The following is a 72089-nucleotide window of genomic DNA, read 5'->3' as shown; positions in this document are numbered from 1 at the left end:
GATCATACCTTGAACTGAATAGCCTGATGAACCCTTACCAGAACTGGTTTTACACAAGCAGATCATGCCTTGAACTGATTAGCCTGATGAACCCTTAACAGAACTGGTTTCACACTGGCAGATCATGCCTTGAACTGAATAGACTGAAGAACCCTTACCAGAACTAGTTTCACACTGGCAGATCATGTCTTGAACTGAATAGACTGAAAAACCCTTACCAGAACTGGTTTTACACTGGCAGATCATGCCTTGAACTGATTAGCCCGATGAACCCTTACCAAAACTGGTTTTACACTGGCAGATCATGCCTTGAACTGAATAGACTGATAAACCCTTACCAGAACTGGTTTTACACTGGCAGATCATGCCTTGAACTGAATAGCCTGATGAACCCTTACCAGAACTGGTTTCACACTGGCAGATCATGCCTTGAACTGATTAGCCTGATGAACCCTTACCAGAACTGGTTTCACACTGGCAGATCACGCCTTAAACTGAATAGCCTGATGAACCCTTATCAGAACTGGTTTCACACTGGCAGATCATGCCTTGAACTGATTAGCCTGATGAACCCTTACCAGAACTGGTTTTACACTGGCAGATCATGCCTTGAACAGAATAGTCTGATGAACCCTTTCCAGAACTGGTTTCACACTGGCAGATCATGCCTTGAACTGAATAGCCTGATGAACCATTACCATTACTGGTTTCACACTGGCAGATCATGCCTTGAACTGAATAGCCTGATGAACCCTCACCAGAACTGGTTTCACACTGGCAGATCATGCCTTGAATTGAATAGCCTGATGAACCCTTACCAGAACTGGTTTCACACTGGCAGATCATGCCTTGAACCGAATAGACTGATGAACCCACACCAGAACTGGTTTCACACAAGCAGATCATGCCTTGAACTGATTAGCCTGATGAACCCTTACCAGAACTGGTTTCACACTGGCAGATCATGCCTTGAACCGAATAGACTGATGAACCCTTACCAGAACTAGTTTCACACTGGCAGATCATGTCTTGAACTGAATAGCCTGATGAACCCTTATCAGAACTGGTTTCACACTGGCAGATCATGCCTTGAACTGAATAGACTGAAGAACCCTTACCAGAACTAGTTTCACACTGGCAGATCATGCCTTGAACTGAATAGACTGATGAACCCTTACCAGAACTGGTTTCACACAAGCAGATCATGCCTTGAACTGATTAGCCTGATGAACCCTTACCAGAACTGGTTTCACACTGGCAGATCATGCCTTGAACTGAATAGACTGATGAACCCTTACCAGAACTAGTTTCACACTGGCAGATCATGTCTTGAACTGAATAGCCTGATGAACCCTTACCAAAACTGGTTCACACTGGCAGATCATGCCTTCACCTGATTAGTCTGATAAAGACTTACCAGAACTGGTTTTACACTGGCAGATCATGCCTTGAACTGAATAGCCTGATGAACCCTTACCAGAACTGGTTTCACACTGGCAGATCATGCCTTGAACTGATTAGCCTGATGAACCCTTACCAGAACTGGTTTCACACTGGCAGATCATGCCTTGAACTGATTAGCCTGATGAACCCTTACCAGAACTGGTTTTACACTGGCAGATCATGCCTTGAACAGAATAGTCTGATGAACCCTTTCCAGAACTGGTTTCACACTGGCAGATCATGCCTTGAACTGAATAGCCTGATGAACCATTACCATTACTGGTTTCACACTGGCAGATCATGCCTTGAACTGAATAGCCTGATGAACCCTCACCAGAACTGGTTTCACACTGGCAGATCATGCCTTGAATTGAATAGCCTGATGAACCCTTACCAGAACTGGTTTCACACTGGCAGATCATGCCTTGAACCGAATAGACTGATGAACCCACACCAGAACTGGTTTCACACAAGCAGATCATGCCTTGAACTGATTAGCCTGATGAACCCTTACCAGAACTGGTTTCACACTGGCAGATCATGCCTTGAACCGAATAGACTGATGAACCCTTACCAGAACTAGTTTCACACTGGCAGATCATGTCTTGAACTGAATAGCCTGATGAACCCTTATCAGAACTGGTTTCACACTGGCAGATCATGCCTTGAACTGAATAGACTGAAGAACCCTTACCAGAACTAGTTTCACACTGGCAGATCATGCCTTGAACTGAATAGACTGATGAACCCTTACCAGAACTGGTTTCACACAAGCAGATCATGCCTTGAACTGAATAGACTGAAGAACCCTTACCAGAACTAGTTTCACACTGGCAGATCATGCCTTGAACTGATTAGCCTGATGAACCCTTACCAGAACTGGTTTCACACTGGCAGATCATGCCTTGAACCGAATAGACTGATGAACCCTTACCAAAACTGGTTTTACACTGGCAGATCATGCCTTGAACTGAATAGACTGATGAACTCTTACCAGAACTGGTTTTACACTGGCAGATCATGCCTTGAACTGAATAGCCTGATGAACCCTTACCAGAACTGGTTTCACACTGGCAGATCATGCCTTGAACTGATTAGCCTGATGAACCCTTACAAGAACTGGTTTCACACTGGCAGATCATGCCTTGAACCGAATAGCCTGATGAACCCTTATCAGAACTGGTTTCACACTGGCAGATCTCGCCTTGAACTGAATAGCCTGATGAACCCTTACCAGAACTGGTTTCACACTGGCAGATTATGCCTTGAACACTTAGTATAAATATTAGTATAAATGAAGGAATAAACGTAGGAATTGGTGGATATATTGGGTTTATGGTTTGCAAAATTCCTTACCAACTGTACCCAATATGTAATTGTAAACCATTAAAATGTTTAGCTGGCAGAAGAAGAATTCCTCAAGGCAAGGTAATTCTGCCATTTCAGGTCGTGATACATTGTAAGTGCCATGGGAAAAATGGTTATAATTTTGGATATCAAGTTGTGAGTCATGGCTGTAAATTTACCATGGTGTCACTTTACTCCTACTGCCTCTGTATACCCTGCAGGAGTAAATGGGGACCAAGTATATGTAATGATTGCCATCATGTAATGTCAGTATGCAGCAGGCAGGGCTGTCAGCTCCCCAGAGAGTTGAGATGGCAAATAAGATTGACTCAGTGATGATTATGATGCCATAAACATTCATGAAACCATACATATATTGACAATATCACTGACCTACAGAATGATCTGCATTGAGTCTGCAACTAGAAAAACCTCAGATACAGTACAAAGTACTTTATTGGCCAATTAATCACACCACTCTACCAGGGATAGAAATCCATGAAAGGGATTGTATTTGGGACCTTGGTATCCAACAGTGAATAAATGTATTTCAATGCACATAAGTATACAAATTACACATTTGGGTGAATGTGCCTAATTTGCATAAATCCAATATGGCTGCCAACACTCCTCACAACATTTTTGGCCATTCAGTATGCAGCTAATTCAGCGATCGTATCTATATACAGTTCAAAATGTATATTGAGCATGGAAAACCTTTTTAATGATGACATTGAGCATAGGTAAGGTTTATTAACTTGCATAATTCTTTCATAGCCACCATGCAACACTGCTCAGAAATACCTTTCAACATATTAGTTCTCTTATTGGTCAATACTGTGGTCATATAAATTAGTTTATTACTTAGCTGTGCTTATGATGTGTTGGTTTCTTAAGTAAAATTCAATTTAGTTTCATTGATTGCATGCAAATTAAGACTCAACGAAATGTTAGATTTTATATTATGCATACACTTCATCATTTGATCCGATAAGTCAAGCCAGTTATTGACCAATCAGAATGCTGGGTGGTGTATCTGAATTTATCCAAAAATTTCTGAATATTGAAGATGATGAACACAACAATGCCAGTTATAGATTGTTTTCCATTGTTTTGATAAAAAAAAGTTCTATTTTTATTAAAGAGACAGGAGATGAACTGAGCATCAAATAAGTATTAAGAGCGCATTGTCAAAACAAAGTTTACTCATTCATGCTAGTCACAATAAGCATAAATATGTTTAATTTAGGAATCACGAAATATTGTGTTATTTAAAGTTCCCTCACAACTATAGACATAATCTACTTTACAAGTTAAATATACATCTCAGGATAAAATACATTACCATTTGTTAATTCATTTGCAACCAGACTCTCTCATTAATCTATGTATATTAGAATTTTTTTTTGATTCAGTATATTCAATACACACTTAGGAATATAATCCAACTAACATTGATGTGTATTATATGTTGTATGTGACAACATGAACAAAAATGGTACCATGGTATCAGAGTTAAAAGATATGGTCTACTGCCAAAAATCATGTGGACCAACTTATGGCTCCACCCATATGATAATCCATTTTGTTACACTGAATCCCATTGGCTATTCTTTCTTAGTTCCTATTGGTGCATGTCAACTGTCAGTGCTAATCAATATTCATGTTTTATCTATATATTGTACTTGAAAATAAAGTTTGTTATTGATGATACAAACTTCTTGGTATCGTGTATCATTTCCAGGCCATTCCGTCCTATCGTGTCAGAAACGAAACTAATATATCATGCACATGTTTACATACAAATAAAATGTATATACCAAATTTGAACAAAACCATACAATGTTCTATATCACATATTTACAGACAAAGATGGCCTCAAAGCAGCCATCTTTAATTAAATCATGCATGGAAAATCTAAGTTTTAGATAAACATCAATGAAATCAGACCAAGTGACAGAACTTGCATAGTATGGCCAAAAACAGAAATGGCTGCCAGTCAGCCATCTTTGATCTGCTTATAAAACAAACTGACATATACAGTGTATGATGTATGTGCCAAATATGGATCAAATGGTACACAAATCTTGAAGATATGGTGTAGTATTGCCAAAAAGCAAGATTGCTACCAATCTGCCATTTCTGATTCAATTGTGAAACAAACTGTCATGAACGTAATGGACATTAATTACCAAATTTAAATGAAAAAGGATTAAGCATTTTTTAGTTTAAAACAAGCAGCCTGTCGGCTGAGATAGCTCCGCTGTTAGCAATGCACATGGCAATTAAAGAACAGAAGATATCATTAGAAAATGAACAAATTTGAGAGAGGTCCACATGTAGTACCTATATGTATAATATATCAAAGCAATTGGACTTGCGGTTTTCAACAAGAAGTCGAAAATATCACTTTTTACCAAAAATTACAAAAATATTTATCAAAATTAGAGAATTAAAGATATCATCATGAAATGAACAAATCTGAGAGAGGTCCACATGTAGTACCTATATATGTAATATCAAAGCAATTGGACTTGCGGTTTTCAACAAGAAGTCGAAAATATCACTTTTTACCAAAAATTACAAAAATATTCACCGAAATTAGAGAATTAAAGATATCATTACAAAATGAACAAATCTGAGAGAGGTCCACATGTAGTACCTATATATGTAATATCAAAGCAATTGGACTTGCGGTTTTCAACAAGAAGTCGAAAATATCACTTTTTACCAAAAATTACAAAAATATTCACCAAAATTAGAGAATTAAAGATATCATTACAAAATGAACAAATCTGAGAGAGGTCCACATGTAGTACCTATATATGTAATATCAAAGCAATTGGACTTGTGGTTTTCAACAAGAGGTCGAAAATATCACTTTTTACCAAAAATTACAAAAATATTCACCAAAATTAGAGAATTGAAGATATCATTACAAAATGAACAAATCTGAGAGAGGTCGACATGTACCGTAGTACCTATATATGTAAATATCAAAGCAATTGGACTTGCGGTTTTCAACAAGAAGTCGAAAATATCACTTTTTACCAAAAATGACAAAAATATTCACCAAAATTAGAGAATTAAAGATATCATTACAAAATGAACAAATCTGAGAGAGGTCCAAATGTAGTACCTATATATGTAATATCAAAGCAATTGCACTTGCGGTTTTCAACAAGAAGTCGAAAATATCACTTTTTACTAAAAATGACAAAAATATTCACCAAAATTAGAGAATTGAAGATATCATCATGAAATGAACAAATCTGAGAGAGGTCTACCCAAGGTACATATACACCAAGTATCAAAGCATTCAGGCTTGTAGTTTTCAAGAAGAAGTCGAAAAAGTAAAACATTGACACGGACGACGGACGACGACGACGACGACGGCGACGACGGACAATCACTCATATGATAAGCTCCGCTCGACAAAGTCGACAGCGGAGCTAAAGAATGATGGCACCAGTCAACCATGTTGAGTCCAATCTGACAAACAATGTGACATGCATTAATGTCTCATAAAGTTCAATGTACATGTCAAGTTGGAGCAATCTGTAGAAATCTGTATCTATGCATGACCGAGATTCAGATCGAGAATTACAGAAATGCCCCATTTTGATGAATTTTTAACATTAAAATGGCAGCAATTCTACCACCTTAAATTGATTTATCAAACAAAAGATGTGCATATGTGCAACATGATGTATAATGTAAATTTTGAAAATGTTTGATCAGGAAATGTTAGTAGCAGCCATTTTGAATCCAATCTGAAAAAACAAAATGGTTTTCATGCAGGTCCCATAATGACTGATGTTTCTCCTAAATTTGAACAAAATCCGTCTATGAGATCTGGTTTTGTAATGACAGAAATACTTGATTTTCATAAATTTACAACATTAAAATGGCTGCAATTATATATTCAGATGCATGACATATATACATGTAATATATAAAAGTTTGAACATGATTGGTCAAGGCATGTCTGGAAAACCACTCATTAAAACAAAATGGCCACCAGTTGGACATTTTGAATAAAAAACCCAAAATGAGATCCATTGAGGTCTCACCACTTATGGGATCCAGTTTAGATATGACAGAAATGCATGATTTTGAATTTTTATCACGAAAATGGCTGACAATTCACCATCTAGATTCAGATCATAAAACAAATGTTGCCCAAGATATGTGATATATTTGTGAAGTCTGAACGTGATCGAGCCAGGCATGTCTGAGATACAGGGAATGCATGCACACAGAAAGGTGTCTGAACAGTTAGGGCAGAGTAAGTAACTATTTTAAGTACCATTTCAAACAGATTCATTGAGATCGAGTCGTGCAACAGCCTCTTCAAAACATTCTGATAACTCGATTACTGAGCATAGTCACTGGATACAGTTTCTGTAGCAGGTAGACCAGCTGGTGAGCGGCAGTCACTTTAAATATATTCATTGGGAATATAAATTAGCACATGTATATGTAACACAATCACCACAGCTAAACACGTCTTCATCTGTCTTTGTAAATGAATGCATGTAATTACCTCCTGTGTGTATCACTGAAAGAGAATCTTACTATTCTGCCTCATCATCAATGAAAGAGTATTCCTGATCAACACCCAACACTGAACCTCTATCCCAGTATTCTCTACATACAGAAGGAGAGTCAGGATCTGCCTTGTCACAGTAGCACCTCATTGTTGAACAGTCTGTCTTACAGGAGTATCTTAGGATGTAAAGAATGAAGAAAGTAAGTAAAGAATGAAGAAAGTAAGTAAAGAATGAAGAAAGTAAGTAAAGAAAGTAAGTAAAGAATGAAGAATGTAAGTAAAGAATGAAGAAAGTAAGTAAAGAATGAAGAAAGTAAGTAAAGAAAGTAAGTAAAGAATGAAGAAAGTAAGTAAAGAATGGAGAAAGTAAGTAAAGAATGAAGAAAGTAAAGAATGAAGAAAGTAAGTAAAGAATGAAGAAAGTAAGTAAAGAATGAAGAAAGTAAGTAAAGAATGAAGAAAGTAAGTAAAGAATGGAGAAAGTAAGTAAAGAATGAAGAAAGTAAGTAAAGAATGAAGAAAGTAAGTAAAGAATGAAGAAAGTAAGTAAAGAATGAAGAAAGTAAGTAAAGAATGAAGAAAGTAAGTAAAGAATGGAGAAAGTAAGTAAAGAATGAAGAAAGTAAGTAGAGAATGAAGAAAGTAAGTAGAGAATGAAGAAAGTAAGTAAGTAAAGAATGAAGAAAGTAAGTAAAGAATGAAGAAAGTAAGTAAAGAATGAAGAAAGTAAGTAAAGAAAGTAAGTAAAGAATGAAGAATGTAAGTAAAGAATGAAGAATGTAAGTAAAGAATGAAGAAAGTAAGTAAAGAATGAAGAAAGTAAGTAAAGAATGAAGAATGTAAGTAAAGAATGAAGAAAGTAAGTAAAGAATGAAGAAAGTAAGTAAGTAAAGAATGAAGAAAGTAAGTAAAGAATGAAGAAAGTAAAGAATGAAGAAAGTAAGTAAAGAATGAAGAAAGTAAGTAAGTAAAGAATGAAGAAAGTAAGTAAAGAATGAAGAAAGTAAGTAAAGAATGAAGAAAGTAAGTAAGTAAAGAATGAAGAAAGTAAGTAAAAAATAAAAAATGAAAAATAGTAAATAAAAAATGAAGAAAGTAAGTAAAGAATGAAGAAAGTAAGTAGAGTGAGTGAGTCAAATCCTTTCCACATCTGCACTTTATAGTCAAATCTGAGCTTGAATTTGAGTTATAACACTGAAACCTACTCTGTGGCAGAACCGCCCTTATGTAAAGTATCCTATAAAACTTCTATAGGATTGTAAGTAATGCTATAGGATCAAACAAAATCTTATAGAACAGTTTGTCCTATAAGACAAATCCTATATAATGCATAAATCCTATAGAACTGATCTATAAAAGCATAGGATTTAGTAATATTACTGGCCTAGCACTATCCTATAGGATATTACTAATATCGTAAAGGACTGGGTTCTATCACGATTACTGGGAATCGTGTAGTATTTTCTAATTAAATCCGATAGGATATAACAATATCCTACAAGACTAGATCGGATAGGATTTTAAATATCCTATAGGACTAGGTAGGTTCTATTAGGTTATTAGCTTTATCCTGAAGGAGCAGGTCCTATAGGATATCAGCTAAGCGACTGGATTCTATATGGTCCTATTGATGTAGTTTATAGGATTTTGTTTTCAAAATACTATAGCATTGTTTTCAAATGGATCACATAGAACCAGATTTTTACATAGGATACTTATATAAGGATTGAGCTTGCCAAGGTCCAAGGTGTCTTCTGTTTGGTATCCACTATAGAGTTTCAAAAAAAAGACAGATGTGGAAATGCTTTGATCTATCACAAATGAATCTGGTTTGAAATCATGGATTAACATTATACTAGTGATGACAGACAGAAATGTAGCACAAGAAGCATTTCTGGAAATCATCAGATACTCCTGCAAGACAGACTGTTCAACAATGAGGTGCTGCTAGTCACAGTGCAGATCCTGTTCTCCTGCATGCAGAGAATGCTGGGATAGCGGGTCAATGTCAGCTGATGATTGGGAAGACTCTTTCATTGATGATGAAACAGAATAGTATGATTCTCTTTCAGTGATACACAGAGAAGTGAATTATATGCATTCATTTACAAGGACAGATGAAGACATGTTTAGCTGAGGTGATGGTGTTATAAATACATGTGCCAATTTCTTTACCCAATGAGTATATTTAAAGTGACTGCCGCTCACCAGCTGGTCTAATTGACACTCTATGCAATGACTATACTGAGTAACTGAGTTATCAGAATGTCTTTGAAGTGGTCATATATTGACAACATTTTTAGAATCCACTGATAAACAAGCATTTACATATGAATTTAATTGTTTGTGATTGTAGGTAGGTTTAATGTGATGAGCACCATTAATCATATGCATGACAATTGTCTGAAAGATGTTAATCATTCTTTTCCAGTAACTCACATATTGGTGTATAGAGGTTCTGGTAATAAAGCCATTAACATTTTCAAAACCACATTTTCTTGCCAAAATTTTGGAGCTAACAGACAAAATTCAATTCAAAATTTTTACTCAGAAAATTTGACTATTTTTGTCCCAATCTTCTAACTGATGGTGAAAAAGTTAACTTTAAAATCAGATAAAACATAAACATGTCAGAGATTTGGATCCAAAAGGTGATGCTTAGTTATATAATGATTTTCTAAGATTATAATGATTGATATCTTGTATCTGATCGTCAACTGAGTACTTGTCCATATTGAGAGATAGTGTTCTGGAAGAGCATTAAATTTAAAAATGGCTACTGGTTGGTCATTTTGAATTCATCTCTAGATGTACAACATGATGTATAATGAAAACAGGCAGAAAAGCAATTTCAAAGACTTTGACTTTGTTTTAATGAAAACTTGAAGTAAACACAAGGGTACATATTATTATTTATTTTGGAAACTCAATTTTTAACTGAAGGAATTAAACTAAATTAAATAATCATGTTAGAAATGACTACTGTTCAACCTCGGATGTTTAATTGTACTTAGCGTATTTACTATGACAATCAACCAATTCGATAAAAACAGCCTACAATGACTAATTCCATGGTCACAGCCAAATCGCTGTTAAATTGAAATAAAACAAGTCATTGAAAATGACACAGTCCCCGTTAAATTTTGGAAAGTTCTCTTTGTGCTCGTCATATTAAAGCGGAGGGGTTGACGTGAGCGTGTCCTTGAAACTTGAGCTCTAAGTGGCGTATACAACAGATTGTTTATTTACATCAAAACATGTGTTCCGTGTAGTAGTAATATGGCCAAAAATAAAAACAGCCGTTATTCGGCCATCTTTGTTCTGATTATGAAACACACTGATACGTATGATGTATGTGCCAAATACGAATGAAAATGGTACATAAATTGTGGAAATATAGTAGTAAGGCCAAAAAGTCAGATGGCTGTCAATTCTTGACCAGATTTTGAAACAAATTGTCATGGACATGCATCCTAACATGTATAATCTATGTACCAAGTTTGAATGACAACTGACAAAGCATGTCCAAAATACAACATTTTCAAAAAACAAGATGGCTGCCAGTCGGCCATTTTGAATCGAATCGCTAAACCACTACATGTGCATATGTCCCACATAAAGTACTAGGCACATGCAAAGAATGAATGGAATCGGTCCAAGGAATTCTGAAATATGACTCCTCTTGGCTGACTCTGGCTAGCGGACGACGCCCTAGGGCGTTTTCTGTGCTGGCGGTGCCCTCTGCTTGCCCTTGGCAGGGCCAACTGGCTAGCAGATTCAATCTGAACCCTCTGGTTCATTGCACTTCGAAGCTCCGAGACTGTACCCACCATTCCCTGAACAAAGAGGGTGGAGGATGTCCAGTCTGCGTCACTGAGGTGGGGATGTACCCCAACTCAGCTTGTCGGCAAAAACATGTGCGTCTAAGGCTGCGTCTCGTAGCACAGTAGTGGCCCCGGCCAAGAGAGCCAAGTGACACTCGGGTGTGTTGCATGTAGATGTGTGGTGGCCCACCAGTAAAAATGTCGCCTGGTCTAGGAGGCTGGTGCGTTCTGCCTCCAAGGTCTCTGAGTCCTGGGCACGTACAATAATGCGCTCAAGCAGCTATGCCCTCAGGGCTGGATGGGTCGTCTTCGATTGGAAAGGACGCCCATGGGACACGGCTGTCCCCCTTTGCCCGGTTTGCCAAATTCGTGGTACTGGGGTCTGGGGAAGGAGCCTTGGAATCCGGTTGGGGGCGTTTTGGTCTCATCCCACGCTAGGGGGTCTGATCCCGAAACCACACCGACCGGGTAAAGGAGGCCCGGTGCAATTAGCCTGAGACTCGGCCTCCCCCCAAAATAGTGAGAGAGCCGCGACTGGGAACGGGGGTTCCCCGGAAGAAATGTGTTTGTATGCAAACATGCTTTTGTGTTTCTTCCTGCTTGCCCACGAAGGGGACACAGTGGAGACAGCTCGCTCCGACTGCGTCTGATCTACCCGGCCTGCCAAGGACGCAATTGCCCTGACAGTCCTTCAACCAAAGCCCTCAACTCGAAGGCAAACCCGGCACCGTGTGAGGAAGGGTCCACAAAGGGGCCTGCAACGGGCCCCATAGGAGGAAAGCCTCTAGGGACACAGCCTCGCTGCAGCCGGTAAAATCGGGTAAACCATCCCCTGAAAAAACAGACTGTGAGGATGCCCTCTGATCAGCGAGGGAGACCGAGAAAAATATCAGTACCCAGAGCTCCACTATCGGGCCTCCTACTTGACGTCCCGGTACACGAAGCACCGGCAGACGAGTGTGATTACTTTCCACTCACGCAAAACATGAAATTCACTTTAACCGATTTGTTTACTGGATGCGCGACATTGCTGTGACGCGGTCAGTCTCAGCGATTTTGATGGCTCTGAAAGAAAATCTCAGGCCTCAGAACTCCAGTGAAAAAACATACAACTTCACGCAAAAAACCCAAACCCCGCACACAGCTACAACAAAGTATCTCGGATGCGGGTTCTATGCTGGTAAATTCTGAATATAACCACTGCACAGTCAACTCAAAACACGAGGAGACCAAAAAGAAAACTGCAGCGAGCCCTGGTGCTGTCATTACAACTCTATATTGCTAAATACATTGTAAACAAGTCATTGTCAATGACACGTCCCCGTTCCGTTCATGTTTGAGTGACATATACATTCAAAGCAGATCATGACCGAAATGCACCTGCATATGTACAACACATTGTGCTAAATCTGAACAAAATCCATCCATGCATGACTGAGATCCGGTTCTGGAATTGTGAAAATACGTGATTTTGATGCATTTTCGGCCTTAAAATGGCCATCATTCCGCTATTGTTAAGCAGATCATGAAACAAATGCACATATCTATTTGTGACATGATGTACCATATGTGTGTGAAGTTTGAACTTGATCAATTCAAGCATGTCTTGGATACGGATCCAGAACTGAATTCTTTAACAAAATGGCCGCCAGTCGGCCATTTCGAACTTGATCCGAAAAAAAAAAAAAGACCTGCATCAAGGTCCTATTATGTTTAATGTATGTACCAAATTTGAACAAAATCCATCCATGCATAACTGAGATACGGGTCCGGAATGGTGAAAATGTGCGATTTCAATGCATTTTCGGCCTTAAAGCGGCCCCCATTTGGCTATCGTTAATGAGATCATGAAACAAATGCACATACATCCTTGTGACATGATGTACCTTGTGTGTGTGAAGTTTGAACTTGATCAATCCAGACATGTCTCGGATACGGATCCAGAACTGAATTCTTTAAAACAAAATGGCCGCCAGTCGGCTATTTCGAACTTGATCCGAAAAAAAAAATGACGTGCATCAAGGTCCTATTATGTTTAATGTATGTACCAAATTTGAATGAAATCCGTCCATGCATAACTGAGATCCGGGTCCGGAATGGTGAAAATGTGCGATTTCAATGCATTTTCGGCCTTAAAGCGGCCGCCATTTGGCTATCGTTAATGAGATCATGAAACAAATGCACATACATATTTGTGACATGATGTACCTTGTGTGTGTGAAGTTTGAACTCGATCAATTCAAGCATGTCTCAAATACGGATCCAGAACTGAATTCTTTAAAACAAAATGGCCGCCAGTCGGCCATTTCGAACCCGATCCAAAAAAAAAAAAGACGTGCATCAAGGTCCTGTTATGTTTAATGTATGTACCAAATTTGAACAAAATCCGTCCATGCATAACTGAGATACGGGTCCGGAATGGTGAAAATGTGCGATTTTGATGCATTTTCGGCCTTAAAATGGCCGCTATTCGGCTATCGTTAATCGGATCATGAAAAAAATGCATGTGCATATGTCCCATATAATGTGTGATGTATGAGTGAAGTTTGAACTTAATCGGTCCATGCATGTTCGAGATACAGGTGATCACGGACGGACGGACGGACGCACGGACGAACGGACGCACACAGGGCAAAACATAAGTCCCAGTTTTCGAACTGCATCCGAACGGGGACTAATAAAAGACGACATGCATGAGGGAAAACGAAATACAGTTGTAAAAGGTGCCGCTGCAAAACCAGCTAGTGGCTACGTAGTGGCGCCGGGTTTTAATCTCTTTGTTGTGAAAAATACTACACACAAAGGGGAAACGACACGAGGGTAAAAATGACAAGGAAAACTTATCCTACCAGCTACAATGTCGGATGCCGTGCAACGGCAACAACCCACGCTAGAAACCCGGACAGGAATAAGCAACAGAGCCAGGCAGAGCCGCTCAGAATCATTCCCGACGAGGCGGAGATGAAAGTGATTGACGGCTGCCTATGGCACTGCCATGGGACCTAACGTAAGGGACGTAAGGGGTAAAAGAATCTTGGGGTCATGGGGCTTCCCCTGACCTAGATTCTATCTCTCAGTCACCGGCAGAATCGCTGATTAATGCCTACAGTTCAAAATAGTCATTGTGATTGACCGGAGTCTATGGTGGGTAATTGAACATGGTAAATATGTAAGACCTATGTACTAAATTTTAATGAAAACTGACAAAGCATGTCCAAAATACAACATTTTCAAAAAACAAGATGGCTGCCAGTTGGCCATCTTTGATCCAATTGTGAAATAAATCGTCATGGACATGTATCCTCACATGTATAATCTATGTACCAAGTTTGAATGAAAACTGACAAAGCATGTCCAAAATACAACATTTAAAAAAAACAAGATGGCTGCCAGTCGGCCATTTTGAATCGAATCGCTAAACCACTGCGTGTGCATATGTTCCACATAAAGTACTAGGCACATGCAAAGAATGAACAAAATTGGTCCAAGGAATTCTGATATGACGCACAGACGCACGGACGGTGACCGAATTATAAGTCCTCGTTTTCGGACTTTGTCCGAACGGGGACAAAAAATCACAGAAAACAGAGAACTCTAAGACAAGAAGAGAAACACGAGTGATATAGTTTCACCTCAATCAATACAGTATTATTACAGTTCATAGCCAAGCATACTGTGGTCAAGAACAAGGTAAGAAATTATGTGACGAGATCATCCCGATTTGCCATCGATTTCCGGGTTCGGGTGCGTTTCATACAAGAAGATCGATACGAACTACACCGTCGAGTGTAGTAGACATAATCCCGATGGCAATAGGAAGTTCGAAGGAAGCTAATACAGTTGATTTATAACAGACGAAGTAAATGGAAATAACTTTTCAGTTCTCGTTGAGGCACAAATGTATTTAAATGAGTTGGTAAACAAGAGACGATCGCAAATCCACGTTGTGGCAGATTTAATACACACAACTACAATTTGTAAACTAAACTAAAGTTTACAAACACCATGGTCAGTCACACAAAGTCCCCCAAATTCAAAAGGGATTTTTGAATGCACCGGGGAACACGAGACGAACAATTGTGCATACATAGATGACTACTCCACGTTATACGCAGCGTGAAAATGGCAATTTAAACTTTGCTTGCCGATTTTCCGGGGCAGATTTACATAATACTACAGTTCGATAACATGGCCAGTCACATAAAATCCATCAAAAGGGAACTGCAAGTCGTATAATGCCAAAACAACACAACTTTCGAAATACGTTCGCCAGAACACAAAGCCTAAACTATCAGAAATTCGTAACACATAATTCGAGTGATGGTATAACAAAACTCATCATTTGTAAATTCAATCCATCAAAAAAGTATGAAAAACATTTTTATGAACAATTTTTATTATATAAATACACTTTGAAGAGAAACAAGATTCATAAACATAAATCTATTTGAATACATTCTCACTACAAATTTCACAATACTTATTTTCTAATGGAGTTTCTTCACAGCACAAATTAATGGAATCATGCACACGTGTGAGTACTTCAGTGACACATTTTATAGCTACACCCAAAATAGTCCATCAACGTGCACTACATCATTCTGAAAACATCCACACATTTTCCATGCACTTTTTGACCTTTCATAGGTAAAATACAGACCTCAAATACACTACAATTTACTCCAAAAAAAAAACAATTTTCCTGGTACATTCCTACATTCTTGCATACTCATGAGGGATTCAGACACATTCCAAGCTAAACAATTTTCTTGGACTAATAACAAAGCTGGTCAATCCTTTCCCAGCAAAAAAAAACCAGAGCTGAAAATCAAGGAAAATTGAACTCTTACGAACAAGTTTTGTGCAGTTTCTCAGAGGGATCGCGTAAAAGTGTATCACGAGCCAAGCCAAGCGCGAGGAAGCCTGCGACAGTAACTGTGAGTAATAATAACGTTCAATTGAATTATCATGTCTCGATCACCGTCACCCCATCAACGCAGGGTAGGATTCCAGATTGGCAAGACAGATTCGTTTGATGAAAGTGTAGAGGAATGGAAGATATACATAGAAAGACTAAAATATTATTTTAGTGCAAATGACATTCCGACATCAAAACACTTGCCGATCAACAGACGGGGGAATCTGTCAACAACTATATGCAGCCGAGTTGAGACAACTTGCAAAAGATTGCAACTTTCGTGATTACTTCAATGATGCATTACGTGACAGATTTGTTTGTGGTCTAAATATGGATGCTATTCAGAAACGCCTACTTAGGGATGACACTATAACCTATGAAAACGCCTTGAAAACTGCAGTTGCTATGAAGACAAAGATCACATGGAAGTGATGGGCAAGGCTGATTTTTTCTGTTAATAAAGTGAGCTATACAAAACGTTGTACTGAGCACCATACTGTCAGCAAAACACCATGCTACAGATGTAGAAAAAATGGCCATGATCAAGACAAATGTTATTTTAAAGATGCAGAATGTCACAATTGTAAAAAGAAAGGACATATTGCAAAGGTATGTAAATCAACAGCGACTAAAAGTGACACAAAAAAAAGAATTAAACCCAGAATTCATGCCGTGGTAAAAAACTGTGACAGTGATGAAACTGAGTACATGGGAACCATTCACGAAGTCCACAGTATCAACAAACCACGCAGCAAACCAATGTGGGTTACTCCAATAGTTGAAGGAAAGGCATTGCAAATGGAGTTAGATACTGGAGCCTCTGTATCACTGATCTCATGGAACGATTATAAAAGGCTCTTCAATAGAATTAAGTTGAGTAAAAGTTCTATATCCATGAAAGCATTCACTGGTCATAACCTTGAAATCAAAGGGAAGATAAATGTCTGTGTTGAATATGAAGGAAATACACACCAGCTTGATTTGTATGTACACTCCGACAGTGAACGCAATCCTGTACTGGGAAGAAAATGGTTATACGAAATGCAACTGAACTGGAATGACATTAAAACAGTGAAAATTACTTCAGAAGTGAAACCAAGTAAACTATGATAAGAGATTGAAACCCATACTGGACAAATATGGTACTTTATTCCAGGATGGACTGGGAACAATGAAACGGTAAATCCAGTACTGAAAGTTGATCAGTACCCAATACCAAGAATTGAAGACATATTCTTGGAACTTGTCATGGTAAGAAATTCACCCAGATTGACCTACGCCAAGCGTACCACCAAATAGAAGTAGATGAAGAATCCAAAAAATTCTTCACTATAAATACGTCAAAGGGATTGTATAGATATAACTGCTTAGCATTTGGTATAGTCTCTGCTCCTGCAATATGGCAGCGCTCTATTGAACAGATATTGTCAGGTACTAAATGTATCAGATGATATGATTATCACTGGCAAGGACGATAACGAAGACCTCGGCCTCGCCAACATTGATGCAGTACTGCATAATCAGAATCTGCGAGTGAATCTGGATAAATGTGATTCTTTCAGGATGAAATCGTGTTCTGCTCACACACCATTGATAAAGATGGATTACACATGATGCAAGAAAAGATCAATGCTGTGGTAAACGCACCACATCCAAATTATGTCTCGCAAGTTAGAGCATTCATAGGATTAATCAATTATTACAACTGCTTCCTGTCAAACTTATCTACAGTATTACATCCACTGAACCAGCTACTACACAAAGATCATAAATTCGAGTGAACTGAAAAGTGTACCCAGGCTTTCAAGGAAGCTAAACAGTTGATAACATCTGACAAGGTATTAGCACACTATGATCCAGACCTACCAATCAAGATGACCTGCGACGCGTCACCTTATGGATTGGGGGGCAGTGATATCACATGTCATGTCCAACGGAAAAGAAAAACCGATTGCCTATGCATCCAAATTACTAGTGAAAGCTGAACGTAACAACTCGCAAATTGAAAAATGGGGAGTAAAGAAATTTCACTACTACCTCTACGGTCAACAGTTAACACTAGTTACTGATCACAACCATTAGTATCAATTTTTCATCCAGGAAAAGGAATATCAAAAACAACAGCAACAAGGCTACAACGCTACACAATATTTCTTACTGGATACAGGTATGATATCCAGTACAAGAACACCACCAAACAATGCAAAGCAGATGGTCTGTCTCGACTACCCCTGGACATCATGGAAGATTCTGTTGATATTTTACACCTTACACAATTTGATACATTACCAGTAACAAGTTCTCATGTGAGAATGCACACACGCCGAGACCCAATACTCTCACGAGTATATGAAGCGGCCATGAATGAATATCAGCACATTCTACCAGCATAAAGATGAGACAACAGTGTATCAAAGTTGTCTTATACCCCACTTATATGAGTTATCATTCCAACAAAACTTCGCAATTCTTTGCTAGAAGAGCTACACACTGGTCATCAAGGAGTAGTCAGAATGAAGGCACTCGCCAGAAGTTACATATGGTGGCCAGGCATTGATAAAGACATCGAGCATACAACCAAACAGTGGCCAGAAGAACACCAAAGTATGCCTAGAGTCGCACCACTGCATCCCTGGGAGTGACCGGAATCACCATGGCAACGAATTCATGTAGATTATGCAGGACCATTTCAAGGACAAATGTACCTGATAATCACTGATGCACACTCAAAGTGGCCAGAAGTTATACCGACTACAACGACAACAACCAAAACAATAGAACTACTACATACTCTATTCACACAAGAAGTTATTCCAGAAATTCTAGTAAGTGATAATCGCCCACAATTCATATCAGAAGTTTTCAAACTCTTCATGAAGTATAACGGAATAAACCATATCACTTCCGCGTCATATCATCCATCAACCAATGGATTTGTAGAAAGATCCGTCAAATCGTTCAAAAATGCACTAAAATCCAGGAAGGGAGAGCCAGGATCAATCAAAAAGAAACTAGCTAATTACCTACTGGCATATCGCAATACACCTCATGCAACAACAGGTCAGACACAAGCATTATTGCTGAAGAAGAGACATCTATGCACCCGACTGGATTTACTGAAACCAGATATTCGTAGAGATGTCACTCAGCAACAGTTCAAGCAATCTGCTACAAGATATACTTCACGTGATCGTCAACTCGACATACGTGACTAAGTTTCAGTATGCAACTACCGTCAACAAGAGACAAAATGGTTACCAGGAATAATAACAGATAAAACAGGACCCGTTTCTTACAAAGTAGAAATCGCACCAAGCGTCATATGTCGACGCCACATTGACCAACTTCAACGGTCAAATGTACCTTTACAAAGTAATTCTGATGATTTCATCACATCTGATCCAATGATTGTGCCTACAGTAACACCTCCACCTGTATCAATTGACAATATAACACCAACATTGGATAATAGCAGCATGCATGATATAGTACAACAATCAACTCCACCAGCACCAAAGGAGAAGATCAACCCAACCACTACACCAGAGTCTGGATGACACTGTCCTGTCAGACAGCGAAGAGCTCCACATAGATTAGATTTATAGTTTAAAAAAATAAATTAAAAAATATGATTGTACTGTGTTCAGGGCAGAATAAACCCTAGACAATCATAAGAAGTTCAGAACAGTCTACTTCTGTCTTCTTTTTCAAATTAATTTATACGGAAGTGATTTATATGTACATGCATGATTGTTTTTTATTCAATATTATTCATTGAGTTTATTGTTATTATTTGACATTATATTCATCAAGTTTTTATCGTTATTATTCGATATTATATACATTGATTCTCGTTTTTCATCGCTCATATATACTTGACTTTCATATCTCCAAATTGATATTATCTGAGACTGACATTAGAATTAGTGAAAAGGAATGTAGTGTATTAACCTTGTATGACCTAAATATGACATCATCACATTAGCATATCAATGACGTGTAATTCTATATATGGAGATGTTCATTTGAATAAATCGTGTTCCTGTTCTAATGGCCGACTGGTGTTTGTTTACTCTATGCTAGTCCTCAATGTACGGACATAGACAGCACATAATGTCTAATGTATGTACCAAGTTTGAACAAAATCCATTCATAAACGACCAAGATCCGGTTCTGAAATGCCAGAAATACTTAATTTTTCAGCACAAAAATGGCCGTCATTCAGCCATCTTGAATAAATCTTGAAACAAATTTCAATTTACTTGCCATATTTCAACATATTTTTCTGCTGTTTTCCCAGCAACAATGAAATTAAACATTCAATGATCTGATCTGTAGGAAAAGGAAAAGAAAAACCATTTAGAGTGACATTCAGAGTATATCAAAAATAATTCTCAAAATTTTCTGAATTTCAAAAAAAAACAATTAGTCATGTGATCAAAGTGATCAGACAGAAATTGGGACTAAATACAAAACATTTTATTTGTATCTTAAAACAATTTAACATTCAGAAAAATTGAACTTTATGGAGATTCTAAACTGCTTGATAGCTAGCATAGTTTTTGATAAGTTACAATCACAAGAAACTATGTGGATACCAGATTCAATAATGATTTACAGATGGTAAGCATACTTTGTACATCAAAATATTTTGCATGCTTACTCTCATTTGTGTTTAGAACCCATATCTGTCAGGTGGACGGCGCGTACGAAGAGGATATCGTCTGGGTCGATGGGCTGGATCAGCTGGATCTGGTTGTGGCAGCAGGACTGGCTGTAAATTGAATAAAAATATTATATAAATTTCAGCAGTCAAAAGTTGCATGCAATTTGCTGTTCATCATTTCATAAAACTAAATAATACAGCTTGCTAATAATAGATCAACATATACTATGAAGGAGGCGGCCAATTTTTGAAATTCTGAAATGTGTACGACTATATATATCAAGCTACGTAAATATAACAATTTCAAATCTGAATACTCTTTGGAACCATATTTGGAATATGTAAATAATGTCAAACACAGAGTTGCCATCACTAAATTCAGAATTTCTGCACATAAACTAGCAAATAATATACTGACACATAAACTACCAATAGAGAAATTAAGGTATTTACAAGTACCACCAAAGGAAAGGTTATGCATGCTATGTGATGATCTAGCTGTTGGCAATGAGATGCATGCTTTCTTAGATTGCAGGAACCCAGAGATGGAATCTGCTAGGTGCAAATTTATGAGAGCAATCTTAATGCACAAAGAATTTCAAAGTTTGCCTAAGCAGATCATGTTTAAGAAACTGATTAGTTCAAAAGATAGTTTCATTGCCAGCAATCTAGGAGTCTATATACATAAAATTTATGCTAATTTTTAATTTTTATTTTATTATTGTTGTATTTGTGCGTTACTATGTTGGTTTTTGGCCATAAGTTATGTAAATTCTTACATTATTCTGAGTCAAATAAAATATTCTATTCTATTCTATTCTATCATATTGATTCAATATGAATATCAGAATAAAACAAGTACAATGTATTGACTGGCTTTATTCAGGTATGTCCATTTCTACCATGGGAATTTGAGTCATCTACAAAATCAGTCTATAGACTTATTTTTTGGGGAGACTCGATCAAAATCGCTTGGAGGAAATAAACACATGATATTACCCTCATGGCCAGACAATAATTTTTTTTATCACATCATATACTGACACTTTTTTTACTTTTATTTTGGCAATCCATGAAGACTTTCAGCACGTGATGTTTTACAAAGTCAGTCAAAATGAGTCTACAATGATGTATTCAAAAGAAAGCTTGATATTTGCACCATGTCAATTTTAGTGAATACTTTTTAAAAGATATTATTAATATACACATTCTATGTTGAAGAAATTTGAGGACCAAAATGGCCACCAGTCAGCCATATTTGATCAAATGTGAAGAAAATTCATGTGCACTTGTATAAAGCCTGACATGGTCTTTTTATTAAAGTTTGAATGTGATTGGTCAAAGCATGTCTGAAAAAATCGCACTAAAAAGGTAACGCATTCTGCACAATTAATCTACTTGGGACACTGTCAAATCTGACAACTTTTGGTAATGATATTTTGAGGTTCTTTTATATCAAACGCTGAATGAAAATGAAATACAAATTGATTGTCAGGTGTGACAGGATTACTATTATATCCAAATAGATCTCAATCTCAAGTAGACCAAATATTAGATACTAAATTAGCACAATTGTACTAGACTTATAATTGAAAGTGAAAGCAATAGACGAAGTCTGTATGACACCTGGCCAACTTTGTAGCTGAGATGCATTCACCTCACTATTATTTGAAATAAACTTTTATTGTGTTGACTACTGTATTGACAGCTTTAGCATCCAGACATGTGATTTATAGTAAATTCAGCAAGAGTAACCCAAGGCCAAGCTGAAAATATGCTACTACAGTTCAGCATTGAGTAGAGTGTCAGGTCATTTTTATCAGCAGCAACACACAAATCATACTCTACTCCTACAATTCATATGCTTCAATGTTTTATGCTTACGTCAGTTCTATTTTTAGTAAATCATTAAACTACTTACTGTACTCACTCACCAGACATTACTGCTACATAATAATTTTGATGTGTTAATGCAAGAAATATTTTCATCAGTGGTACAATGCTAAATATGGTACATATTAAACTTACTGCAGTGATGTCTATTCCCAACTCCCGCTGCCACCTTCGTTGGTCTAACAGGATACGACGTGCAATACATTGTTCAGCTGTGCGACCATGATATTTTGGACAACCACTGAAGGATCTGTGGTGTGCGTATTTCCCAGTAGCATGTCCTATAGAAATAAAATAACATTTTTATCAGTTTAGGAATTGAATGGGACATTACAATACACACATTATTATATCAACTGGTTGCTTGGTTATTTTTTTTTTTTTGATAAATAGTTATTGATGAATTGTATTTTCATCTATTTTGTTTCCTAATATAGAATGATTTGAAATTATAAATAATTTCTGTCTGTCAATGACCTATTCACATAAGTTTACTAGCATGGCAGGGCAGTGGACTAGACTAGTTCAGTAGAACTATTTTCACAGTCCTCATCAGATTTTTTTTTATTTTATTTTTATCAATTTAACTACTTGTATTTTCATTTTTTTTCTGATGAAATAAACATACACTTTACATAACTTACTTGTCAACAATGAAGCACATTACATACAATAACAGTAAATTAGAGGAAGAAACTGATACTTTCTGACCATATGAACCATATAAGCAATGTACTCATAACAAGTTTAAACAAAATTTTGAATTTGAACCATATTTAGAACAAATCAAAAATGTGCTACACAGATTGAGCTTCACTAAATTACGCATTTCTTCTCACGTGTTGCCAATTGAAAAACTTAGATATAATAAAACACCTCCAGAGCAAAGGTTTTGTTTTCTATGTAATGAACAGGCTATTGGGGATGAATTCCATGTTTTACTCAATTGTAAAAATAGTCAGATTGTACAAGCTCATACTAAATTTGAAGCTAAATTACCAATTTATGATGACAACATTTGTAAGTTATCAAATCTTGAGAAATTTAAGTACTTGCGAGGAACTAAAAATTTATTGATTTTATTTCTAAGCTTTAGTTTAGTCTAATTTTGTTTGTTTTCTTCATACATACTAAATTTTGTGTCAAATAAAATATCTGTCTATGATGAGAATTCTTGCCACAAGATTATACATCTTAAATATTTTGTTTATAGTAATATATCACGAATATAAACATGTCAGGAATATGATTATGATGATTGTTTAACATTAAAATGATCAAACGAGTACTTGTCCAAATTGAGAAACATTGCTCTGGAAAAGCATCAATTAAAAGAAAATCAGCCATTTTGAATACATGTATATATATCTATAACATGATGTATAATGAATATATTAAATTTGAACATAAACAGTCAATGCATGTCAGAGATATGGCTTTAGAAGCCCATTCATTAAAACAAAATAGCCGCCAGTCAGCCATTTTGAATCAGATCTGTAAAATAAGATGACGTGCATCAGGAACCCGTAATGTCTAATGTATGTAAGTTTGAACAAAATCCATCCATAAATGCTTGATATTTGATGATTCTTTAGCACAAAAATGGCCACCATTCGACCATTTTTAATAGGATCGTCAACTATATATCTGAATATCTATGACATGATGAATAATGAATATTTAAAATTTGAACATAATAAGTCAAAGCAAGTCAGATGTATGGCACTAGAACCACAGTCGGCCATTTTGAATCTTATCTGAAAAACAAAATGATGTGCATCAAGGTCCTATAATGTCCAATGTATATACCAAGTTTGAACAAAATCCATCTGTAAACAGCCGGTAGATGCTTGATTTTGATGATTTTTCAGTACAAAAATGGCTGCCATTTGGCCATCTTGAATCAGATCATGAAACAAATTGATGTGCATATGAATAATATGTATAATGTATGTGTGAAATTTGAATGTAATTGGTCCAGATATGTCTAAGATACAGGTGTGGACGCACGGACATACCGACGTACAGACAGACAGACATACGTATGTACAAACAGACAGACATACGTATGTACAGACAGACAGACAGACATACGTCTGTACAGACAGACAGACAGACATACGTATGTACAGACAGACAGACAGACATACGTATGTACAAACAGACAGACAGACATACGTATGTACAAACAGACAGACATACGTATGTACAAACAGACAGACATACGTATGTACAAACAGACAGACAGACAGACAGACAAGTTGAATTTGTACATTAACTACACTATTAACTAACACTACCTATTAATATGTACACTAACTATTAATATAACATATTCTGAATAACACTCTTTCCTTGTACAGTCTAGATGTGCAGACAGACAAATGTGGGATAAAAATATTAAACTGATCATTGGATAGCATGAACAAAGGTCATACAAGATGTACAATTCAATTGATGTTCAGACAAAATAGTTTTTCATATTCTTACCCAGGCTATCACATGTTGGATCAGGGCATCTTCCTCTGGGCACATGCTACAAAAGAGATCAAAGCAATATTTAATGTATTGTATTAACTGTTGAAGTATGACACAGTACCAGGTAATCAATGTTACTGTATTATGAGGTTAGAACTTGAAATTATTTATTTCTAGAAGCCAGTGTATTTCAACAAACTGAAGACAAGTGGATAATACAGTTGATATGATGCCAGAGATATCAACCAATTCAGTAAGAAATATCAAGTGGTAAACTTTGTATGATTCATATGCTAATTTATGCTAATTAGGCATGACATAACATCAGTGGGGTAATAAAATAAAACTGCTTGTAAAATGGAATAATATTTGCTAAATTACAACACTAAACTTTTACTGAAATCTGTTCACCTTATAAACTGAATATCATTTCAGAATACTTGACTTCAATAATGGCCTTGACTGTCTAGTTATGTGCAGTTGGTCTAACAGTTGAGAAATTATCAAACTCTTGTCACCTCTCACAAAAATGAACCTGTAAACGTATGCAGCTAAACAAAATTTCCCACTGATTTGTTCAGCTAATATGCAAATACTAATCTTGAATAAGTAATCGTGGGATTTCTGAGTTTAATTTCATGGGCCCAATTAATAGGTAAAAATGTTGGTTCCTTTATTTTATATGAGGTAGTAGTTTTAGTGTTGTGAAAATGCATTTCCTAAAACAGTAAGTAGGATAGTGACTTTTCTTAATTGACTAGTTCAAAATATATTAAACTCTTATTACCTGAGGTTGTGGCATTGGTTGTGTTTCATTGACTGACACTGGCTCTTCATCAGGTAGATTATGGTTCAGTGCTGTAGACTGGTGAGTTGGTGATGATGGTTGGTGCATGAATGGCAATGGTATGGGTAAGTTGATATGCAAGTTGTTGTTGGTGGGTGAGATGTTAATACTTGGTGTATCATTGGAGTTGACTGGAATCGGGATGACTGGGATTGGCTCGGTTCGAGGTGGAGTTGCAGGCACATTGTCATTATTGACGAATGGCTTATTGGCATTAAAGGGCAAGTTGGTAGCAGCAGATTGTTGGACTCCGTCACAACAATGTGTATTTCTGAAAACAGGTGGTGAGTTTGAGACAGATGATGGTGAGTCAAGGTCATCGCTGGAATCTATGTAATGAGGGACAAAGGGAGGATGTGATCGATGGTTAGCAACTGGATCACTGACATGAGACGAACCAGCAACAGGGTTTAATGGCAATGGAGTAGAGCCGGAACGTGATGGTGATGATGAGTTTAAAAGTTGCTCCTGCATGTCTGAGTTGTCTGGCTGTCGTTCCTGCTCCATCGGTTCTGTCGCTGAAGTTGATGGTCTTCTTGGTGTTGGATTGTTTGTTACTACTGGTGTCAAATTTTCTGCTAGTCTTGGATCTGCTGTTCTATTTACAGGGGGGTATTGCTGCTCCTATTTATTCAAATGAAAATGCATTTAATTAATTCCAATAATTATCAAAAATATATGCAGTAAAAATCAATCAGATAATTGAAAGAAAGAAAGAAAGAAAGAAAGAAAGAAAGAAAGAAAGAAAGAAAGAAAGACAGAAAGAAAGAAAGAAAGAAAGAAAGACAGACAGACAGACAGACAGACAGACAGACAGACAGACAGACAGACAGACAGACAGACAGACAGACAGACAGACAGACAGACAGAAAGACAGAAAGAAAGACAGAAAGAAAGACAGAAAGAAAGAAAGAAAGAAAGAAAGAAAGAAAGAAAGAAAGAAAGAAAGAAAGAAAGAAAGAAAGAAAGAAAGAAAGAAAGAAAGAAAGAAAGAGAAAGAAAGAGAGAAAGAAAGAAAGAGAGAAAGAGAGAAAGAGAGAGAGAAAGAGAGAGAGAAAGAGAGAAAGAAAGAGAGAGAGAAAGAGAGAAAAAAAGAGAGAAAGAAAGAGAGAAAGAAAGAGAGAAAGAAAGAGAGAAAGAAAGAGAGAAAGAAAGAGAGAAAGAAAGAGAGAAAGAAAGAGAGAAAGAAAGAGAGAAAGAAAGAGAGAAAGAAAGAAAGAAAGAAAGAAAGAAAGAAAGAAAGAAAGAAAGAAAGAAAGAAAGAAAGAAAGAAAGAAAGAAAAGTAGAACTTTTGCTGCACAAAGGAGCCAAGGATGTATAATGTAAAGCACCAACCTCGTTGGGTGTTTCTCGTGGATTTGTTCTTTGCTGAAAGATAGAAGATAATTAAAATGTCAGTAATTGGTTTATTACAGTGTGTGATACTATGATACTATATAAAGTAACTGAATCTAGGCTTCAAAAGTAGTGATCCGAGTGGTAAATAAATACATGATCAATTAATATTTTGGTAATATATTGTGTCCAACGTCATTATTATGGGCCAAAAACATTTTTTTAGAAAATTTTGTACTAAATGTGGATTTTATTTATCATTGTAAACTATCATAGAGGATACACTTTCAACATACTTTTAGGGCAAGATTTAACAATTTTGCCTAAGAGTTAATGAGAAAGTATGTTTTAAATTTTTCGGCACTATTCTTCAATATTTTTGGAAATGACCATATAATTTATGAGCCAACATTTTTCAGTTTTTTAGATATTTTTGTCCTAATTTTAAGAAGGATAGTGAATAACTGCTAATAACATGCTCACAAAAGACAAGTTTATTCCAAAATGTTGGATGATTGCCCCAATGCATCATGGGAAATATAATTTTTATACACATACAAATGTTGGACAGGCAATTCAAATTATATTTCCCATGATGCATTAGAGCAATCCTGGCAGGTTAATGGTATAGCCATGTGATATACAGATCATGTGGAATGATATAATGTCACTAATAAGCATACAACTGCTAAATTACCTCATTATTTTGAGTAAAGTAAACAATTCACAGTTATCAAATAGGGCCAGTTTGTGGCAGACTATATTGGTTTCTGTAAATGTGAAAATATCCTTCAAACAGCCACTATGAAATACATGTATATATAAAATATTCACAACATCAAATCTGTATAACACTTACTTTTTTGTTTTGTTTGTTTTTTTCCTCATCATTCTTTCTCTTCTCTGGAAATGAAGGAGAACAAAAAATTCTAAATCATCGTAAGATGGAACATTGTTCACTACATACCATGGTGTATGTGTACCACGTGGAACATTGTTCACTGTATACCATGGTGTATGTGTACCAGGTGGAACATTGTTCACTGTATATCATGGTGTATGTGTACCAAGTTTGAACATTATTCACTGCATACCATGGTGTATGTGTACCAAGTTGGAACATTGTTCATTGTATACCATGGTGCATGTATACCAAGTCAGAACATTGTTCACTGTATACCATGGTGTAAGTGTACCAGGTGGAACATTGTTCACTGTATACCATGGTATATGTGTACCAAGTTTGAACATTGTTCACAGTATACCATGGTGTATGTGTACCTGGTGGAACATTGTTCACTGTATACCATATGGTGCATGTATACCAGGTTGAACATTGTTCACTGTATACCATGGCGTATGTGTACCAAGTTGGAACATTGTTCACTGTATACCATGGTGTATGTATACCAAGTTGGAACATTGTTCACTGTATACCATGGTGTATGTATACCAAGTTGGAACATTGTTCATTGTATACCATGGTGCATGTATATCAAGTTGGCACATTGTTCACTGTATACCATGGTGTATGTATACCAAGTTGGAACATTGTTCACTGTATACCATGGTGTATGTATACCAAGTTGGAACATTGTTCATTGTATACCATGGTGCATGTATACCAAGTTGGAACATTGTTCACTGTATACCATGGTGTATGTGTACCAAGTTTGAACATTATTCACTGTATACCATGGTGTATGTGTACCAGGTGGAACATTGTTCACTGTATACCATGGTGTATGTATACCAAGTTGGAACATTGTTCACTGTATACCATGGTGTATGTATACCAAGTAGGAACATTGTTCACTGTATACCATGGTGTATGTGCACCAGGTGGAACATTGTTCACTGTATACCATGGTGTATGTGTACCAAGTTTGAACATTGTTCACTGTATACCATGGTGTATGTATACCAAGTTGGAACATTGTTCACTGTATACCATGGTGTATGTATACTAAGTTGGAACATTGTTCACTGTATACCATGGTGTATGTGTACCAAGTTTGAACATTGTTCACTGTATACCATGGTGTATGTGTACCAGGTGGAACATTGTTCACTGTATACCATGGTGTATGTGTACCAAGTTTGAACATTGTTCACTGTATACCATGGTGTATGTATACCAAGTTGGAACATTGTTCACTGTATACCATGGTGTATGTATACCAAGTTGGAACATTGTTCACTGTATACCATGGTGTATGTGCACCAAGTTTGAACATTGTTCACTGTATAGCATGGTGTATGTGTACCAGGTGGAACATTGTTCACTGTATACCATGGTGTATGTGTACCAAGTTTGAACATTGTTCACTGTATACCATGGTGTATGTGTACCAAGTTTGAACATTGTTCACTGTATACCATGGTGTATGTGTACCAGGTGGAACATTGTTCACTGTATACCATGGTGTATGTATACCAAGTTGGAACATTGTTCACTGTATACCATGGTGTATGTATACCAAGTTTGAACATTGTTCACTGTATACCATGGTGTATGTATACCAAGTAGGAACATTGTTCACTGTATACCATGGTGTATGTGCACCAGGTGGAACATTGTTCACTGTATACCATGGTGTATGTGTACCAAGTTTGAACATTGTTCACTGTATACCATGTATACCATGTATACCAAAATTGAACATTGGTCACTGTATACCATGGTGTATGTGCACCAAGTTTGAACATTGTTCACTGTATACCATGGTGTATGTGTACCAGGTGAAACATTGTTCACTGTATACCATGGTGTATGTGTACCAAGTTTGAACATTGTTCACAGTATACCATGGTGTATGTGTACCAGGTGGAACATTGTTCACTGTATACCATGGTGTATGTATACCAAGTTGGAACATTGTTCACTGTATACCATGGTGTATGTGTACCAAGTTTGAACATTGTTCACTGTATACCATGGTGTATGTATACCAAGTTTGAACATTGTTCACTGTATACCATGGTGTATGTATACAGAGTTGGAACATTGTTCACTGTACACCATGGTGTATGTGTACCAAGTTGGAACATTGTTCACTGTATACCATGGTGTATGTGTACCAAGTTGGAACATTGTTCATTGTGTACCATGGTGTATGTGAACCAGGTGGAACATTGTTCACTGTATACCATGGTGTATGTGTACCAAGTTTGAACATTGTTCACAGTATACCATGGTGTATGTGTACCAGGTGGAACATTGTTCACTGTATACCATGGTGTATGTGTACCAGGTGGAACATTGTTCACTGTATACCATGGTGTATGTGTACCAGGTGGAACATTGTTCACTGTATACCATGGTGTATGTGTACCAGGTGGAACATTGTTCACTGTATACCATGGTGTATGTGTACCAAGTTTGAACATTGTTCACTGTATACCATGGTGTATGTGTACCAGGTGGAACATTGTTCACTGTATACCATGGTGTATGTGTACCAAGTTTGAACATTGTTCACAGTATACCATGGTGTATGTGTACCAAGTTTGAACATTGTTCACAGTATACCATGGTGTATGTGTACCAGGTGGAACATTGTTCACTGTATACCATATGGTGCATGTATACCAGGTTGAACATTGTTCACTATATACCATGGCGTATGTGTACCAAGTTGGAACATTGTTCACTGTATACCATGGTGTATGTGTACCAAGTTGGAACATTGTTCACTGTATACCATGGTGTATGTGTACCAAGTTGGAACATTGTTCACTGTATACCATGGTGTATGTGTACCAGGTGGAACATTGTTCACTGTATACCATGGTGTATGTGTACCAAGTTTGAACATTGTTCACAGTATACCATGGTGTATGTGTACCAGGTGGAACATTGTTCACTGTATACCATGGTGTATGTGTACCAGGTGGAACATTGTTCACTGTATACCATGGTGTATGTGTACCAGGTGGAACATTGTTCACTGTATACCATGGTGTATGTGTACCAAGTTTGAACATTGTTCACTGTATACCATGGTGTATGTATACCAAGTTTGAACATTGTTCACTGTATACCATGGTGTATGTGTACCAGGTGGAACATTGTTCACTGTATACCATGGTGTATGTGTACCAAGTTTGAACATTGTTCACAGTATACCATGGTGTATGTGTACCAGGTGGAACATTGTTCACTGTATACCATATGGTGTATGTGTACCAGGTGGAACATTGTTCACTGTATACCATATGGTGCATGTATACCAGGTTGAACATTGTTCACTGTATACCATGGCGTATGTGTACCAAGTTGGAACATTGTTCACTGTATACCATGGTGTATGTGTACCAAGTTGGAACATTGTTCACTGTATACCATGGTGTATGTGTACCAAGTTGGAACATTGTTCACTGTATACCATGGTGTATGTGTACCAGGTGGAACATTGTTCACTGTATACCATGGTGTATGTGTACCAAGTTTGAACATTGTTCACAGTATACCATGGTGTATGTGTACCAGGTGGAACATTGTTCACTGTATACCATGGTGTATGTGTACCAGGTGGAACATTGTTCACTGTATACCATGGTGTATGTGTACCAGGTGGAACATTGTTCACTGTATACCATGGTGTATGTGTACCAAGTTTGAACATTGTTCACTGTATACCATGGTGTATGTATACCAAGTTTGAACATTGTTCACTGTATACCATGGTGTATGTGTACCAGGTGGAACATTGTTCACTGTATACCATGGTGTATGTGTACCAAGTTTGAACATTGTTCACAGTATACCATGGTGTATGTGTACCAGGTGGAACATTGTTCACTGTATACCATATGGTGCATGTATACCAGGTTGAACATTGTTCACTGTATACCATGGCGTATGTGTACCAAGTTGGAACATTGTTCACTGTATACCATGGTGTATGTATACCAAGTTGGAACATTGTTCACTGTATACCATGGTGTATGTGTACCAAGTTTGAACATTGTTCACTGTATACCATGGTGTATGTATACCAAGGTGGAACATTGTTCACTGTATACCATGGTGTATGTGTACCAAGTTTGAACATTGTTCACTGTATACCATGGTGTATGTGTACCAAGTTTGAACATTGTTCACTGTATACCATGGTGTATGTGTACCAGGTGGAACATTGTTCACTGTATACCATGGTGTATGTGTACCAAGTTTGAACATTGTTCACTGTATACCATGGTGTATGTATACCAAGTTGGAACATTGTTCACTGTATACCATGGTGTATGTGCACCAAGTTTGAACATTGTTCACTGTATACCATGGTGTATGTATACCAAGTTGGAACATTGTTCACTGTATACCATGGTGTATGTATACCAAGTTTGAACATTGTTCACTGTATACCATGGTGTATGTATACCAAGTTTGAACATTGTTCACTGTATACCATGGTGTATGTATACCAAGTTGGAACATTGTTCACTCTATACCATGGTGTATGTATACCAAGTTGGAACATTGTTCACTGTATACCATGGTGTATGTATACCAAGTTGGAACATTGTTCACTGTATACCATGGTGTATGTATACCAAGTTTGAACATTGTTCACTGTATACCATGGTGTATGTGTACCAGGTGGAACATTGTTCACAGTATACCATGGTGTATGTGTACCAGGTGGAACATTGTTCACTGTATACCATGGTGTATGTGTACCAGGTGGAACATTGTTCACTGTATACCATGGTGTATGTGTACCAGGTGGAACATTGTTCACTGTATACCATGGTGTATGTGTACCAGGTTGAACATTGTTCACTGTATACCATGGTGTATGTATACCAAGTTTGAACATTGTTCACTGTATACCATGGTGTATGTGCACCAAGTTTGAACATTGTTCACTGTATACCATGGTGTATGTGTACCAAGTTTGAACATTGTTCACAGTATACCATGGTGTATGTGTACCTGGTGGAACATTGTTCACTGTATACCATGGTGTATGTATACCAAGTTGGAACATTGTTCACTGTATACCATGGTGTATGTGTACCAAGTTTGAACATTGTTCACTGTATACCATGGTGTATGTATACCAAGTTTGAACATTGTTCACTGTATACCATGGTGTATGTATACCGAGTTGGAACATTGTTCACTGTATACCATGGCGTATGTATACTAAGTTGGAACATTGTTCACTGTATACCATATATAGTATGTGTACCAAGTTTGAACATTGTTCACTGTATACCATGGTATATGTATACCAAGTTGGAACATTGTTCACTGTATACCATGGTGTATGTGTACCAAGTTTGAACATTGTTCACTGTATACCATGGTGTATGTATACCAAGTTTGAACATTGTTCACTGTATACCATGGTGTATGTGTACCAGGTGGAACATTGTTCACTGTATACCATATGGTGCATGTATACCAGGTTGAACATTGTTCACTATATACCATGGCGTATGTGTACCAAGTTTGAACATTGTTCACAGTATACCATGGTGTATGTGTACCAGGTGGAACATTGTTCACTGTATACCATATGGTGCATGTATACCAGGTTGAACATTGTTCACTGTATACCATGGCGTATGTGTACCAAGTTGGAACATTGTTCACTGTATACCATGGTGTATGTATACCAAGTTGGAACATTGTTCACTGTATACCATGGTGTATGTGTACCAAGTTTGAACATTGTTCACTGTATACCATGGTGTATGTATACCAAGGTGGAACATTGTTCACTGTATACCATGGTGTATGTGTACCAAGTTTGAACATTGTTCACTGTATACCATGGTGTATGTGTACCAGGTGGAACATTGTTCACTGTATACCATGGTGTATGTGTACCAAGTTTGAACATTGTTCACTGTATACCATGGTGTATGTGTACCAGGTGGAACATTGTTCACTGTATACCATGGTGTATGTGTACCAAGTTTGAACATTGTTCACTGTATACCATGGTGTATGTATACCAAGTTGGAACATTGTTCACTGTATACCATGGTGTATGTGCACCAAGTTTGAACATTGTTCACTGTATACCATGGTGTATGTATACCAAGTTGGAACATTGTTCACTGTATACCATGGTGTATGTATACCAAGTTTGAACATTGTTCACTGTATACCATGGTGTATGTATACCAAGTTTGAACATTGTTCACTGTATACCATGGTGTATGTATACCAAGTTGGAACATTGTTCACTCTATACCATGGTGTATGTATACCAAGTTGGAACATTGTTCACTGTATACCATGGTGTATGTATACCAAGTTGGAACATTGTTCACTGTATACCATGGTGTATGTATACCAAGTTTGAACATTGTTCACTGTATACCATGGTGTATGTGTACCAGGTGGAACATTGTTCACAGTATACCATGGTGTATGTGTACCAGGTGGAACATTGTTCACTGTATACCATGGTGTATGTGTACCAGGTGGAACATTGTTCACTGTATACCATGGTGTATGTGTACCAGGTGGAACATTGTTCACTGTATACCATGGTGTATGTGTACCAGGTTGAACATTGTTCACTGTATACCATGGTGTATGTATACCAAGTTTGAACATTGTTCACTGTATACCATGGTGTATGTGCACCAAGTTTGAACATTGTTCACTGTATACCATGGTGTATGTGTACCAAGTTTGAACATTGTTCACAGTATACCATGGTGTATGTGTACCAGGTGGAACATTGTTCACTGTATACCATGGTGTATGTATACCAAGTTGGAACATTGTTCACTGTATACCATGGTGTATGTGTACCAAGTTTGAACATTGTTCACTGTATACCATGGTGTATGTATACCAAGTTTGAACATTGTTCACTGTATACCATGGTGTATGTATACCGAGTTGGAACATTGTTCACTGTATACCATGGCGTATGTATACTAAGTTGGAACATTGTTCACTGTATACCATGGTGTATGTGTACCAAGTTTGAACATTGTTCACTGTATACCATGGTGTATGTGTACCAGGTGGAACATTCTTCACTGTATACCATGGTGTATGTGTACCAAGTTTGAACATTGTTCACTGTATACCATGGTGTATGTGTACCAGGTGGAACATTGTTCACTGTATACCATGGTGTATGTGTACCAAGTTGGAACATTGTTCACTGTATACCATGGTGTATGTGTACCAAGTTTGAACATTGTTCACTGTATACCATGGTGTATGTATACCAAGTTTGAACATTGTTCACTGTATACCATGGTGTATGTGTACCAGGTGGAACATTGTTCACTGTATACCATGGTGTATGTGTACCAGGTGGAACATTGTTCACTGTATACCATGGTGTATGTGTACCAGGTGGAACATTGTTCACTGTATACCATGGTGTATGTGTACCAGGTTGAACATTGTTCACTGTATACCATGGTGTATGTATACCAAGTTTGAACATTGTTCACTGTATACCATGGTGTATGTGCACCAAGTTTGAACATTGTTCACTGTATACCATGGTGTATGTGTACCAAGTTTGAACATTGTTCACAGTATACCATGGTGTATGTGTACCAGGTGGAACATTGTTCACTGTATACCATGGTGTATGTATACCAAGTTGGAACATTGTTCACTGTATACCATGGTGTATGTGTACCAAGTTTGAACATTGTTCACTGTATACCATGGTGTATGTATACCAAGTTTGAACATTGTTCACTGTATACCATGGTGTATGTATACCAAGTTTGAACATTGTTCACTGTATACCATGGTGTATGTGTACCAAGTTGGAACATTGTTCACTGTATACCATGGTGTATGTGTACCAGGTGGAACATTGTTCACTGTATACCATGGTGTATGTGTACCAAGTTTGAACATTGTTCACAGTATACCATGGTGTATGTGTACCAGGTGGAACATTGTTCACTGTATACCATGGTGTATGTGTACCAGGTGGAACATTGTTCACTGTATACCATGGTGTATGTGTACCAGGTGGAACATTGTTCACTGTATACCATGGTGTATGTGTACCAAGTTTGAACATTGTTCACTGTATACCATGGTGTATGTATACCAAGTTTGAACATTGTTCACTGTATACCATGGTGTATGTGTACCAGGTGGAACATTGTTCACTGTATACCATGGTGTATGTGTACCAAGTTTGAACATTGTTCACAGTATACCATGGTGTATGTGTACCAGGTGGAACATTGTTCACTGTATACCATATGGTGCATGTATACCAGGTTGAACATTGTTCACTGTATACCATGGCGTATGTGTACCAAGTTGGAACATTGTTCACTGTATACCATGGTGTATGTATACCAAGTTGGAACATTGTTCACTGTATACCATGGTGTATGTGTACCAAGTTTGAACATTGTTCACTGTATACCATGGTGTATGTATACCAAGGTGGAACATTGTTCACTGTATACCATGGTGTATGTGTACCAAGTTTGAACATTGTTCACTGTATACCATGGTGTATGTGTACCAGGTGGAACATTGTTCACTGTATACCATGGTGTATGTGTACCAAGTTTGAACATTGTTCACTGTATACCATGGTGTATGTGTACCAGGTGGAACATTGTTCACTGTATACCATGGTGTATGTGTACCAAGTTTGAACATTGTTCACTGTATACCATGGTGTATGTATACCAAGTTGGAACATTGTTCACTGTATACCATGGTGTATGTGCACCAAGTTTGAACATTGTTCACTGTATACCATGGTGTATGTATACCAAGTTGGAACATTGTTCACTGTATACCATGGTGTATGTATACCAAGTTTGAACATTGTTCACTGTATACCATGGTGTATGTATACCAAGTTTGAACATTGTTCACTGTATACCATGGTGTATGTATACCAAGTTGGAACATTGTTCACTCTATACCATGGTGTATGTATACCAAGTTGGAACATTGTTCACTGTATACCATGGTGTATGTATACCAAGTTGGAACATTGTTCACTGTATACCATGGTGTATGTATACCAAGTTTGAACATTGTTCACTGTATACCATGGTGTATGTGTACCAGGTGGAACATTGTTCACAGTATACCATGGTGTATGTGTACCAGGTGGAACATTGTTCACTGTATACCATGGTGTATGTGTACCAGGTGGAACATTGTTCACTGTATACCATGGTGTATGTGTACCAGGTGGAACATTGTTCACTGTATACCATGGTGTATGTGTACCAGGTTGAACATTGTTCACTGTATACCATGGTGTATGTATACCAAGTTTGAACATTGTTCACTGTATACCATGGCGTATGTGCACCAAGTTTGAACATTGTTCACTGTATACCATGGTGTATGTGTACCAAGTTTGAACATTGTTCACAGTATACCATGGTGTATGTGTACCAGGTGGAACATTGTTCACTGTATACCATGGTGTATGTATACCAAGTTGGAACATTGTTCACTGTATACCATGGTGTATGTGTACCAAGTTTGAACATTGTTCACTGTATACCATGGTGTATGTATACCAAGTTTGAACATTGTTCACTGTATACCATGGTGTATGTATACCAAGTTGGAACATTGTTCACTGTATACCATGGCGTATGTATACTAAGTTGGAACATTGTTCACTGTATACCATGGTGTATGTGTACCAAGTTTGAACATTGTTCACTGTATACCATGGTGTATGTATACCAAGTTGGAACATTGTTCACTGTATACCATGGTGTATGTGTACCAAGTTTGAACATTGTTCACTGTATACCATGGTGTATGTATACCAAGTTTGAACATTGTTCACTGTATACCATGGTGTATGTGTACCAGGTGGAACATTGTTCACTGTATACCATATGGTGCATGTATACCAGGTTGAACATTGTTCACTATATACCATGGCGTATGTGTACCAAGTTTGAACATTGTTCACAGTATACCATGGTGTATGTGTACCAGGTGGAACATTGTTCACTGTATACCATATGGTGCATGTATACCAGGTTGAACATTGTTCACTGTATACCATGGCGTATGTGTACCAAGTTGGAACATTGTTCACTGTATACCATGGTGTATGTATACCAAGTTGGAACATTGTTCACTGTATACCATGGTGTATGTGTACCAAGTTTGAACATTGTTCACTGTATACCATGGTGTATGTATACCAAGGTGGAACATTGTTCACTGTATACCATGGTGTATGTGTACCAAGTTTGAACATTGTTCACTGTATACCATGGTGTATGTGTACCAGGTGGAACATTGTTCACTGTATACCATGGTGTATGTGTACCAAGTTTGAACATTGTTCACTGTATACCATGGTGTATGTGTACCAGGTGGAACATTGTTCACTGTATACCATGGTGTATGTGTACCAAGTTTGAACATTGTTCACTGTATACCATGGTGTATGTATACCAAGTTGGAACATTGTTCACTGTATACCATGGTGTATGTGCACCAAGTTTGAACATTGTTCACTGTATACCATGGTGTATGTATACCAAGTTGGAACATTGTTCACTGTATACCATGGTGTATGTATACCAAGTTTGAACATTGTTCACTGTATACCATGGTGTATGTATACCAAGTTTGAACATTGTTCACTGTATACCATGGTGTATGTATACCAAGTTGGAACATTGTTCACTCTATACCATGGTGTATGTATACCAAGTTGGAACATTGTTCACTGTATACCATGGTGTATGTATACCAAGTTGGAACATTGTTCACTGTATACCATGGTGTATGTATACCAAGTTTGAACATTGTTCACTGTATACCATGGTGTATGTGTACCAGGTGGAACATTGTTCACAGTATACCATGGTGTATGTGTACCAGGTGGAACATTGTTCACTGTATACCATGGTGTATGTGTACCAGGTGGAACATTGTTCACTGTATACCATGGTGTATGTGTACCAGGTGGAACATTGTTCACTGTATACCATGGTGTATGTGTACCAGGTTGAACATTGTTCACTGTATACCATGGTGTATGTATACCAAGTTTGAACATTGTTCACTGTATACCATGGTGTATGTGCACCAAGTTTGAACATTGTTCACTGTATACCATGGTGTATGTGTACCAAGTTTGAACATTGTTCACAGTATACCATGGTGTATGTGTACCAGGTGGAACATTGTTCACTGTATACCATGGTGTATGTATACCAAGTTGGAACATTGTTCACTGTATACCATGGTGTATGTGTACCAAGTTTGAACATTGTTCAATGTATACCATGGTGTATGTATACCAAGTTTGAACATTGTTCACTGTATACCATGGTGTATGTATACCGAGTTGGAACATTGTTCACTGTATACCATGGCGTATGTATACTAAGTTGGAACATTGTTCACTGTATACCATGGTGTATGTGTACCAAGTTTGAACATTGTTCACTGTATACCATGGTGTATGTGTACCAGGTGGAACATTCTTCACTGTATACCATGGTGTATGTGTACCAAGTTTGAACATTGTTCACTGTATACCATGGTGTATGTGTACCAGGTGGAACATTGTTCACTGTATACCATGGTGTATGTGTACCAAGTTGGAACATTGTTCACTGTATACCATGGTGTATGTGTACCAAGTTTGAACATTGTTCACTGTATACCATGGTGTATGTATACCAAGTTTGAACATTGTTCACTGTATACCATGGTGTATGTGTACCAGGTGGAACATTGTTCACTGTATACCATGGTGTATGTGTACCAGGTGGAACATTGTTCACTGTATACCATGGTGTATGTGTACCAGGTGGAACATTGTTCACTGTATACCATGGTGTATGTGTACCAGGTTGAACATTGTTCACTGTATACCATGGTGTATGTATACCAAGTTTGAACATTGTTCACTGTATACCATGGTGTATGTGTACCAAGTTTGAACATTGTTCACAGTATACCATGGTGTATGTGTACCAGGTGGAACATTGTTCACTGTATACCATGGTGTATGTATACCAAGTTGGAACATTGTTCACTGTATACCATGGTGTATGCGTACCAAGTTTGAACATTGTTCACTGTATACCATGGTGTATGCGTACCAAGTTTGAACATTGTTCACTGTATACCATGGTGTATGTATACCAAGTTTGAACATTGTTCACTGTATACCATGGTGTATGTATACCAAGTTTGAACATTGTTCACTGTATACCATGGTGTATGTATACCAAGTTGGAACATTGTTCACTGTATACCATGGTGTATGTATACCAAGTTGGAACATTGTTCACTGTATATCATGGTGTATGTGTACCAGGTGGAACATTGTTCACTGTATACCATGGTGTTTGTGTACCAAGTTTGAACATTGTTCACTGTATACCATGGTGTATGTATACCAAGTTGGAACATTGTTCACACTATACCATGGTGTATGTATACCAAGTTGGAACATTGTTCACTGTATACCATGGTGTATGTATTCAACTTATTATCTTTTTTTTTTTTATGCCTTTTTGTTCCCTTACTCTTTATGTGGTTATTTTTCTTTTACTAATATCTGATTTGTAACCCTTTTCATCCCCTCCGGGGGATGTTGTGTGTTAATAAATAAATAAATAAAATAAATAAATAAATAAGTATACCAAGTTGGAACATTGTTCACTGTATACCATGGTGTATGTGTACCAGGTGGAACATTGTTCACTGTATACCATGGTGTATGTGTACCAAGTTTGAACATTGTTCACTGTATACCATGGTGTATGTATACCAAGTTGGAACATTGTTCACACTATACCATGGTGTATGTATACCAAGTTGGAACATTGTTCACTGTATACCATGGTGTATGTATACCAAGTTTGAACATTGTTCACTGTATACCATGGTGTATGTATACCAAGTTGGAACATTGTTCACTGTATACCATGGTGTATGTATACCAAGTTGGAACATTGTTCACTGTATACCATGGTGTATGTATACCATGTAAAACTCAGATCTGAGTCCAGAAATCTAATTGTCACAGTATGTGCAACATGATGTATTTAAACATGTCAAATGGCTAATGTCCGGGATATGACTCTGGAACAGCATTTGTTAAAACAATGTCTGACAGTTGGTCAGATATACATGTATCACAGTTGAGAATGAATCACATTCTGCATTTCTTAAGGCATTCCAATCAATCAATGTTATAATCAGAGCAGCATTCCTACACAGAAATTCAGTAGTCAATATGCGATAGAACAAAATATTATTTTAGTATTATGCAAAGTACCGTAGTATAAATGTACTTACTCTGACCTGTTTTAATTCCTGTAGGAAACATTTTTGGATATCGTGCTGAATAAAAAAAATAATATATTTGTTTTAGAACTTATAATATATGCAGACAATCATCTTACATTTGATATGTTTATACGAGTTTGCTGATATTCATGTATATAAATTATGTAACATAAATTATGAGACACAACCATCCAAGGTGCCTTCCTGAATTGTGAATCATCAATCAAAGCCACAAGGTTTTTAAACAGAGCAAATTGTAAAGTCAACACTGATAAGTAAAAAATAAAATTGCCATTTTTGTCAACCAATATGTCTGCCATTTTGAAATTGATCGAAAATAAATTGGTTTTTGTATACCATTCATAAACCTCAGAAAATACTGTAAAATACTTTATTTTGGCTAGCAACTAATTTTCACTATTTTCACTGAAGGAATGATTCAGTGAAAATAAATTCCAGCAAATATACCCTTGTTTTATATATTTTGAATTCAACTTGTCAATAATCAGTGAAAATAAATTCCATACAAAACACCCAAAAAGTCTTTTCAGCAAAAATTAATTCAAGGTAAAATGAAGTATTTTACAGTAAACAGATTTCAATTACAGTGCACATTCAAGCAATGTATTATTTGTATGCAAATTATTAGAATGAGATAAGATGCTCAGAAAGCTAATACAAACAATTCTAATGTATAGAATTAATGTAAGAAATGTATATAATATACAGAACATAGCGAAACTATTACAGCCTTGACCAATGAAAATCTAGATTAAATAACAAATGGCTGAATATAACTAACGATGTTTGTATGACAAACGTGAGAAGAAAACATGTGAAAAATGCATCAGTATGTCTAATCCAAATTTTGCACAGAAAATGCTGGCTGAAATTTAACAATTTTGACTAAAAATAAATATATATAAAAACAATTAAGTCATGATAGTTACATACAAATATAATATTCATGTTCCTCAAATAATACCAAATGTACTGTATTAATTTCAATGTCCCTTAAAGAACAAAAGTTCCTAATAAATTATAGTACAGTTAACAAGTTTCTCAATAATACTACATATACTGTATTAATTTTAATGAACCTTATAAAACAAGCCATGCATGGCACAGTGCCCGTTAGTTATCAAATTTAAGATATATAGTTTTGTTTATAGTAATATAGCTGGAATATAACCATGTCAGGAAAATAATTTTTTAACTTTAAAATGATTGACATTTGTATCTGATTGTCAAACAAGTACTTGTCCATATTGAGAGATATTGTTCTGGACAGCATTCAAAATCAGCCATTTTGAATACATGTATATATATATATATATAACATGATGTATAACGAATAATAATAAAATTTGAATATAATCAGTCAAAGCATTTAAGAGATATGGCTCTAGAAGCCCAATCATTAAAACAAAATGGCCGCCAGACAGCCATTTTGAATCCAATCTGAAAAATAAAATGACGTGTATCAGGAACCTGTAATGTCTAATGTATGTTATAAGCTTGAACAAAATTCATCCATAAATGCAAGAAATGCTTGATATTTGAGGATTTTTTTAGCACAAAAATAGCCACCATTCGGCCATTTTTAATAGGATCATCTAACCAATATATCTGTCTATGACATAGTGTATAATGAATATTTAAAATTTGAACATAATCAGTGAAGCAAGTCAGACATATGGCACTAGAACCACATTCATTAATTAAAACAAAATGGCTGCCAGTCGGCCATTTTGAATCAGATCGTGAAACAAATTGACGTGCATATGTATAATATCATGTATGATGTATGTGTGAAGTTTGATTGTGATTGGTCCAGGCATTTCTAAGATACACACGCGTCCAAACGGGGACTAATAATATTGTAGCAGGAATTGTATAAAAGTTCGCAAATAACAGTGTAGTAATTTGAGAAAATTAAAATACTACTCAGATTTGGAAAAGACAAAAAACACTTGCCCTTGCTAGTTATGACAAACAAGAATTTGATTGACATTTCAGAGAGATTGTTAAGATTCCTAAATTAGTAGATGATCAAGAGACAAATTTAAGTGAAATTTAATGAATGTCTTGAAAAATGTTTATAGAACACAGATAAAAAACAAACTTGGTCAAGATCTCAAACTGGTTAAAATAAAAAATCCAAGATTGAAAAAAATTTGACATAAACTGTTTGTAGTTAACAATGACAATATTAAAAACAATGGGACAGACATTTCCCTTAATATACATTGACCTTCATCTATGAAAGGGGCATAGAATTTGAAATATGTCCATTACAGGAGTTTGTGTTAGCAGCAACAAACATCAACTTAAACACCAAGACAAAAAGTATTTTCAAATTTCAAATCTGTTTACATAATTGCCAATGATTATCGTTAAAATTCTTATATAAACTGCGAATTATATTACAATGTATAAATTTAAAAATTGGGATTAAAATCTCAAGTTGGGGGTGCGGTTTATATTACGTATATATTGCAATCACTAAATGGGCGTGGTCATTTTTGCCCACAACACATGCACAAAACTAAAATAATACACGATACAATCTCTTGAATATAGGCGTCACTCTAATCTAGGCGTCATGGAAGAGTGAAGGCCTTACTAAAATAGGCATCATGAAATGTTGAAAAGTTACAGTCATTCAAAAAAAAATGTTGTATGTAATATGCATTTATTTAACAGAAAGTATATTCTAACAAAAGTTTAAAATAAAAACAAATGCGAATGCATTGCTTAGTAGCAAATCATCACGGGACTGTAGCACAATCCAGCTATGCTGCAGCTCACAACTTACTTGTTAAGTGTTGAAGTTGTTGATTATTACTCAGTAGTGATTATAATAACGCACGAAAAATTAATTTGTTGAATTGTTATGAAATGCAAGTAAAATTCAACTTAGTTTCACCATAAGCAGATGATTTTGGTCACATGTAAATGCTCGATGCGATACGATATCCGCCATGTTTTTTGAATGCACACGAGACTTTATTGACCGGATAGGTCAAGTCGCTATTTAACCAATCAAAATGCTGGATGGTGCCAATGTGGTCTAATTACCATAGCTCATTTAAATATGTTAATGACAGTTCAGCGACTTCATGGTGAACTCAACAAGGAAGAGATTTACTGTGAATGTAGTGTAAACTTTTGACTTTGATTGGGAAAACAACATGATTTTTTTTTTTAAATCAAGAAATTAGTCTGCAATTTCATTCTAAAGATTGGGACAAAAAAGCCAAACTTTTTGAGTAAAATCTGAATATAGACTCAAATTTTGTCAATTGACTTCCAGAATTATTGAAGAATATAAGAAAAAAGTGAAAAGAATTTGGGAAAGGAAGTCTGGTGGTGAAAAGTTTAACAAAATATATGGTAAATATTCTATTATTTTAGTAATTTCACATGTCTTGTTCTATTGTTCTATTTTTCTGTGATTTCTCACGCTATTCATATTTATCATTGAGAAAGAATACTTTATCTAAAACATCTGGTTGAAGTGAACAATTACCAAAGACTGCAATTACCCACTACTATTTTCTGTATATTATATATATCAGTCTTATCAATATGATTACATGGTTACTCATTAGAAATTATGTATATACAGTGCAAATATTAACATGTACTCACGTTTTTCTTCTCTCTTTTTCTCTCTGTCTCTGTCTCTGTCTTCCATACTACAAAATGCAAAACAGAAATAATAATTAATAGTTGATAATAGTTAATTGATTGACTGATAAGAATAAAATCATTTAACATTTATTATGCATTTTAGGGTTACTTTTTTGGTAAAATTAAAAAAAAAGGTATCTTCTTTTCAATTTATGTAAATGCATTAATATTAATTGCTTTCAACACATCAGATGTTGAAAACCACCATGGGTAGTTGAAATAAATGCAAAAAAAAAGAGTGTCAGCAGGTGATGCATTAATTCAAGAAGTTTTGATGGCAGTTCAGCAAAACAGTATTCAGAAACAATCAAAATGATCATGTATGAAATTACCTTATAACTTCTGTCAATATATTTTTATATACTAATCCAATCTGAAAAACAAAATGACATGATTCAAGATCCCATAATGTTGAAGGGCAGAGTTACCTCAAGATGATGGTATGGGGACATTACTGTGTTCACCCTTGAGTGTACCGGTACAGCCAACCACAGGAGTCAAAGCCAGAATCTTCCACATGGTGATCCAAATAATGTAGCTACACTTTCAGACATTTTGTACTTGATTCAAAGTTGATAATTTAAAACCATTTAGTTTTCACTGCTAGAAGTTCACCATTTCAAAATTTGATGACATTCTTGAAGACAAAATATCATGCCTGTTTAGCACATTGGACGGACTGTCACAGCCAACACAAAGGTATAGATAACATATATAGGAGACTTGTGCAGATTTTTAAATTCACGTTATAATCTTTTGCTTCCATAAATAAAATAAAAAAGTATACAAGTACTTGTTATGATATACTGCAAATAATATGGTATTGATATTAATACCATAAGGGATTCCCCATTTGAAAACAGGGGTGGGCTAAAGGATTTTGTGATGGAAAGGGTTAAGGGTAAAGAGTCACTTAAACAAAATTACTCATTTTTAGGTTTAGATGACTACAAGCAGAATGAAAATTTAAATACAAAATTATTGTCAGTAATCACAATATTTGTAACATTGTAGTACCCCCCTTCCTCTGTCGCAGGCCAGGCACGTCTAGTAACGAATAATAATAATAACTTTATTGAAATCGTATCCACAATGGGGTATTGATAAATACAATAAAGGTAATGTATATAAAAAATAATGACAAAACAAAATTACAAATATAACTAAAACTACTAAAATACATAATAGTTAGAAAAAAGAAGATAATTTATAAAAAAAAAAACATGTATAGTAGAAAAGAAAATAGTTGTTTTTTTTGTTACGAGGCAGCTGGTAATCTTTTTTTTAAAATGTCTTCCCTCATAATAAAGCACTGGTAAATAAATTTACTTAACTCTTTTAATATTTGTTTATCTTTAAGTTTTAGTATGTTTATAAAATTGTCATAGTCAGAGTAATTGTCATGGAGTATGTTGTGTTCGTTGAAGAGGTCATCTCTCTTTTTTGTAGTGATTGCATTGTATTAGGAAGTGTATTTCATCTTCGATCTGACCATTGTTGCATATTAAGCATTTTCTTTAGTTCAGATCAATATTTTTATGTCTTCCTATTTCTATTTGCAGTGTATTTGCACTGATTCTTAGCTTGGTCATCGCCGACCAAATAATTTTCAAAGGTGAAATCTTGTTTTATTTCTCTATAGGTTCGTAGTTTATTTTTGTGGTTTCCGCCTTTGTTATCATCATGTAGTGATTCCTTGACATTTTTTTGATATAGCAGTTGCATTTTTTCTTTAAATCTAAAGACTACATTGTCATTGTTATCGCTGCTTTTATTCCATACGTCACTCATGTTTAATAATTTGAGTAGACGTTTAATACATGATACCCAGTTGTAGGTGCCAGTTTGTACGCATAGTCTGTAACATTCGTTGACCAGTGTATTTTCCGGTTTATTAGCAATTTTCAGCCAGTATTTAAACATTTGTGTCAGGCTTGCTAAGAGCAGTGGGTAGCGACCCAGTTCCATAAGGCAACCAATGTTTGTGGCTTTACAGCCAACTTTTAGAAGAAATTTACAGAATTTCAGGTGGAGTTTTTCTGCTGGTGTTGAGCAGTTTGATAGGTTTGACAATTGTTTGATGTTATCACATGACCAAACCTCAGAGCAATAAAGCAAAATTGGTTTGACCACTGCATCAAACATCTTTAGATATATTTTTACTGGGATATTTGTTTCAGAATATAATTGCTGTTTTAGACTGAATAGAGCTTTCATTGCTCTGTTTTTTAAGTCAATTTTGGCTTTATGAAGTTTTCCTGTGGAATTAATTTTAATACCCAGATATGTATAAGAAGAAACTTTTTCAAGTTCTTTTTTATTTACATAAAATTTAAACTTGTTTAGACTTTTCCCAGATTTATTGAAAATGATAGTTTTTGATTTTGAGATGTTTATCTCTATTGCCATTTTTTGCAATAAATCTCACACGAGTTTAATGCATTTTGTAATCCAGTGTGTGACTTTGACAGCAGTGGACGATCATCTGAGTATAAAAGACATGACAACTGACTGTCTAGTAGAGTTGGTGGGTCATTTTGTGATAGATCAATGTGTCTTTTGATGTCGTTTATGTATATATTGAATAGCAAAGGACTTAATCCATCACCTTGTCTAATACCTTTCTGGATTGGAAATTGCTTAGTTAGGCCTTTTTACTTTCACACATCCTGTGGAGTTTGAATACATTGATCTAATGATTTTGTAGAATTTTCCAGTAATGCCATTTTGGACAAGTTTAAACATAAGACCCTCATGCCATATGGAGTCGAAAGCTTTCTTTAGGTCAACGAAACAAGCAAAAATATATTTTCCTTTGCATAAATATTTTGTAAGTAACTGGTTAAGAACAAAAATATGGTCACTTGTACTAAATTTAGGTAGGAAACCAATCTGTTCTTCAATTATAATGTTTTCCTTGTCAATGCAATCAAGGAGTCTCTGTTTTAGAACAAGTGTAAATAATTTACTCATGGTACTACAGGGTTATGCCTCTGTAATTGTTAGGGTCTGTTTTATCTCCTTTTTTATGGATTGGGGTTATTATTCCAATATTCCAACAGCTAGGAAAATGGCCACTTTCCAATATTAGGTTAAACAGTGTTTGATTTCATTTATCAGTATGTTTCTACTTGCTTTTATCATTTCATTGGTGATTTTATCTATTCCTGGTGATTTTCCATTTTTTAGGTTGCTTATTGCCTTTTGTATTTCTAACTGTGATATTGGTTGGTCGAGATTAGTTGATTTGAGAATATTAGTTTTTAATATTTGGGTCTATTTCATTTGTAACCATGTTTTCATTCAGATTTTTAAAGTGCTGGAACATTTTTGCCCTTTCAACATAGTCACACTTGTTGTCGGCTTGGTTATTTTTAAGTTCTTTCATGAGACGCCAATATTTATTTGGGTTCACGTTATTCAGATTCTCAAGTTTTACTTAATATATTACTTTTAAATTCTCTTGGTTTCTTTTTTACCAGGTTTTTAGACTTTTTTCAGGCATTTTTTTATAGCATTTGAGTCTCAGTTGTTTATTGTATGGCTCCTAGCTTAGCTTGTTTGATAGTTTGTATACATCATTTTTCATGGTGAAAAGATCCTTTGTGTACCATTTAGAATTTTTATTTTTTTGTTTCTTTTTTGTATTAGTTTTACTTTTATATTTTTTCTTTAAACTTTTACCAGCTGCCTCTAAATATATATTTGTCAACATAGCACCCGCAGTATCAATTGACTGCTTTGAAAGATTAAATATTTCTTTGTTAAATTTATTTCTAAGTGATAAAGAATCTTTACTTTGTAAAGCATTATAAAAGTTATAGTGTGAGTCCCATCCCATAAATAAGAAATATTTGATTGCTGACTGTTGTCATTAGAATGTGATACAATGTTGTTAGATATTGCATTAGTATCCAGTCTAAAAGAGATCTGACAATGATCAGATAGGGTCAGATTTAAAGGATGGATACAAAACTGGCTTATTTTGTTGTAAATAGCATGACTAACAATAGTGTAGTCCACTGTGCTGCTGCCTCTACTCTGATGGCATGTATACGAATATAACCAGGGACACGCCAGTGAACTATGGGTTGTGAAAGTTTTTACGACGCCATTTTGAAAGCCATGCACTTGGTACAAAATAGGATATATAAACTCAATGTATTATTTATTATGTATTTGGTCATTTTGAATAAGATGGCGAATGTGTCCAACAAGTACGGAGATAAAATTAGCTGCATTCGATCTCGCGGCGGCGAACTGAATTCATTATAATCATATAGGCAAAGCGGAGCTGCTAAAACTTCCCTCGTTCTGGCATACAGACAGTGTACATCTAAAGGGGTAATCATGTCTTGCCTAAATTTCAATATTTACCTTCAAAAGCATAGTGCTCAGATCAGTGCCATTGTATCTGTGATATAAAGTCATGTTGTCATCGCTCGGTACAGAAGGACATTTCATAGCTTTGTAATCCCTAATCACAGACTGTCGATAGAGGGCGCTATATATACTGGTAATTTGGTTACTAGTTCTAACGTTAGTCCCTTACATGATAGTACTTTGAACATAATAAACAATAGATGGATGGGTGGCATTAATTTCAACGATCTAAAAGTCTTTCTTCTTTGTCCGTGAATTTTGCGAGATTGCATCAACGGGGTCAAGTCAGATCTATTTATTCGGAGATAATACGCCACCAACGGTAGTAGTTATAATAATAATAACTTTATTACACAACTAAATCATCAGAGGATTTAATAAGGTAATAAAGATAATAACGAGACAAGAATAAACAAATGTAATAAGAATATGCGCACGTAACATTACAAATAATACGTGTCCACGGCATATTTTCTACACAACTCACTAAACATGCATCTCCTGTGGTTGCTGGGAATAAACCTTTGATACAAGTAAATGTTAGACGCTCTTCACCTCGTCCTGAAAGCCCCCCCCCCCTCCTCCCCGACCACATCACGGACAGTATTTGTATAAAGGAAAAATACTAATCAACATGTACGCGTTCATGATAATGCAAGCAATATAACAAGTCGAGGTATCATTTCCTGTGAAACAAGCAATCACAATGTAAAATGAAAACATCTGTCAAAATGTGGACAGGAAGTTTATTTAATGATTACTCCCAGTTATGTGTTACTGCAACTGGATCATCAGTAAGCGGCCTTTCAAATCTACATGACATATCAGAGAGACTGTGATAAAATGCTCTTTTAGTAAAAGTATTATTTAACAAAAGTGTACCTTATTATTTCCAAATTGAGAGAATTCACCAGACCAGGAGATAAATGCAAGTCTCAAACATAGAATAATCATTTGATACGTTAATGTTTTAGAACTCATGGATATGCAATTTTAAAGGCCACATACAGAGGGTAAATCTCAAGCTATATAATGACTGGTGGCACAGGAAATTTTATTTAAAATGTACTGTGAATGACAGAAAATAAACCTGTACTCACCGTTCAAGTTCAAGTAGGTAATGACTTCCAACGTTTTTATTTTGAAATAGAATATATTTGCATGTATTTAAATAAACGGCACTCATTGGCTGATTTTTCAGTCACGAAAATAAATCGTGTTTACGTCTATTTCTGTGAACCAACAATTGTTCAACTGTTTGCAAGATTTACTGGTGGTCAGGTGGTCTAAATGATTGTTTCTATTATTATGTTCACCGGAGTTTGTGTGTGTTCGAATCCTGACACCAGCCGAAAAGGAACATTAAATCAGATTTATAAACCGTACATTCTTATTTATGCTATTTTTTTTATAAAAAAAGTCAACTTATTGGAACTTCAGCGACTGATAAAAATGCTAAACCGTAGAATATCTGATCGGACTTTTTTGAATATCGGACGTGTTCAATTAATTTGACGAGATTTATTTAACCGTATAGTTGAAGCGAGGAAAAAATCATATCATTTTTGGATGATCTTGGAATCAGAATCCGAACAGAAACAAAAACCTGTTATTTAAAGTCTTCTGATTGTTTTATCAATCGTTGTTTTGTACAAATTAAATCTTGGTCACGTGATGGTTACTCTAACATCAAGTGACCACGATTTAACTAATTAGTAGCACGGCAAATTAATTTCTAATAAATTGTTTGCGTATTCTAAGTTGTCGGTGAGCTCATATTCTTGGGAGCGCGTATCTGGGCATTTTCACCGTCTGGAAATCACAACAGGTAAAAACAACAGTCGAACATTTTCAAAAAACTTCTCGTGAACTTTGTAACAAGATTACACTTACATGCGAAAAATGTTGTTCATATTTTCTTGACTTTAACCGTTTTCACCAGCGTTCCACACGCCATGTACAATTTTCAGTGATGTAGCTTCGCCCCCATAATGTCATTAATTAGTTACGGCATGCAACCCCTGCAATTCTAGAACGCTCATTGGTCAATTCAAAACAGCCTTGGTATAAATTACTATACTGCATTTCCTGCATATCCGTCATAGCTTCAGTGTTCTTCGGTTATTACGAGCATTGATTATATTGATGCTCTTTAGGGCTTTCAACCCATAAAGTAATATCAAGCGCGGTTACTAACCGTGTATCTAGTCTTTTCTGGAATGCGCGCTCGCGTTAACAATGACTTAAATTATGAAGCCTTTCTACAAACATTCCATTTGTTTATTCTTTGTTCATTACTCAGAAATTGCAGATCACAAATCATCTTTGCACTGTTTCCATGGTTTCAATGCCTTTTCTTAGTATTTTTCCGCAGTTGAATTATATAATATAGACTGATTAGGCTTAACAATTGGTAATAAAGCAGAGGCATAGGCCAAATCATTGCACTATATACAGATGTTAAAACTACACCCAAAAAGCATGAAGACAAAGACAAAAGACAAATTATGAAATAATGTTAATATAACCAGTTTCCACAGTATATTTTTTAAATAAAACTGATTCGTATTGTTCATAATATTGTTCCTAGTGTATTAACTGTGCACATTCCCAGTGTAGAGTAGATGACACACCACACTTAAACTGATTACCAATTTAGCCACAAAGAAGTGCGCATGCGCATAGTTTATGTAATAGGAAATGGTGGTGAGCTTATACTTATCTACTATATCAACATGTTGTTATACACAAACTATTATTTTTTTTTGTATTAATATTTTTTTTTATTTCGCAATAAAGAAAAAAATACACAAACTAATATAGATATCTAGAATTTATTTAATTTACATTTTTGGAGAAAATCGAACGGTGTAGTTTGTACTCTTTCTGAATTTTTACTTGTTGTTTATTATACCTTGATTCACAAAAATGAAATGTTGTAGTAGTTATACTGAGCTTATATATCTTGCAGGCATACTCACCGACAGATTCGCCAAGCAAGTGCGAGTGGTGGATCAGAACCCGATCGGCAGATGATTCCGTTGGGTCTCCAGTTGCTTCCGGTGGATTCAAAGCCGAATCCGGTGGATCACAAGATGATCTGCCGGATTTATTAATAGATCAGCCGGGATCACCAGACGATCCACCGGAATCACCAGCCGATCCACCGGGATCACCAGGCGATCCACCGGACAAGGATACAGATGATGGGGCAGCAGGTAATATACTTTTTACATCATATTTTCTAGTATTAAACAATTATTCCGAAAAGTTGCTCTTTTATTTAATTCTAGATTTTAACCCATTGCCATTATTTGCTTATCTTTCCATCTGAGAAGTATATTGATTTTTTAACAAATTATTTCAGAGTAAATTTTGTTCTCTATAAAGACAATTATGGTTGAATAATCGTCATTTGGACTTTTCATTTGCTTAGAAATTGTATATTTACACATTTGCTATTATAATAATGGGTTGTATCTTTTTATTACAATTGTATCAAAGCAGCAAGCAGCATTACATGGGTCCAAGCTAAGGGTTATGTTGCTCTTGTAGGTGCAGTTGAATTGTGTTTTTTAATTCAAAATAACTACTGCATGTATGAGCACATCATGCGAGCTTCCCAAATATTAATGCTTTTTGATCTTTAGATGCAAAATTTTAGAATTCAACGTGATCAAATAAGCTAAAATAAAGTATAAAATTATGAGTGAGTACCATTTCACATCTTTCATTAAAATCAGCCCGACTGCACGAGGGCAGGTTAATATAATATCAAGTGTAGCGTTATTGTATGTTTTACCCAGGAACCAAGTATATTACAACCGGTCTCTGGTAGCAAAGTGGTTGTCGCATAAGACTCAGGTTCGGTAGACCCGGGTTCAAATCCTTCCTTAGGCTGAACATCAACCCCTACCCTGGATGAGTGTGCCACAGACCCAATGGGCAGGCCAATTCCACAGGCCGAGATTCATTCACTAACGAATGCGTCTTGCTTGTATTCCACCGGGCCTGGTTGGCGCCAGGATAGCGCATTAGCACTTACAAGAAAAAGGCAGGAGAGACAACAGTGACATTCAATGTCCGGAATTTAGAAGAAAAAAAATATACTACAAATGTAAATTTAAATCACCAGAAAATCTGGATACACTGGAAAATCCTCTAATACACTGTATTTTGTTCTGGAAATGCGGCAGGATACACCGTATACAAACTGAAGCAACATTTGTATCGTCTCTTAAATGTGCACCTTTGTCGGTGCACTGGCAGGAATTATGATTAGGATAAATTTTGTCAGACCATGGAAACTTTGTGAATAAAATACGAATGAAAAGTTAAAACCTCAACAGTATTGAAAGCATTGCAAAACAAAAAGAATATGTATAATCATTTCTATTTAGTGATGTTCTATTGAGTGAGTTTTTAGACACGCAATCTAAATAACAAATCAATTATGTGCACCACACTTCAGATGAATTTGGCTTTATATCATAATTTCAGTTTCCGTAAATCAATCTGCGGAAATCATTAAATATAAAATATATACTGTCAAATATTTAGACTGTATTCAATCTAATTGAAGGAAAATTAGAAATCCATATTAACATAATATAAACAGATTGCTTATACGAACATGTTTTAGTAAGGTTATTAACAATATGCTCGCATATTTGTTAGTGGGTATATCACCTCTGGGAAACATTAGCATATAGGGAGGCAGATAAAGACATTTTCTTATTCAAGATCTTTATATCAAGTTGTCCTTTTGTAAATAATATGTACCACTTGTTGGGGGAATTGTGACTTCATTAATTTAGAAAAATAATAAATGTGTAAAAGGACTCTAATTGGGTATGTTATTAAACTAGGTGTAGGGTTAGGGTTAGGGTTTTGTTTTGTTAGTTCCAGATCGGACGCAGTCCGAAAACAGGGACTTATGGATTGACCTCTTTGCGTGCGTGCGTGCGTGCGTCCGGATCTGTATCTTAGACATGCCTGGACCAATCACAATCATACAGCATACATAATATTATACATATGCACATCAATTTGTTTCACGATCTGGTTCAAGATGGCCGAATGGTGGGCATTTTTGCACTGAAAAATTTCCCGGCTGTCTACATATGGATTTTGTTCCAACTTGGTACATAGGTTGGACATTATGGAATCTTAATGCATGTCATTTTGTTTTTTTAGATAAGATTCAAAATGGCCGACTGAATGAATGAATCCAGTTCTAGTGCCATATATCTGCCATGCTTTGACTCATGCTTTGATCAAATTTTATATATTCATTATAAATCATGACATAGATATATTGCTTTGACTATCTGATCCAAAATGGCCAAATTGCAGCCATTTGTGCTTTAAAAATCATCAAAAATCAAGCATTTCTGGCATTCCAGAACTGGATCTTGGCGTTTATGGATGGATGTTATTCAAACTTGGTACATACATTAGAGAGTAGGGGTTCCTGATGCACGTCATTTTATTTTTCAGATCGGATTCAAAATGGCTGACTGGCGGACATTTTGTTTGAATGAATGCGCTTCTAGAGCCCAATCTCTGCTTTGACTGATTATGCTCAAATTTTATATATTAGTCCTTGTATATTTCTAGTTATATGTAATTCTAGTCTTTGTATATTTCTAGTTGTATGTATTTCTGGTCTTTGTATATTTCTAGCTATATATATTTCTAGTTATAGGTATTTCTGGTCTTTGTATATTTCTAGTTATAGGTATTTCTGGTCTTTGTATATTTCTAGTTATATGTATTTCTAGTCTTTGTATATTTCTAGTTATATGTATTTCTAGTCTTTGTATATTTCTAGTTATATGTATTTCTAGTCTTTGTATATTTCTAGTTATATGTATTTCTAGTCTTTGTATATTTCTAGTTATATGTATTTCTAGTCTTTGTATATTTCTAGTTATATGTATTTCTAGTCTTTGTATATTTCTAGTTATATGTATTTCTTGTCTTTGTATATTTCTAGTTATATGTATTTCTTGTCTTTGTATATTTATATATAGTTATATGTATTTCTTGTCTTTGTATATTTCTAGTTGTATGTATTTCTAGTCTTTGTATATTTCTAGTTATATGTATTTCTTGTCTTTGTATATTTCTAGTTATATGTATTTATTGTCTTTGTATATTTATATATAGTTATATGTATTTCTTGTCTTTGTATATTTCTAGTTGTATGTATTTCTGGTCTTTGTATATTTCTAGTTATATGTATTTCTTGTCTTTGTATATTTCTAGTTATATGTATTTCTTGTCTTTGTATATTTATATATAGTTATATGTATTTCTTGTCTTTGTATATTTCTAGTTATATGTATTTCTAGTCTTTGTATATTTCTAGTTATATGTATTTCTAGTCTTTGTATATTTCTAGTTATATGTATTTCTAGTCTTTGTATATTTCTAGTTATATGTATTTCTAGTCTTTGTATATTTCTAGTTATATGTATTTCTAGTCTTTGTATATTTCTAGTTATATGTATTTCTAGTCTTTGTATATTTCTAGTTATATGTATTTCTTGTCTTTGTATATTTCTAGTTATATGTATTTCTTGTCTTTGTATATTTATATATAGTTATATGTATTTCTTGTCTTTGTATATTTCTAGTTGTATGTATTTCTAGTCTTTGTATATTTCTAGTTATATGTATTTCTTGTCTTTGTATATTTCTAGTTATATGTATTTATTGTCTTTGTATATTTATATATAGTTATATGTATTTCTTGTCTTTGTATATTTCTAGTTGTATGTATTTCTGGTCTTTGTATATTTCTAGTTATATGTATTTCTTGTCTTTGTATATTTCTAGTTATATGTATTTCTTGTCTTTGTATATTTATATATAGTTATATGTATTTCTTGTCTTTGTATATTTCTAGTTATATGTATTTCTAGTCTTTGTATATTTCTAGTTATATGTATTTCTAGTCTTTGTATATTTCTAGTTATATGTATTTCTAGTCTTTGTATATTTCTAGTTATATGTATTTCTAGTCTTTGTATATTTCTAGTTATATGTATTTCTAGTCTTTGTATATTTCTAGTTATATGTATTTCTAGTCTTTGTATATTTCTAGTTATATGTATTTCTAGTCTTTGTATATTTCTAGTTGTATGTATTTCTAGTCTTTGTATATTTCTAGTTATATGTATTTCTAGTCTTTGTATATTTCTAGTTATATGTATTTCTAGTCTTTGTATATTTCTAGTTATATGTATTTATTGTCTTTGTATATTTATATATAGTTATATGTATTTCTTGTCTTTGTATATTTCTAGTTGTATGTATTTCTGGTCTTTGTATATTTCTAGTTATATGTATTTCTTGTCTTTGTATATTTCTAGTTATATGTATTTCTTGTCTTTGTATATTTATATATAGTTATATGTATTTCTTGTCTTTGTATATTTCTAGTTATATGTATTTCTAGTCTTTGTATATTTCTAGTTATATGTATTTCTAGTCTTTGTATATTTCTAGTTATATGTATTTCTAGTCTTTGTATATTTCTAGTTATATGTATTTCTAGTCTTTGTATATTTCTAGTTATATGTATTTCTAGTCTTTGTATATTTCTAGTTATATGTATTTCTAGTCTTTGTATATTTCTAGTTATATGTATTTCTTGTCTTTGTATATTTCTAGTTATATGTATTTCTTGTCTTTGTATATTTATATATAGTTATATGTATTTCTTGTCTTTGTATATTTCTAGTTGTATGTATTTCTAGTCTTTGTATATTTCTAGTTATATGTATTTCTTGTCTTTGTATATTTCTAGTTATATGTATTTATTGTCTTTGTATATTTATATATAGTTATATGTATTTCTTGTCTTTGTATATTTCTAGTTGTATGTATTTCTGGTCTTTGTATATTTCTAGTTATATGTATTTCTTGTCTTTGTATATTTCTAGTTATATGTATTTCTTGTCTTTGTATATTTATATATAGTTATATGTATTTCTTGTCTTTGTATATTTCTAGTTATATGTATTTCTAGTCTTTGTATATTTCTAGTTATATGTATTTCTAGTCTTTGTATATTTCTAGTTATATGTATTTCTAGTCTTTGTATATTTCTAGTTATATGTATTTCTAGTCTTTGTATATTTCTAGTTATATGTATTTCTAGTCTTTGTATATTTCTAGTTATATGTATTTCTAGTCTTTGTATATTTCTAGTTATATGTATTTCTAGTCTTTGTATATTTCTAGTTGTATGTATTTCTGGTCTTTGTATATTTCTAGTTATATATATTTCTAGTCTTTGTATATTTCTAGTTATATGTATTTCTAGTCTTTGTATATTTCTAGTTATATGTATTTCTAGTCTTTGTATATTTCTAGTTATATGTATTTCTAGTCTTTGTATATTTCTAGTTATATGTATTTCTAGTCTTTGTATATTTCTAGTTATATGTATTTCTAGTTTTTGCAATATTCTTTTCAGTTTCCTTTTTAGTTTCACTTTATTGTCGGGTTTGTCTTTCATTGCTTTATTATTTTTATTCTATTTTATTTAATTTTTATTAATTATTATAATATTTTATTAGTTGGCCGTTTGATATATGCTTTTGATTTTACTTGTTGAAGTTATTCTATGTTTTAGAAATTTCTGCCAAAAGAGGCCACGATTTTTTTTACAGTTTTCAGTTAAAAATATATAAATAAAATAAACCGAGGGAACATCAGAGTCGACTAGTGATGTTGAAAAATTCAATTTAAATAGCGAAAATAGCAAATGAAAAAAAGTAGAAAAATCTAGGGTCCCTTTTTTGTGGTGGACCAACTAGCATATACCTCTCGTTCTCCCTCCGATACTGCCTTGTAGTTTTTTCCTGGAAACAACACGGAGCCCCAACGAAATTGGACGGTGGTAACATTTAAAACATAAAAAATGGTGATATAGTTTTTGACAGTTCAAAGTACAAAAACTTTTTATTCTGATCACCGTAAATATAAATTCTGTGCCAGTGGCACTAAATTAGTTTGGTAAAATGTATTGTTATGTCGCTTCTCGTGATACTCCGGATAAACAGCCTGCAAACTACGTCTCCAAAGTCCGACTCACTCTCCACACAGAGGGCGTTTGCTCGCTGCATGCTTTACGCATACACACGTACAGTGACTTCACCACATAAGGATTTGCATTACAATAGCCATGACGTGGTTTTTGGTTTGCGAAAAAAAATTCTGACATTTGAGTTCCTATATTTCATTTTGCATAATCATTTCAAAGTTTAAATTTGTGCGAGCGCACTGCAAGGGGTTGTTTTTCAATGAACCACCGAGGCAAGTATCGTTCTAAGAAAGTTTCAAAACTTCGAAATTTCTTCCAGGAGCGTGGAATGCACGAATTGTAGAATTTATTTTCGTTAAGCAGCTTTCCTTTCCTGAGATACACCTCCAAGTAAATGGCGGAATAACAAGTCTTGCCCTTCGTTCTAAAAGCAGTCCCTAATATTAAAACCATTGATACATATTTAATTGTTTCGTGTGGGCTCATATTATGCATTTATATGGGCTGTTGGAGTTGACGGTACGGTTTTGGAATAAAAAATCAGTACAATCGATAATCCACCTGGATACTTTAAATGACAGCGGGATATGTTTGAGCGACTAGGTCAGGAAATATTTTGAACAAACAGCTGCTATATCGGTTATCCGGGCAGTAAAGATTCGAGTCCGTACATTGCCTCCTACAAAATGTATAGAATAAATTCGAAAATAATTATTAGGCTTTCAGTTATCACCTCGCCGAATCAATGGAATGAAATTAACATCCAAAAGTCGGGAATATTTCGCGATATTTTTTTTCTTGAGTGCATTGGAAGAATATCATGAGCATCGCAATACCAGTTAACCCTTTTTTATGGCCTGTGGGTTCGAATCTAGAAATAATATGCTTGTCGCACGCCCCGGGGTCACCCTATATTAAAACCTTACACCATGTGCATTCTTGCTAAATAATAATAGACCCCTAGGTCTGGCAGCACATTGGCAAACCATACCCCTATTGCGGACGCAATGTAAATTGCCCCCTACAGCAGACATATCACTGTGGACATATTGACGAAAAATTGCAGACATATATTGAAAACATCCTACTCCTATTGCGAGCATTCTCAGCCGTTTTCTGCACTCAAGTGGAGTGCGAATCAACTCAAACAAGCTACTTATGGTTGCTGTGTAATGCAACTCATGTTGGTATCATTCGATGTTGTATGGGTCTGCTAATTTTGGGCCTAGGGCGGTGTATGGGAGTGGTTGTTGCAAGAGGGGACCTCCAGCGGGCGCAGCAACCCTGTGGGGGATACAGGAATACGCTTCGGTTGAACTTGATGGCAGACTAAAAAGTCAAATGTGGATGCAAGTATATGTTTGTGTAACACACCGTTCACAAAGCCTCACAGATCATTGATTCAGTGGGACAAATGTGTACGGGAAAGATAAATTTTGGGGCTCGGCACAGGAAAGATACATGTGGTTCATCGATATAGTCACCAAGACCGGAAGCAGGGGCAACAAAACCAGGCGGCACACACAGGCACTTTAACTCCACAATCTTTAATGTGATCCACTTCAGTAAAATAAACAAAGGTACAATAATTAGCATATGCATATAAATATGTGAGATAGGATATCCTGAAAATATATCAAGGAAAGAAAGAAAACCTAACCTTAGCTAATTAGTGTTTGAGTTTAAATGTGCTAATCGGCCCCTCAATGAATAATAAAATCAGCTAATTTGTCCCTAACAAAGCCAATGTTATCAACAATAACTGAACAATAACCATCAATCAATCAAAAAACACAAGTGTACATAAGTAACAAACACATGAATACGTCAACAGTTCAGCATCGATGTTCACATCAGGTCACAGTTCACTCACAGTCAGCTTCAGTGTGCAGTTCCTGAGGCTTGACAAAATCCACCGTTGGGGGCGCTGCACGACGAAATAGGGCGTGGCCTGGGTCAACTGAAAAGTTGTGGCAAAGTGCTGAAAAGTAGTGGCAAAGTACTGAAAAGTTGTGGCAAAGTGCTGTAAAGTAGTGGCAAAGTACTGAAAAGTGTGGCAAAGTACTGACAAGTTGTGGCAAAGTAGTGGCAAAGTACTGAAAAGTTGTGGCAAAGTGCTAAAAAGTAGTGGCAAAGTACTGAGAAGTGTGTCAAAGTACAGAAAAGTTGTGGCAATGTGCTGAAAAGTAGTGGCAAGGTACTGAAAAGCAGTGGCAAAGTGCTGAAAAGTATGGCAAAGTACTGACAAGTTGTGGCAAAGTAGTGGCAAAGCACTGAAAAGTGTGGCAAAGTACTGACAAGTTGAGGCAAAGTGCTGAAAAGTGGTGGCAAACTACTGAAAAGCAATGGCAAATTGCTGAAAAGTGTGGCAAAGTACTGAAAAGTTGTGGCAAAGTCGTGGCAAAGTACTGAAAAGTGTGGCAAAATACTGAAAAGTTGTAGCAAAGTGCTGAAGAGTAGTGGCAAAGTACTGAAAAGTGTGGCAAAGTGCTGAAAAGTAGTGGCAAAGTAGTGAAAAGTGTGGCAAAGTACTGAAAAGCAGTAGCAAAGTACTGAAAAGCAGTTTCAAAGTGCTGAAAAGTGTGGCAAAGTACTGGAATGTGTGGCAAAGTACTGAAAAGTTGTGGCAAAGTCGTGGCAAAGTAATGAAAAGTGTGGCAAAGTTCAGAAAAGTTGTGGCAAAGTACTGAAAAGTAGTGGCAAAGTACTGAAAAGTGTGGCAAAGTGCTGAAAAGTGTGGCAAAGTGCTGAAAAGTAGTGGAAAAGTAGTGAAAAGCAGTAGCAAAGTACTGAAAAGTGTGGCAAAGTACTGAAAAGTTGTGGCAAAGTGATGAAAAGTAGTGGCAAAGTACTGAAATGTAGTGGCAAAGTGCTAAAAAGTGTAGCAAGTACTGACAAGTTGTAGCAAAGTAGTGGCAAAGCACTGAAAAGTGTGGCAAAGTACTGAAAAGTTGTGGTAAAGTGCTGAAAAGTAGTGGCAAACTACTGAAAAGCAGTGGTAAAGTGCTGAAAAGTGTGGCAAAGTAATGAAAAGTTGTGGCAAAGTAGTTGCAAAGCACTGAAAAGTGTGGCAAAGTGCTGAAAAGTAGTGGCAAAGTACTGAAAAGTAGTGGCAAAGTGCTGAAAAGTGTGGCATAGTACTGACAAGTTGTAGCAAAGTCGTGGCAAAGTACTGAAAAGTATGGCAAAGTACTGAAAAGTTGTGGCAAAGTGCTGAAAAGTAGTGGCAAAGTACTGAAAAATGTGGCAAAGTACTGAAAAGTTGTGGCAAAGTGCTGAAAAGTAGTGGCAAAGTACTGAAAAGTAGTGGCAAAGTGAAGAAAAGTGTGGCACAGTACTGAAAAGTTGTAGCAAAGTACTGAAAAATGTGTGGCAAAGTGGTGGCAAAGCACTGAAAAGTGTGGCAAAGTACTGAAAAGTTTTGGCAAAGTGCTAAAAAGTAGTGGCAAAGTACTGAGAAGTGTGTCAAAGTACAGAAAAGTTGTGGCAATGTAGTGGCAAAGCACTGAAAAGTGTGGCAAAGTACTGACAAGTTGAGGCAAAGTGCTGAAAAGTGGTGGCAAACTACTGAAAAGCAGTGGCAAATTGCTGAAAAGTGTGGCAAAGTACTGAAAAGTTGTGGCAAAGTCGTGGCAAAGTACTGAAAAGTGTGGCAAAATACTGAAAAGTTGTATCAAAGTGCTGAAGAGTAGTGGCAAAGTACTGAAAAGTGTGGCAAAGTGCTGAAAAGTAGGGGCAAAGTAGTGAAAAGTGTGGCAAAGTACTGAAAAGCAGTAGCAAAGTACTGAAAAGCAGTGGCAAAGTGCTGAAAAGTGTGACAAAGTACTGAAAAGTTGTTGCAAAGTAGTGGCAAAGCACTGAAATGTGTGGCAAAGTACTGAAAAGTTGTGGCAAAGTCGTGGCAAAGTACTGAAAAGTTGAGGCAAAGTACTAAAAAGTTGTCGCAAAGTGCTGAAAAGTGTGGCAAAGTACTGAAAAGTTGTTGCAAAGTAGTGGCAAAGTACTGAAAAGTTGTGGCAAAGTCGTGGCAAAGTAATGAAAAGTGTGGCAAAGTTCAGAAAAGTTGTGGCAAAGTACTGAAAAGTAGTGGCAAAGTACTGAAAAGTGTGGCAAAGTGCTGAAAAGTAGTGGAAAAGTAGTGAAAAGTGTGGCAAAGTACTGAAAAGCAGTAGCAAAGTACTGAAAAGTGTGGCAAAGTACTGAAAAGTTGTGGCAAAGTGCTGAAAAGTAGTGGCAAAGTACTGAAACGTAGTGGCAAAGTGCTAAAAAGTGTAGCAAGTACTGACAAGTTGTGGCAAAGTAGTGGCAAAGCACTGAAAAGTGTGGCAAAGTACTGAAAAGTTGTGGTAAAGTGCTGAAAAGTAGTGGCAAACTACTGAAAAGCAGTGGTAAAGTGCTGAAAAGTGTGGCAAAGTAATGACAAGTTGTGGCAAAGTAGTTGCAAAGCACTGAAAAGTGTGGCAAAGTGATGAAAAGTAGTGGCAAAGTACTGAAAAGTAGTGGCAAAGTGCTGAAAAGTGTGGCATAGTACTGACAAGTTGTGGCATAGTAGTGGCAAAGCACTGAAAAGTGTGGCAAAGTACTGACAAGTTGTGGCAAAGTGCTGAAAAGTAGTGGCAAAGTACTGAAAAATGTGGCAAAGTACTGAAAAGTAGTGGCAACGTGAAGAAAATTGTGGCACATTACTGAAAAGTTGTGGCAGTGTACTGAAAAATGTGGCAAAGTACTGAAAAGTTGTGGCAAAGTGCTGAAAAGTAGTGGCAAAGTACTGAAAAGTTGTGGCAAAGTGCTGAAAAGTAGTGGCAAAGTACTGAAAAGTGTGGCAAAGTACTGACAAGTTGTGGCAAAGTAGTGGCAAAGCACTGAAAAGTGTGGCAAAGTACTGAAAAGTTGAAGCAAAGTGCTGAAAAGTAGTGGCAAAGTACTGAAAAGTTGTGGTAAAGTGCTGAAAAGTAGTGGCAAAGTACTGAAAAGTTGTGGCAAAGTCGTGGCAAAGTACTGAAAAGTGTGGCAAAGTGCTGAAAAGTAGTGGCAAAGTACTGAAAAGTAGTGGCAAAGTGAAGAAAAGTGTGGCACAGTACTGAAAAGTTGTGGCAAAGTACTGAAAAATGTGGCAATGTACTGAAAAGTTGTGGTAAAGTGCTGAAAAGTAGTGGCAAAGTACAGAAAAGTTGTGGCAAAGTGCTGAAAAGTAGTGGCAAAGTACTGAAACGTAGTGGCAAATTGCTCAAAAGTGTGGCAAAGTACTGACAAGTTGTGGCAAAGTGGTGGCAAAGCACTGAAAAGTGTGGCAAAGTACTGAAAAGTTGTGGCAAAGTCGTGGCAAAATACTGAAAAGTGTGGCAAAGTACTAAAAAGTTGTGGCAAAGTGCTGAAAAGTGTGGCAAAGTACTGAAAAGTTGTTGCAAATTAGTGGCAAAGCACTGGAATGTGTGGCAAAGTAATGAAAAGTTGTGGCAAAGTAGTTGCAAAGCACTGAAAAGTGTGGCAAAGTGCTGAAAAGTAGTGGCAAAGTACTGAAAAGTAGTGGCAAAGTGCTGAAAAGTGTGGCATAGTACTGACAAGTTGTGGCAAAGTAGTGGCAAAGCACTGAAAAGTGTGGCAAAGTACTGACAAGTTGTGGCAAAGTGCTGAAAAGTAGTGGCAAACTATTTTAAAGGAGTGGTAAAGTACAGAAAAGTGTGGCAAAGTACTGAAAAGTTGTAGCAAAGTCGTGGCAACGTACTGAAAAGTATGGCAAAGTACTGAAAAGTTGTGGCAAAGTGCTGAAAAGTAGTGGCAAAGTACTGAAAAATGTGGCAAAGTACTGAAAAGTAGTGGCAAAGTGGCAAAGTACTGAAAAGTTGTAGCAAAGTCGTGGCAAATTACTGAAAAGTATGGCAAAGTACTGAAAAGTTGTGGCAAAGTGCTGAAAAGTAGTGGCAAAGTACTGAAAAATGTGGCAAAGTACTGAAAAGTAGTGGCAAAGTGAAGAAAATTGTGGCACAGTACTGAAAAGTTGTGGCAGTGTACTGAAAAATGTGGCAAAGTACTGAAAAGTTGTGGCAAAGTGCTGAAAAGTAGTGGCAAAGTACTGAAAAGTTGTGGCAAAGTGCTGAAAAGCAGTGGCAAAGTACTGAAAAGTGTGGCAAAGTACTGACAAGTTGTGGCAAAGTAGTGGCAAAGCACTGAAAAGTGTGGCAAAGTACTGAAAAGTTGAAGCAAAGTGCTGAAAAGTGGTGGCAAAGTACTGAAAAGTTGTGGTAAAGTGCTGAAAAGTAGTGGCAAAGTACTGAAAAGTTGTGGCAAAGTCGTGGCAAAGTACTGAAAAGTGTGGCAAAGTGCTGAAAAGTAGTGGCAAAGTACTGAAAAGTAGTGGCAAAGTGAAGAAAAGTGTGGCACAGTACTGAAAAGTTGTGGCAAAGTACTGAAAAATGTGGCAATGTACTGATAAGTTGTGGTAAAGTGCTGAAAAGTAGTGGCAAAGTACAGAAAAGTTGTGGCAAAGTGCTGAAAAGTAGTGGCAAAGTACTGAAACGTAGTGGCAAATTGCTCAAAAGTGTGGCAAAGTACTGACAAGTTGTGGCAAAGTGGTGGCAAAGCACTGAAAAGTGTGGCAAAGTACTGAAAAGTTGTGGCAAAGTCGTGGCAAAATACTGAAAAGTGTGGCAAAGTACTAAAAAGTTGTGGCAAAGTGCTGAAAAGTGTGGCAAAGTACTGAAAAGTTGTTGCAAATTCGTGGCAAAGCACTGGAATGTGTGGCAAAGTAATGAAAAGTTGTGGCAAAGTAGTTGCAAAGCACTGAAAAGTGTGGCAAAGTGCTGAAAAGTAGTGGCAAAGTACTGAAAAGTAGTGGCAAAGTGCTGAAAAGTGTGGCATAGTACTGACAAGTTGTGGCAAAGTAGTGGCAAAGCACTGAAAAGTGTGGCAAAGTACTGACAAGTTGTGGCAAAGTGCTGAAAAGTAGTGGCAAACTATTTTAAAGGAGTGGTAAAGTACAGAAAAGTGTGGCAAAGTACTGAAAAGTTGTAGCAAAGTCGTGGCAACGTACTGAAAAGTATGGCAAAGTACTGAAAAGTTGTGGCAAAGTGCTGAAAAGTAGTGGCAAAGTACTGAAAAATGTGGCAAAGTACTGAAAAGTAGTGGCAAAGTGAAGAAAATTGTGGCACAGTACTGAAAAGTTGTGGCAGTGTACTGAAAAATGTGGCAAAGTACTGAAAAGTTGTGGCAAAGTGCTGAAAAGTAGTGTCAAAGTACTGAAAAGTTGTGGCAAAGTGCTGAAAAGTAGTGGCAAAGTACTGAAAAGTGTGGCAAAGTACTGAAAAGTTGTGGCAAAGTGCTGAAAAGTAGTGGCAAAGTACTGAAAAGTGTGGCAAAGTACTGACAAGTAGTGGCAAAGTACGGCAAAGTAGTGGCAAAGTACGGCAAAGTAGTTTCAAAGTACGGCAAAGTAGTGGCAAAGTGGTGGCAAAATACTACAAAGTAGTGGCAAAGTTCTGCAAAGTAGTGGCAAAGTACTTCAAAGTAGTGGCAAAGTACGGAAAAGTAGTGGCAAAGTATTTCAAAGTAGTGGCAATGCATGACAAAGTAGTGGCAAAGCACGGCAAAGTGGTGGCAAAGTATGGCAAAGTAGTGGCAAAGTACGGCAAAGTAGTGGCAAAGTACTGCAAAGTAGTGGCAAAATACGGTAAAGTAGTGGCAAAGTATTTCAAAGTAGTGGCAAAGTATGACAAAGTAGTGGCAAAGTACGGCAAAGAAGTGGCAAATACTACAAAGTAGTGACAAAGTATGGTATGGTAGTGGCAAAGTACGGCAAAGTAGTGGCAAAGTATGGTAAGGTAGTGGCAAAGTAGTGGCAAAGTACGGCAAAGTACGGCAAAGTAGTGGCAAAGTACTGCAAAGTAGTGGCAAAGTACGGCAAAGTAGTGGCAAAGTACGTCAAAGTAGTGGCAAAGCACTGCAAAGTAGTGGCAAAGTAGAAGCAAAGTACGGCAAAGTAGTGGCAAAGTACGGCAAAGTAGTGGCAAAGTACGGCAAAGTAGTGGCAAAGTACGGCAAAGTAGTGGCAAAGTACTGCAAAGTAGTGGCAAAGTACGGCAAAGTAGTGGCAAAGCATGGCAGAGTGGTGGCAAAGTACGGCAAAGTAGTGGCAAAGTACGGTAAAGTAGTGGCAAAGTATTTCAAAGTAGTAGCAAAGTATGACAAAGTAGTGGCAAAGTATTTCAAAGTAGTGGCAAAGTACGGCAAAGTAGTGGCAAAGTATGGTAAGGTAGTGGCAAAGTAGTTGCAAAGTACGGCAAAGTAGTGGCAAAGTATGGTAAGGTAGTGGCAAAGTAGTTGCAAAGTACGGCAAAGTAGTGGCAAAGTACTTCAAAGTAGTGGCAAAGTACGGCAAAGTAGTGGCAAAGTACTGCAAAGTAGTGGCAAAGTACGGCAAAGTAGTGGCAAAGTATTTCAAAGTAGTGGCAAAGCATGACAAAGTAGTGGCAAAGCATGGCAAAGTGGTGGCAAAGTACGGCAAAGTAGTGGCAAAGTACGGTAAAGTAGTGGCAAAGTATTTCAAAGTAGTGGCAAAGCATGACAAAGTTGTGGCAAAGCACGGAAAAGTAGTGGCAAAGCACGGCAAAGTATTGGTAAAGAACGGAAAAATAGAGGCAAAGTACTGCAAAGTAGTGGCTAAGTAGAAGCAAAGTACGGCAAAGCAGTGGCAAAGTAGTGGCAAAGTACAGCAAAGTAGTGGCAAAGTAGTGGCAAAGTACGTCAAAGTAGTGGCAAAGCACGGCAAAGTAGTGGCAAAGTACTTCAAAGTAGTGGCAAAGCACAGCAAAGTAGTGGCAAAGTAAGGCAAAAGTAGTGGCAAAGTGGTGGCAAAATACTACAAAGTAGTAATAAAGTATGGTAAGGTAGTGGCAAAGTACTTCAAAGTAATGGCAAAGCACGGCAAAGTAGTGGCAAAGTACGTCAAAGTAGTGGCAAAGTACGGCAAAGTAGTGTCAAAGTATGGCAAAGTAGTGGCAAAGTGGTGGCAAAATACTACAAAGTAGTGACAAAGTATGGTAAGGTAGTGGCAAAGTAGTGGCAAAGTACGGCAAAGTAGTGGCAAAGTACTTCAAAGTAGTGGCAAAGAACGGCAAAGTAGTGGCAAAGTACTGCAAAGTAGTGGCAAAGTGCGGCGAAGTAGTGGCAAAGTATTTCAAAGTAGTGGCAAAGCATGACAAAGTAGTGGCAAAGCACGGCAAAGTGGTGGCAAAGTACGGCAATGTAGTGGCAAAGTACGGTAAAGTAGTGGCAAAGTATTTCAAAGTAGTGGCAAAGCATGACAAAGTTGTGGCAAAGCACGGCAAAGTAGTGGCAAAGCACGGCAAAGTATTGGTAAAGAACGGAAAAATAGAGGCAAAGTACTGCAAAGTAGTGGCAAAGTAGAAGCAAAGTACGGCAATGTAATGGCAAAGTAGTGGCAAAGTACAGGAAAGTAGTGGCAAAGTAGTGGCAAAGTACGTCAAAGTAGTGGCAAAGCACGAAAAAGTAGTGGCAAAGTAGAAGCAAAGTACGGCAAAGTAGTGGCAAAGTAGTGGCAAAGTACAGCAAAGTAGTGGCAAAGTACGTCAAAGTAGTTGCAAAGCACGGCAAAGTAGTGGCAAAGTACTTCAGAGTAGTGGCAAAGCACGGCAAAGTATTGGCAAAGTACGGCAAAGTAGAAGCAAAGTACGGCAAAGTAGTGGCAAAGTAGTGGCAATGTACAGCAAAGTAGTGGCAAAGTACAGCAAAGTAGTGGCAAAGTACTTCAAAGTTGTGGCAAAGCACGGCAAAGTAGTGACAAAGTATGGCAAAGTAGTGGCAAAGTACGTCAAAGTAGTGGCAAAGCACGGCAAAATAGTGGCAAAGTAGAAGCAAAGTACGGCAAAGTAGTGGCAAAGTAGTGGCAAAGTACAGCAAAGTAGTGGCAAAGTACAGCAAAGTAGTGGCCAAGTACGTCAAAGTAGTGGCAAAGTTTTCAAAGTTGCGGCAAAGCACCGCAAAGTAGTGGCAAAGTACGGCAAAGTAGTGGCAAAGTACGGCAAAGTAGTGGCAAAGTGGTGGCAAAATACTACAAACTAGTGGCAAAGTTCTGCAAAGTAGTGGCAAAGTACTTCAAAGTAGTGGCAAAATATGACAAAGTAGTGGCAAAGTACGGCAAAGTAGTGGCAAAGTACTGCAAAGTAGTGGCAAAATACGGTAAAGTAGTGGCAAAGTATTTCAAAGTAGTGGCAAAATATGACAAAGTAGTGGCAAAGTACGGCAAAGTAGTGGCAAATACTACAAAGTAGTGACAAAGTATGGTATGGTAGTGGCAAAGTACGGCAAAGTAGTGGCAAAGTATGGTAAGGTAGTGGCAAAGTAGTGGCAAAGAACGGCAAAGTACGGCAAAGTAGTGGCAAGGTACTGCAAAGTAGTGGCAAAGTACGGCACAGTATAACGTAGTGGTAAAGTATTTCAAAGTAGTGGCAAAGTATTTCAAAGTAGTGGCAAAGCTTGACAAAGTTGTGGCAAAGCACGGCAAAGTAGTGGCAAAGCACGGCAAAGTATTGGTAACGAACGGAAAAATAGAGGCAAAGTACTGCAAAGTACTGGCAAAGTAGAAGCAAAGTACGGCAAAGTAGTGGCAAAGTAGTGGCAAAGTACAGGAAAGTAGTGGCAAAGTACGTCAAAGTAGTGGCAAAGCACGGCAAAGTAGTGGCAAAGTAGAAGCAAAGTACGGCAAAGTAGTGGCAAAGTAGTGGCAAAGTACGGCAAAGTAGTGGCAAAGTAGTGGCAATGTACAGCAAAGTAGTGGCAAAGTACAGCAAAGAAGTGGCAAAGTACTTTAAAGTAGTGGCAAAGCACGGCAAAGTAGTGACAAAGTACGGCAAAGTAGTGGCAAAGTACGTCAAAGTAGTGGCAAAGCACGGCAAAATAGTGGCAAAGTAGAAGCAAAGTACGGCAAAGTAGTGGCAAAGTAGTGGCAAAGTACAGCAAAGTAGTGGCAAAGTACAGCAAAGTAGTGGCCAAGTACGTCAAAGTAGTGGCAAAGTTTTCAAAGTTGCGGCAAAGCACCGCAAAGTAGTGGCAAAGTACGGCAAAGTAGTGGCAAAGTACGGCAAAGTAGTGGCAAAGTGGTGGCAAAATACTACAAACTAGTGGCAAAGTTCTGCAAAGTAGTGGCAAAGTACTTCAAAGTAGTGGCAAAATATGACAAAGTAGTGGCAAAGTACGGCAAAGTAGTGGCAAAGTACTGCAAAGTAGTGGCAAAATACGGTAAAGTAGTGGCAAAGTATTTCAAAGTAGTGGCAAAATATGACAAAGTAGTGGCAAAGTACGGCAAAGTAGTGGCAAATACTACAAAGTAGTGACAAAGTATGGTATGGTAGTGGCAAAGTACGGCAAAGTAGTGGCAAAGTATGGTAAGGTAGTGGCAAAGTAGTGGCAAAGTACGGCAAAGTACGGCAAAGTAGTGGCAAGGTACTGCAAAGTAGTGGCAAAGTACGGCACAGTAGTGGTAAAGTATTTCAAAGTAGTGGCAAAGTATTTCAAAGTAGTGGCAAAGCTTGACAAAGTTGTGGCAAAGCACGGCAAAGTAGTGGCAAAGCACGGCAAAGTATTGGTAAAGAACGGAAAAATAGAGGCAAAGTACTGCAAAGTACTGGCAAAGTAGAAGCAAAGTACGGCAAAGTAGTGCCAAAGTAGTGGCAAAGTACAGGAAAGTAGTGGCAAAGTACGTCAAAGTAGTGGCAAAGCACGGCAAAGAAGTGGCAAAGTAGAAGCAAAGTACGGCAAAGTAGTGGCAAAGTAGTGGCAAAGTACAGCAAAGTAGTGGCAAAGTAGTGGCAAAGTAGTGGCAAAGTACGTCAAAGAAGCGGCACAGCACAGCAAAGAAGTGGCAAAGTACTTCAAAGTAGTGGCAAAGCACGGCAAAGTAGTGACAAAGTACGGCAAAGTAGTGGCAAAGTACGGCAAAGTAGTGGCAAAGTACGGCAAAAGTAGTGGCAAAGTGGTGGCAAAGTAGTGGCAAAGAACGGCAAAGAAGTGGCAAAATACGGTAAAGTAGTGGCAAAGTATTTCAAAGTAGTGGCAATGCATGACAAAGTAGTGGCAAAGCACGGCAAAGTGGTGGCAAAGTATGGCAAAGTAGTGGCAAAGTACGGCAAAGTAGTGGCAAAGTACTGCAAAGTAGTGGCAAAATACGGTAAAGTAGTGGCAAAGTATTTCAAAGTAGTGGCAAAATATGACAAAGTAGTGGCAAAGTACGGCAAAGTAGTGGCAAATACTACAAAGTAGTGACAAAGTATGGTATGGTAGTGGCAAAGTACGGCAAAGTAGTGGCAAAGTATGGTAAGGTAGTGGCAAAGTAGTGGCAAAGTACGGCAAAGTACGGCAAAGTAGTGGCAAGGTACTGCAAAGTAGTGGCAAAGTACGGTACAGTAGTGGTAAAGTATTTCAAAGTAGTGGCAAAGCATGACAAAGTAGTGGCAAAGCATGGCAAAGTGGTGGCAAAGTACGGCAAAGTAGTGGCAAAGTACGGTAAAGTAGTGGCAAAGTATTTCAAAGTAGTGGCAAAGCTTGACAAAGTTGTGGCAAAGCACGGCAAAGTAGTGGCAAAGCACGGCAAATTATTGGTAAAGAACGGAAAAATAGAGGCAAAGTACTGCAAAGTACTGGCAAAGTAGAAGCAAAGTACGGCAAAGTAGTGGCAAAGTAGTGGCAAAGTAGTGGCAAAGTACAGGAAAGTAGTGGCAAAGTACGTCAAAGTAGTGGCAAAGCACGGCAAAGTAGTGGCAAAGTAGAAGCAAAGTACGGCAAAGTAGTGGCAAAGTAGTGGCAAAGTACAGCAAAGTAGTGGCAAAGTAGTGGCAAAGTACGTCAAAGTAGCGGCACAACATGGCAAAGAAGTGGCAAAGTACTTCAAAGTAGTGGCAAAGCACGGCAAAGTAGTGACAAAGCACGGCAAAGTAGTGGCAAAGTACGGCAAAGTAGTGGCAAAGTACGGCAAAAGTAGTGGCAAAGTGGTGGCAAAGTAGTGGCAAAGAACGGCAAAGAAGTGGCAAAGTACGGTAAAGTAGTAGCAAAGTATTTCAAAGTAGTGGCAAAGCATGACAAAGTAGTGGCAAAGTACGGTAAATTAGTGGCAAAGTACGGCAAAATAGTGGCAAAGTACGTCAAAGTAGTTGCAAAGCACGGCAAAGTAGTGGCAAAGTACTTCAGAGTAGTGGCAAAGCACGGCAAAGTATTGGCAAAGTACGGCAAAGTAGAAGCAAAGTACGGCAAAGTAGTGGCAATGTACAGCAAAGTAGTGGCAAAGTACAGCAAAGTAGTGGCAACGCACGGCAAAGTAGCGACAAAGTATGGCAAAGTAGTGGCAAAGTACGTCAAAGTAGTGG

At 36.5% G+C, this 72089-nt stretch overlaps 1 protein-coding gene and 1 long non-coding RNA gene across 2 annotated transcripts; both read right to left on the bottom strand.

The window, feature by feature from the left end:
• Positions 1-20364: 20364 nt before the first annotated feature.
• LOC146726306 (uncharacterized) lies at positions 20365-20841 on the bottom strand. The gene is made up of 2 exons (XR_014928627.1): positions 20748-20841; positions 20365-20416 (listed from the first exon to the last, which is right to left on the bottom strand). It is a non-coding gene; the product is annotated as an uncharacterized LOC146726306 (long non-coding RNA).
• Positions 20842-22200: 1359 nt separating this feature from the next.
• LOC146726305 (uncharacterized) lies at positions 22201-49980 on the bottom strand. Its single transcript, XM_085496256.1, has 10 exons — positions 49653-49980; positions 45608-45648; positions 45234-45280; positions 41589-41633; positions 28164-28207; positions 27305-27337; positions 25909-26592; positions 25134-25179; positions 22779-22924; positions 22201-22212 (listed from the first exon to the last, which is right to left on the bottom strand). The coding sequence occupies exons 1-10, from the start codon at positions 49737-49739 to the stop codon at positions 22201-22203; spliced, it is 1185 nt and encodes a 394-aa protein (XP_085352382.1). The 5' UTR covers positions 49740-49980.
• Between the last annotated feature and the right edge of the window lie 22109 nt (positions 49981-72089).

The sequence above is a fragment of the Saccoglossus kowalevskii genome, unplaced genomic scaffold, assembly GCF_978046115.1.
Source record: "Saccoglossus kowalevskii unplaced genomic scaffold, keSacKowa6.1 SCAFFOLD_24, whole genome shotgun sequence".
NCBI classification, from domain to species: Eukaryota; Metazoa; Hemichordata; class Enteropneusta; family Harrimaniidae; genus Saccoglossus; species Saccoglossus kowalevskii.
Note: the sequence above shows the minus strand (reverse complement) of the source record. Positions and strands in the feature narration are given on the sequence as shown.

Bases quoted from the DNA above. Each gene is read 5' to 3' on its own strand.
- LOC146726305 (XM_085496256.1), bottom strand. From the start codon at position 49,739: ATGAAATGTCCTTCTGTACCGAGCGATGACAACATGACTTTATATCAC. The intron at 28,208-41,588 runs GTAAGTACATTT...CTTCATTTCCAG, and splicing joins AGGAATTAAAACAGGTCAGA to AGAAGAGAAAGAATGATGAG. The intron at 25,180-25,908 runs GTAATAAGAGTT...TCTCTTTTGTAG, and splicing joins AACCAATGCCACAACCTCAG to CATGTGCCCAGAGGAAGATG.